This window comes from Xenopus laevis, chromosome 5S (assembly GCF_017654675.1).
Source record: "Xenopus laevis strain J_2021 chromosome 5S, Xenopus_laevis_v10.1, whole genome shotgun sequence".
NCBI lineage: Eukaryota > Metazoa > Chordata > Amphibia > Anura > Pipidae > Xenopus > Xenopus laevis.
In genome coordinates, this window is record NC_054380.1 from 141,341,601 (window position 1) to 141,413,689 (window position 72,089).

The 72,089-nt window shown below is 40.9% G+C and overlaps 2 protein-coding genes across 2 annotated transcripts; one reads left to right on the forward strand and one right to left on the reverse strand.

Annotated features, from left to right (window-relative positions):
- Nucleotides 1–7,661: 7,661 nt before the first annotated feature.
- Nucleotides 7,662–34,203, reverse strand: LOC108717516 (vomeronasal type-2 receptor 26). Its single transcript, XM_041564155.1, has 5 exons — nt 34,141–34,203; nt 31,956–32,762; nt 27,080–27,307; nt 25,508–25,631; nt 7,662–8,987 (listed from the first exon to the last, which is right to left on the reverse strand). The coding sequence occupies exons 1-5, from the start codon at nt 34,201–34,203 to the stop codon at nt 8,092–8,094; spliced, it is 2,118 nt and encodes a 705-aa protein (XP_041420089.1). The 3' UTR covers nt 7,662–8,091.
- Nucleotides 34,204–60,825: 26,622 nt separating this feature from the next.
- On the forward strand, nt 60,826–70,165 carry LOC108717517 (vomeronasal type-2 receptor 26). Its single transcript, XM_041564156.1, has 9 exons — nt 60,826–60,940; nt 62,105–62,150; nt 62,888–63,179; nt 64,204–65,034; nt 65,708–65,935; nt 66,985–67,106; nt 67,632–67,671; nt 68,169–68,292; nt 69,267–70,165. The coding sequence occupies exons 1-9, from the start codon at nt 60,826–60,828 to the stop codon at nt 70,163–70,165; spliced, it is 2,697 nt and encodes an 898-aa protein (XP_041420090.1).
- The last annotated feature ends 1,924 nt before the right edge of the window (nt 70,166–72,089 follow it).

Here is a 72,089-nt window from a genome sequence, read left to right on the forward strand (position 1 = left end):
GATGTTTGAATTTATAGTTGAAAGCGGATGCGCTGCCGCCCCATGTTGATGCCCTGACGCACTGACATCATAACAACATAGAGTGTGTGATCCCACATGTGTACCCAATGACTCTGTAACTCAGAATGTAAAATCAATAGTAGAATTCTAATAGATTGTAAGCTTTTCGTGGCAGGGAGAAGGAGAGACAGTTATTAAGTGCACTGTGCCACAACTGAATGTAACATTAAACTGATAAAAAAGTGAGAACATTTGTTTAAAATATAAACTTAATTATCCAGTCTTTGTCTAGATGTTCAACCTGTATGTTTTAATTTTATTTGTAAACTTATGTAAAGGAGCTGCAGTGCTTTGCAGTGCATAAAAGTAATATATATATATATATATATATATATATATATATATATATATATATAATACACAAAAGCCATGAATATCCTGTAAATTATATCCTTATAAACGGTGAGTTCTGATGTCATCAGTTATAAACGGTGAGTTCTGATGTCATTTCTGTCACATAAGTCACTGAAATTTGTGTATTATAATAAATAAAGTACCCCCAGTTGCAAAATATGAGGATATTAGAAGTTACCTCGGAGTTCCATGACCTGTATAAAAACACTCGGCCTTCGGCCTCGTACTTTTATATGGTCATGAAACTCCTCGGTAACTTATAATATCCTTATATTTTACAAGAGGGGGTACTTTATTCACTATATATTGTAGGATATGGGTGTCAAAAGGGCCCAATATTGTGTGTATTTTATCAGCATTAGGCTGATGAAGTATAAACTCCAGGGAAAAGTCTGTGTGGCTGCAGCAAGTAATGCTGTTTAATTCTATTCGGGCTTTGGAAAAGCTGGATAGAGGGTCCCTGGAGTGAATGGAAGAGAGCAGGGTGGGCTTCCATTCCTTGATTCAGTAAGGGTTTTCAGCTGCCAAGCTAGAGGCAGTTAACTAATTAAGATACAGGTGAGATGTAGTTAAAAGGAGGTGTGGAGCAACATCTCAGGGCTTCTTCCCCTGGATATCTCCTGGAGCTGGAGGAGGGTGAGGGGCCATGTGAGGACCTTCTTGAGTTAAGGAAGGTGCCAGTGTGTAGCTGGGAAGGAGAGTAATTCCCTGCTGACCTGAGAGAGAGAGAGATAGAGAGAGAGAGAGAGAGAGAGAGAGAGAGAGCTCTAAAGTACTGGAGAGGAAAAGAGAAACCCGTACCAGGAGACAAGTGTGTCTTGAATGTGGCCCAGAGAGGATTCTGGGAATTGTGGTCCACCTAAAGCCAGTGATGGCTAAGGAAACTGTGAGTTAAAGTTAACACCAGTGAGGGTGTGAATTGGAACTGTTAATGCTTATGTGAAGTGAATGTTATCCCCAATGTGAAGCCAGTGGGCTGAAGATTTGTGTTTTTGCCAAATAAAAGTCAGCAAAGCTGCATTTAAACTTAAAGGTGGTGTCAGTCTCCATTCTCTGTGCTGAAAACTGTGCCGGGCCTTGGGGTTTCGCTACCTGAAGCTCACATATGGTGGAGGATGCGGGCACAGAAAGTTTAAGAGACTGTGGGAAAAAAATGGCATGTATTACTGCTTCTAACATGAGTGCTACAGCTATTCAGCAGGAGGCTATACAAGGTGTATTAAAGCAACAGGAACAGAGATATGGTGACGGGTGGAGGCAGTTCCATAAAGACTGGAAGAGAGTCTGTGCGCCAAGTATGGTAAACTCTTTAGGAAAAGAGTCTAATGTTTTCTGTCTACCACAGAGAGTGATGTACAGACAGGAGGTTGTAAAGTTACAGCAGTGTAAAGTGAGACCAATGGAGAGGGATGGTCCAAGTCACATGGAGGAGCCATGCTGGAGATGCCACAGAGGTGGTGAGTGTATCCCGTCCTGTCCAATGTTAAAGCATCCAGAAGTGAGAGAGACTTTGCAGGTGGCAAAGGAGACCACTGTGGCTAGATGCAAGCCTGGAAACTGGTTCCAAAGAGGTGGAGCCCAAAGGTTGGAGCCCCAGCAGTTGACACAATTGCAGCATACCAAGGAGAGAGACAATGCTGATTTCCAGTCTGGCTTATTTTGCCAGAGTTCCTCCCCAGCGGTTCCACACAGGAGGCCCTACTACAGGAATGGTGAGACTATTCTTAAAGGGGTGGTGAAAAGGGAACAGCACGCTGGTGGGGTGAAAGACTTGGATTCTTTATCTACAGGCAAGGTCCATTGCAGCTAAAGTGTTAAGTCCCCAGTTAGAGTGCACTGGGTCAAGTGTCTGGAAGAGAGACATTGTGCGGGGAACAGACTTTCCCTTATTCCAGGACTCATTGGAGAATGCTAAAGTTTTGCATATGGGGCAGACAAAACGTTTGGGAAATGTTTATTCTATGCAAAATGTGATGTTTAACTTTGCTAGAAAATGTCCCAATGTAAACCGTGAGAGTGTGACTGTGGGGTGTGAGGTAACACCCATAGAAAAAAGTATAGGGGTGACCCCTAAATTAAATGTTCCCCTAGAGAAGGTGAATGAGGTAATTCACAGCAGGGAATATGTGCAAGCAGAAGGAGAGTGTCTGCAACACAGTCATTTAAATGAAAAATGTCTTGGTGCTTTGCTACTTGAGGGGTTAAAGCAGCTGGAGAAAAATTCTCTGTGTGAATGTGAATCAACAGGAGAGTGTCTTAAAGGGGAGGAGAAGCCTAAGCCCTGCACCATGTATGACTTGGCTGAGAGTGTGTGCAAGTCTGAGGTTGTGTGTGAAACAAAACCTGTAAAATGCACCTGTTTTGTTCCAGGTCATACTGCTGACACTTGCCCCTATATACAGGCTGCAGATATGTTTACCCAAATAATGGAGACATGTAACCAGTACTTAAAGAGTAAAGTGCTGGTGTGTGAGCAAGTTGATACAGGTGGAGACTCCCAGCCCACCAATAGTGAACCCTTAGAGACAGAGGGTTGTGTTAAGCTCAGTATAAGTTGTGAAGTGAGTGGGAACAGTCTAGAATGTTCCAAGGAAAATGGCAACCAATCTGAGTGTGATGTGGGAAAAGGTAACATGGTGGCCAATGATGGTAAGCCACATGGAGTGACTGGGGATGAAAGTGAAGTTGATATAAAACTTCCTCATAAGGCTCCAGGTTGTGAGGTTCTGAATAGGGATGTCGCGGACTGTTCGCCCGCGAACTAATTCGCGCGAACATCGGCTGTTCCCGTCCGCCGAATGTTCGCGAACGTAGCGCGACGTTCGCCAATTTGGGTTCGCCTTAGCTGGCGCTTATTTTTGACCTCTCACCCCAGACCAGCAGATACATGGCAGCCAATCAGGAAGCTCTCCCTCCTGGACCACCCCCACACCCCCTGGACCACTCCCCTTCCATATATAAACTGAAGCCCTGCAGCGTTTTTTCATTCTGCCTGTGTGTGCTTGGAAGAGCTAGTGTAGGGAGAGAGCTGTTAGTGATTTGAGGGACAGTTGATAGTAAGTTTGCTGGCTAGTAATCTACTTGATACTGCTCTGTATTGTAGGGACAGAACTCTGCAGGGATTTGAGGGACATTTTAGGTTAGTTAGCTTTGCTGGCTAGTAATCTACCTTCTACTGCAGTGCTCTGTATGTAGCTGCTGTGGGCACTGCTTCTGATCTCATCTGCTGACTGCTGTAATAACCCAATAGTCCTTGTAAGGACTGCTTTTATTTTCTTTTTTGTTTTTTTACTTTGCTACTATAAGAGCCCAGTGCTATTAGTCTAGCTGTGTTGGGGAGTGGGACTGGTGTGCTGCTCCTCCTAGTAGTTCACCACTACCAGCACCAACCAGAGTCAAAATTGTTACAAAGTATCTTATTTGCACCTGTTAGCTGTTCTGAGCTCTCTGCCAAAAGCCAATTAAGTTAGAAACTTTTTTTTCTGGCTGTTCAGTGCAGAGAAAAGAGGGACTGGTGTGCTGCTCCTCCTAGTAGTTCACCACTACCAGCACCAACCAGAGTCAAAATTGTTACAAAGTATCTTATTTGCACCTGTTAGCTGTTCTGAGCTCTCTGCCAAAAGCTAATTAAGTTAGAAACTGTTTTTTTTCTGGCTGTTCAGTTCAGAGAAAAGAGGGACTGGTGTGCTGCTCCTCCTAGTAGTTCACCACTACCAGCACCAACCAGAGTCAAAATTGTTACAAAGTATCTTATTTGCACCTGTTAGCTGTTCTGAGCTCTCTGCCAAAAGCTAATTAAGTTAGAAACTGTTTTTTTTCTGGCTGTTCAGTTCAGAGAAAAGAGGGACTGGTGTGCTGCTCCTCCTAGTAGTTCACCACTACCAGCACCAACCAGAGTCAAAATTGTTACAAAGTATCTTATTTGCACCTGTTAGCTGTTCTGAGCTCTCTGCCAAAAGCCAATTAAGTTAGAAACTGTTTTTTTTCTGGCTGTTCAGTGCAGAGAAAAGAGGGACTTTCCAGTACAAAAGAGGGACAGGGGGTTGAGTGGTCAAAAGAGGGACAGTTGGGAGGTATGCAAGTGCCACCTAGCTGTGTGAGCTTTTTCACATTCTGTCTAAATATCAATAATAATTCCGTGTCCGTAAACATCACCTGAGTGATGTTTTTACAGCAGCAATAATATATTCCGTATCCACAACTGTATACGTTGACCTTGCAGGCATTGTTTGCCCAGTCTTTAACCAAGTGCCACCTAGCTGTGTGAGCTTTTTCACATTCCGTGTCCAGAAACATCACCTGAGTGACGTAGTGTGATTTCTGCCCTTTACAGCACAAAACGCAGCGCTGTGTCAACAATGTATTTTTCAGATACATTTTTGCCCTTGATCCCCCTCTGACATGCCACTGTCCAGGTCGTTGCACCCTTTAAACAACTTTAAAATCATTTTTCTGGCCAGAAATGTCTTTTCTAGCTTTTAAAATTCGCCTTCCCATTGAAGTCTATGGGGTTGGCGACGTTCGCGAACCGTTCGCATTTTTGGACGCAAGTTCGCTAATATGTTCGCGAACATTTTTTCCGCCGTTCGCTACATCCCTAGTTCTGAATACCCCAGGTCCTATTTGTGTCACCACTCCTGTTCTACAGGCCATGGAAGGAGTGTTGCAGACAGAAAGTGTCTGTCTGAGAGAGAAGCCACAAGAAGTGTAGCAGACAGAAAGTGTATGTCTGGCAGAGAATGTTGGTACAGGTGCTGCCAAATGGGAGTTGCTTGATAACTCTGAGTGTGTGTCTGGTTGTGTGGCACAGGTATGTGAGAAAGATGCAACCAGAGGGCAGACGGCATATGTCGGTTGTGGGCTTGAAGCAAAAGCCAACAGTGTGTTTGAAAACCCACCATTGCCAGTTGCGGATGGACACCCGATATCCCAGGCAGTGGGTACATTTAAACTGCAGAGTGTGCATGATTGTGACAAAGAAGTCAAAGCATGTGTGTCTGACTGGGTTGATGCAAGTCCAGCCAAAGTTTCTTCCCCAGTTGATAAAAAGCAGGAGTTGTGTGTGACCACTCCCATAGACATACATGTGTTGGATCCCGGTGATAAAGGTAATACGCTTGTCTTAAAGGGATCATCCATGAGAGTCATACCTTCCATGAGTGGGGCCACACAGACTTTTCCCTGGAGTTTATACTTTACCAGCCTAATGCTGGTAAAATACACACAATATTGGGCCCTTTTGACACCCATATCCTACAATATATATATATATATATTACTTGTATGCACTGCAAAGCACTGCTGCTCCTTAACATCACTTTACAAATAAAATTAAACACATATATATTGAACATCTGGACAAAGACTGGATAATTATGTTTATATTTTAAACAAATGTTCTCACTTTTTTATCAGTTTAATGTTACTTTCAGTTGTGGCACAGTGCACTTAATAACTGTCTCTCCTTCTTCCTGCTACGAAAAGCTTACAATCTATTAGAATTCTACTATTGATTTTACATTCTGAGTTACAGAGTCATTGGGTACACATGTGGGATCACACACTCTATGTTACTATGATGTCAGTGCGTCAGGGCATCAACATGGGGCGGCAGCGCATCCGCTTTCAACTATAAATTCAAACATCAAAGGACGAAAGAGCCTCACGATCCTTGGCCAAAATTAGGTTCTACTTCTGTAAATTCCTGGGTGCAATTCTGCTTCTGAACTGATTTCTGATTTTGACATCGACTTTGACTATCGATTATGAACTTCTTCTTTCAGAACTGACCTATTGCCTGGATACGACCCCGAACTTGCTTAACCCCTTGGATACCTTGTTCCAGACTGTGTTGCTTACAGCTTCCTCCTTGGTCCTTAAACTTCTCTTCTGATCCTCAAGGCCTTGACACTTCATCTATTCCCCATTACCTGCCAGTGTTGGACTTAAAGAGGAACTAAGGTGAAAATGATAATTTAATATAAGCTTCCTCATACTGAAATTAAAAAAATTCTAAATACAATAAATTAATTCTGTAGAGTTTCTGAAATAACCAAGTTTATCTTCACTATTCCTCTCTCAACATCTGTTTCTCTTCATTCTCTCTTCATGCAGCAGTTGGGTGTCAGATATACTTACATAGTGACTGTATGTTTATTAAGCAGCATTATAAAGACATCCCATTTTTGTTCTGTGTTTAACCTGCTGTTCATAGGAACATCAGTAGTACAACAGGTAGTCAGACATGTAACTCTTACATGAGGCAGGTTTATATAGGCCTCAATGAGGCAGGAGAAGGGAACAGTAGAGAAGGGAGAGATAGTGATTGTGTGTTAGGGTAATGCACAGTCACAAGACCTATTGGTAACTATGAAGCCTGATGTCACAACACAAAGTACCATTCAAACAAGATGTCTCAGCTACTTTCTCACTTTAGTTCACTGTATGAATTCGGTGCTCACCAATTCTAAAGCTGGCCATCAGTGTTATCACTACATGGGCCCAGGACACCCTGCCAAAAAAAAGGTTTGCCCTGGGTGGGTAAAAACTAACGTGTTTCGTGCCTTCTAACCTAGACACATCTTTAGCATTATCTGAACTCTGAACAAGTAGGTTAGAAGGCATGAAACACGTTAATTTTTATCCACTGATGTACTTTTGATATTAAATAAAGCCGGATTAGATAATAGCGCAACTCGTGTCTATTTGGTCCGCGCTTAGAAGCTAGTGATATGAGGCATATGCCATTGGTCACCTGGAAACCTACCCCTCCAGGCTCCTTGTTTAGAGGAAGCAGACCACCCCTTGCTCTGTAGTTATGCAACTGCTGACCATGCAATGTCGTACAATGTGAGGTAAACAAGCAGATCTGGGTCCATTTAGTCACCCATATTTCATACATTGGGCCAACAATCAGATTATTCACTGCAACCTACAGAGGCCAGCCAATCTGTAGACTGATTTTGATGTGATCCAGTTTGAAGATAATTGTATGGAAGACACAGTATGACCTCCATTACTTGCTTGTTGGGTCAAGATTTCATTTTCTCCTCTGTCATTATCAATTTGCCCTGTTGATTTTACCTCATACACGAAGATTGGTCAATCTTACTCTTAAAAATGTATAGGCTTGTGTCTGACTGTTACAGGAACTTTTCAGATTTTTTTTTTATTATTACCACCATTGTGTAGGTTATATCTATGTCAATGTTTTCTTATGACAATTACCCTCCTCTAGCTCCAGGGATACCCAGTGCAGCAAATAAGCCCTCATGTTAAATCAAACTATAACTTGTCATTAGGCTGGGAAGTTTAAGCTCAAGACATGGTTATGGAAATATAGAAACACTGGAGTAATAGTCACCCAGATATATTTGCAGTTCCAATATATATCCATCCCAAATCTCTCCTTAACTGATTTTCAGGCTGGGCCCCTTAGCTTATAACAAGGTAACAGATATATAGAAACATTGAGGTATAGTTACTGGAGTTGTATTGGTACAATAAACACTCACCACAAATCTCACCCTAAGTGGCTTTCAGTTTGAGCCCCCTTATCTAATAACAAGGTTACACATATATAGAAAGTCACTGGGATGACAATCACCCTGCTATAGGGATACCCTACTTTATTCCTCCTCAAGGTTTTTCTGAAATTCTTATTCCTGTATAATTCTATCATTTTCTAACAATTAGTTCTTTTGTGTTCAGTTCAGGCTTTAGAAAAATGATATAACATTTGGGAATGAATATACAGCCTAACAATCCAGCACTGGAAGATAAAATGGCAAATATCTCAACTGCCACCATTCTACTCCCCTTACTGCTCAGGTATGCAGGGACAAATGTCACCCACACGCTACAGAACACCAACATACTGAAAGTGATGTTTTTAGCCTCATTAAATCTGTCAGGGAAATCCTTGGCTAGAAATGCAGCAATGAAACTCAGTAGGGCCAAGGTTCCCATATATCCAATTATACAGAAGAAAAGGATGCCAGACCCCTCATTACAGAACAGAAAAATATAGTCTGGATCAGAAAGAGTATCAGCCTCTGCAAATGGGGGATTGGAGGCCAACCACACAGCAGAAATCACAGTCTCACCTAAAGAACATACAATGATTAGTATGATGGACAGTTGGGTTCCTATATACTTCTTCAGCTTGCTCCCAGGCTTTGTGGCATTAAAGGCAATAATAACTGTGAGAGTTTTAGCCAACAAAGATGAAAGAGAAATAGTAAACACAATCCCAAAGATCACTTGTTGAAGGATACAACATATCTGTGTGGGGCGCCCAATAAATAATAAAGAGGAAAGGAAACACAACATGAGAGAGATGAGGAGGAGACAGCTGAGATATTGGTTGTTGGCTCTCACTATAGGAGTCTCACGATACTTTCTAAAGATTCCCAGGATTACAGCACACATGATGGATAATATTATGGAGATGAAGGATAAAGTAGCGCCCAGTTGATCTTCATATGAAAGGTAATTTATATTCCTTGGGATGCAGCTGTTTCTTCCAGAATTTGACTTTTCATATTTAGAGCATTTCATGCAATTTTGAGCATCTGTAGTAAAAGGAAAAAACATTTAGGCAATTTATTTGGGGCAAAACTTGGCATTCTTATCAGCCAGGTGCCAAATGAATTTTAATGCAGTCAAGGCCATCAAACAGATTTGAAAATGCATTTTGCATTTTTAGAACTCTCAGATAATTTCTTTATTCTATGTGGACCAAGTTGGTGTTGATTCATTTCATGAAAATTCTAATCACACTATATATAAGACCCTTGTAATATATGGAAGTTACAGTTATATGTGCCCTTTCAGCTCAGTCTCTGGGGCAGTTTTTCTAAAGAGCGAAGCACTATTTTTTTTAGTTAAAATTCACCAAAATGACAATTGGCAGGGACATCACTAATTACAATAATTCATGGCAAAATGCTAGAAGGTTAGATGAAGAGACTACACTGGAAAGGTACTGGGTAAAGGCAAATCAAGTAGCTTAGAGACATGGAAGTTAAGAACAGTTTAAGCCCCAGTTCAAGCACAATTCTAGGCAAACAGAATTCACAATACCTTCCAACCTACAGACCATTTGGGACCATTTAGATCCCATATCCTACTACTCTATTGGTAAGTCAAAATGTCAATGTACGATATTATGAAGTCTTATGACTCACATTTTCCTTGCCCTTCTCCTCTGCCTTTATTTCCTACTTTTTCCCCCCTTTCTCTACATTTGACATTGAAATGGCTGTTGTCACTTTAAGAAACATATACCAAACCCTCTGATCCGTGCTTGGCATTTTTGCAACACCATGTATTTTACATGCCCTGATTGGCTTTTTTGGTAACTTTTGTCTTGTTTTTTTTATTTGTTTTTTTTATACATATTTTTCAAAATAAACAAAAATAGTTTAAGTTAAAAAACAGGTCATCAGTCAAACAAATGAAACCCAGGAACAGGCAGAAAATCAAGAAAATGATTAAGGGATAGGCGACTGCATTGGCATCAGTGGGAGCTCTTGTTTTCCATTTGACACCAGAGAAGCTGCCATATACAAAAGGGAACATTGTGTCATACTTACCATGATCTTCCTTTCCTAGACAAACTCCATGTCAGTACTGATTGGGATAGCCCCTCCCCCTTGGCTCCCATCAGAAGGACCCTCCCCAAAACTTTAAAAAGCCAACCACACCCTCCTACCAGTGTCTTTGTAACAAGCTTCTCAAATTACTAAAAAAGGGTGGGCTGTACTGACATGGAGTTCATTTAGGAAAGGAAGATCACAGTAATTATGACACAATCTTATTCTTTCCATTGTCCAATTCCATGTCAGTACAAAGATGAAGACACCCCTGCACATGGTGAATTCAGCAAGTTGAAATACTTATTCTTCTACTCACTTGGTAGGAGTAAGAACCTAAAACAGACCCCCTTTGTAGGTATGACCTGTTTTGAATATTACAACAAGCACAAGGCATATAATGCACAATGAGGCACACGAGGCATGTACCATAGACATCTACATATTGGAATGCCTAGCAGTCAGAACTTTTCTAACAGAAAACAGATCCTTAAAGAAAAAGACAAGGGCACCTGAGACATCCATTGGGTTAGAATTCCTTACACCGTGTAAGGTCCTGTGCTGAGGGAGACTCCACTAACAGTGAAAACATTGAACACTAGTACCAACTACTGTACCTGAGGAATAGAACCCTTGTTGGTTGACTATACATAGTCTTGTGAGAGGTATAACTGGGTAACCCTAAGGTTTCCAGATCCAAAAATAAAATAACCCCAATGAAACTAAAGGGTAATCACATGGACATGGAGGCAGACTGTAACCCCTGGAGAGATGCTTAGAATCACCCACGAAACCTGGCTGTTTTCATCCCACATGTAAGGAACATGTCTATATGTGGAAAATCAACTACCCTACATATATGAACTCCATCAATGAAGCTGACCTTAGAACAGGGGAGGCCATATGGATGTTCCAGTAAGTGTCAGAATAGCTTCTAATCCACCAGACTAGAGCCATACTGGGCCAGATGTCTCACGAGGGTATCAGGAGTGGCTGAACCTAACAATGTGAAATCCGAGAATCAAGCAAGGCTAATAGGAGTATTATCGTCTTCGAGATATTCCAAGGTTTTATAGCCTGAGGCAATAGAACTGGTAGAAACACACAAGGATGTAACTGTGTGGAGGCAGGTTCCAACACTGTTGGTGGCTGAAGAGGGCACTGACTTACAAGAGAGGAAAGAATCAGCGCTCATTGAATGCTTCCATCCTCTGCTGTCTAATCAGTTACATATCTGATATGGAAGAACAGCCAGCCCTGTATTCTAAATAATCAATAAATCGGAGATTGGAAAAACTAAAGAAAAAACAGACCCAAAATAAATCTGCCTTCTGGGCACAGAGCAGAAACTTGGCCTTTAAGCTACAATGATGCTCCGCTTCACTGGCAGTATCACCAAATGACTCCTATCCTGGACCAGTCATATTTGTAACCTGAACAAAGGTCATCTCTATTATTAACAGACACTCTGCTTATTGTTATTGGTATGACAGATAAAATAACCCATATATATCATGACACTAAGCTTATCAGTAGTAAATGTCAATGCAGAAGCCATCCCCTCTATAGCTTGTAGGAGGCACTGAGGACCCACCCAACTAAGGGTAGAAATACATATAGGGTTATTTCAGTGAAGCATAGAGAGCTATATTCCTTCTTCTTGCTTATTTGTGTCATAGTTAGAACTTGTAGTCATGTATTATATATACACACATACACATGCCGATGGCCCACCTATAGATGCACACACACTTTGGCAGACTCTGTACTGTGGAGCTTACAGTTAACCATTGATTAAACATTCATTTTGAAGGTTTTTGGCTTTCTTAGGATAAGCATATATTCTTCAGATGACTATAGATATCCTAACCATATTAGAGCAAAACATAAAATGATCCATTAGAATCCACATACAGGGCATGGGCCATGGTGCTAGCATGTGTTAAACCATGTGCTTTATCATAGAAGATTATTACATATGCCTGGGTCAGGGCCCTGAGATACTGGTTCTAGCAGAGCACAGTGCCCAACCCCAGAGCCCCAGCAATGGATAGTAAATTATACTGCACATTTGACTGGAATAAGAAGCTAATAGCTTGACCCTTTATTTATATAGACAGTATATTGCAATACAAGGCTGTTGAATAGTGATGGGCGAATTTGTCCTGCTTCACAGTGAAATTTGAGAAATGGTGAAAAATTTGCAAAGCGCAGATTTTGATGCCTCTGTCAATTCACTGGTGTCAATTTTTGACGCCGGCGACAATTTGACATGGCAGAATTTTCACAGTAGTTTCACGAATTTATTCACCGGCAGCGAAACGTGGAAATTAACCACTGGCGAATAAATTCGCCCATCACTACTGGCTACCGACCACAGGGAGAAACATTGCCATGTAAGAAATGAAATTCTCTGCTTAATTGATTAATCAATACCTTACAACAGGGGCAATGCATTTGCATAATAAGACATTGAAATATAGGTATCCATGTCAGTCTTCAGTATTCGACCCCAATGTACCCAAGATACAGCAACATGTAATACATAGTTTAGATTAGCTGCTGCTTAGAGCACATATACCACCACATACTTTCCTGGCGCTGAGACAGTCACCAGAACATTGAAGGACAACTGGGAGGTGATCAGGACAGACCCTGCCTTGTCATTTAAAGTTTATCAACAGCCGACCATTGGTTACCGAAGGGGGCAGAGCTTACGGGACATATTAGTACGCTCAGTTCTACCTGCACTGGATAATCTGCAAAAGAACTGCAGGGGTTGCTACAGATGCCCTAACTGTATTACCTGCAGAAGCCTGATAATTGGGGACACATTCCCACACCCTCACACGGGCAAAAGGCTCAAGATACATCACGGTGTTACTTGTAATTCAACGTACGTTATTTATTTGATCACCTGTCTCTGCGGCCTCTACTATGTCGGTAAGACTGTTACCTCGTTTAGAGAACGAATGGCCAATCACCGCAGCTCCATCAGAGATGCCATTGAGCGGAACAAATGTGATAAAGCTGTAGCCAGACACTTTCTCACGTATGGACATCCACTGGTTCCCTCAGGTGTATGATTATTGATCATTGCCCGGCCGCCCCAAGAGGGGGCAACAGGGACAAAACCTTACTCCAAAAAGAATGAAGATGGATTGTCAATGTAGATACAATGGCCCCGAGGGGTCTGAATGAAATGAACAGTTACCGATGCTTCCTAGGATCTTGAACAATAATATTTGCCCTGTAATGGGGCAGTTTATCCCAATAATGACTTGATTTCCTGAGCATTTGATGTTACATGTGCTTTTGCCTGATGTTTCTCGGTCACTGCACATATAGGCTCCATATTGACATTTCATAACCAGTCATGCTGTGACATTGAAGTCTTTTTTCATACATTATTGCCCTTTAAGTTACTGCAAAGCCTGATCTTCATCCTCCACTTTGTGGGCCATAAGGGGTTAAAATACTGGATCTGTATTGACTTTTAGGCCAGAGCTCTGCGGCTGCAACTGTTGACTTTTCTGCACAGCCTCGGTGTTGTGTTTTCCATATATGGGCTTCCCCTTCCTGCCCCAGCAGGTCTGTGCTGTAATCAGTGCTTTCTTAGGCCTGTTGCTATGGCAACCCGTTTTTCTTTAAACAGCTTTTTACAAAATGTGCAGTTTTTTGGTGACTACCCAGGGGTCGCAGCAACCTTGGGTAGATGTATACTAACTTTTTATGTGGTTTTGATAGTTTTAACAGGGGTTTCTAGGTGCACACCTCACGCACACCTTCTATGTCACTGATGATGTCACAGGGGGGGTTGGCGCCATTTTTTGCCTTTAAACACGGGGTGGTATGTTCTGTTTGTTATGTCTTGAGAAAGGTCCAGACTGGACCGAAACGTTGACAAATAAACTTCACTTTGCTTGATCTCATTATGAAGTCCTGGAGTGCGTCATTCCTTGGAACACAACTATATAAATATATATATATATATATATATATATATATATATATATATATATATATATATATATAGCCGCTTCCATTTTAATGTATTTAATAAATATTAAGTTTTAATTTTAAAAAATCCTGGCGTGCACCTGTCTTTTTGGATAATATATATATATATATATAATACACAAAAGCCGTGAATATCTTGTAAATTATATCCTTATAAACGGTGAGTTCTGATGTCATCAGTTATAAACGGTGAGTAGTGATGTCATTTCTGTCACATGACTCACAAAAATTTGTGTATTATAATAAATAAAGTACCCCCAGTTGTAAAATATGAGGATATTAGAAGTTACCTCGGAGTTCCATGACCTGTATAACTCGGCCTTCGGCCTCGTACTTTTATATGGTCATGAAACTCCTCGGTAACTTATAATATCCTTATATTTTACAAGAGGGGGCACTTTATTCACTATATATCTCAGGACCTAGCAGCCAGCTAGCCCCGTGATCTACATCCATTAGGGCTACCTGTTCCAGGTGAGCACTAGCCAGAGCAAATCCTACTGCTGAACAAAATAGGAGCACACTGCCTGCCAGTCCACTTATCTATATGTAGGGCCCTATAGGGATACAGGCCCTATAGAGTTAATCTTTTCACCATTTCCTTGGGTTATTGGGTAGAATCCCTGTTACAGAATAACCTTTACAGTGATAGGCTGAGAGATTTGATGACACTGCTCTGACTCACTCCTATATAGTGTGTGCAGGGAGTGGCCTCTTCCTCTTTTGCCTCTGGATGTGATTCCAGCTGGATGAGCTCAGGGGACTGAGTGCAATAGGCCCAGAAGAAGTCATGTGTCCAAGTCGGGGAGCAGGTAACCCCGTGAATGAGGAACAGATATACTAGGGCAGACTTGTCATAGTCTCTCTAGGAGAGAAAGGCAGAGAGGGGAGAGAGAAAGAGCAGCTGAAGCTCCAACAAGGATTTGCAGTAAGGGAGGAGCTTCCCAGAGGCTCTGTGTGTTGCCTCCAGTCAGGGACCTCAGTGAAGAGGGACTGTAGGGTACAAGCTGCTTCCTGACAACTTCCAGGAGGGAATGTGTGTGAATACTGCAAATGCCTAATGGAGACTCTTCCTCATGAAAAGCCTGTGTCTGTTCTGTGTGAGCTGCCTGTGTTCTGTGTGACCTCTCTATTTGCTGTTGCCTCAACTCCTGCGTGACTACTGAAACCTGATGTCACTTGCCTCGTGCATAGTAAATAAACCATTCCTGATTGTTAAGAACCACCTGGCGCCCAAGTTGTTTTTGTGTGCACAGTAGCCTGGGGGGGATGTAGTTGCACTACACCATAGAGGGAACACTTCCACTTAGCCAAGGCCCTGCCCTGGGTGTAAGTCATGTGTAACCCATGCTCTAGTGTTCTAGCTGGTGAATTAACCCCGAGTGGCCCAAATAGGTGTTACATATAGTCATTAGGGCTACTGATGTCAGGTATGCAAATAGCCAGAACCCCACATACACTACAGGTCAGCATAAGACCATACCAGCCCATTTATCTATTTCTATTAGGGCTCTTACTCATAAGCGTTTTTACCTGCGCTCCCCTGAGTTCCGTTTTTCGGCGTTCAGCCGCAGGGGAGCGCAGGAATAGACGCATTTCATTTTTTCAAATGGGGCTGTACTCACACAGGCGCGTGTAGGCGCCGAACGCAGGTTGAGATGCAACATGCTGCATTTTTCCTGCGTTCAGCGCCTACACGCGCCTGTGTGAGTACAGCCCCATTTGAAAAAATGAAATGCGTCTATTCCTGCGCTCCCCTGCGGCTGAACGCCGAAAAACAGAACGCAGGGGAGCGCAGGTAAAAACGCTCAATAGTAAGAGCCCTTAGGGCTACTGGTTTCAGGTGGGCAAACAGCCAGAACCAAGCACATTGCAGGTCAGCGTATGATCACATTGTATGCAAGCAATTAGTTAGACTTTAGTACACTGCAGAACAGAATATGGAGATGCTCCTTACCTGCTGTTCATTATGCCAGGCTGTAAGAAGGCCCCAAAAAAGCCAAATATTACAGGACCCCAGGTTTATTGTTACAGGCAGACGGCATCACAAGCCTACTGACAATAGCAGCACTTACCTGAGGCTCCTGGACCAGCATTTTAGTCTGCTGAGTTAGAGAGTGGGTAGGACCATCTCCACTTGCTATAGCTGGCAGTTGCACAGGAATCACCTGATTTTACTCAAATGGGGGGTCACATAGCCAGTGGAACTCATTGATTATACTAAGCTGCTGTCTGTATAGGCAGGTAACCAAAAGCAACTGCTGAGGTTACACAGAAGCAAATTGAATAATTGATGTTGGTGCCTCCTGCAATGGCCCAAGTCTGCTGACATTTTGGCTGAAGGCTATAGAGTAACTTTTTTTTAAAACTACCTCCACATTAGGAAAGTCTGTTGAGGGAGGCAGCTGGCCATGACACCTGCCCTCCATTAAAACACAAAGAAAACAAAAAGTAACAGGAGGCAGTATGGCTCAGGCCCCTGACTAATTATGCCTAATTACTGACTGATCCTAAGCTAACTGCCACCTCCCTCACCCATCCATAAATATAAAATGGGGTATAGGAGTCACATTCACCATTGCCGCTGGATGCCTTTTGGGTAGGCCAAGAGGGCACATGGATGGGGGGATAAGCACTTGCCACCAAATGTTCTGCAATAGGGAAGGCAACTGAAACACAGACAGACAAGGAGTAGCAAACAATACACACCAGTGCCTTACCTGATCCAGGAGCTGAAGCCCAGAAGACTCCAAGATATGAGGTAATGTGCTGGGGAACAGAAAGGTCCCATGCACCAAAACCCCTCATGCCTTATGGACAGGCCTAATGCTTTCTCAAGGTTAAAAGGAAAATATTGCTTCCGATGGGAGCAACAGCAAAAAGAGAAGGACAAAAAAGATGCCGGTAGGTGGGTGTGGTTGGCCTTTTAAAAGTTTGGGGACAGTCCTTCTGATTTGGGCAGGGGGGAGGGGCTATCTCAATGAGTACTGACATGGAGTTCGACAAGGAAAACAATGTTTACAAAATTGCAATTACAGTAAATAAAATAAAAGGGAGTAAAACACAAGAACGCCCTAATTTACCAAGTTAAGAATTTCCTGTTGTGTCCTCTGAGGCAAGAATTAAGGTGGCCATACACGGGCCAATAAAAGCTGCCATCAGACCAAGTCGGCAGCTTATTGGCCCGTGTATGGGGCCCCCTGACGGCCTTCCCCAATTGAGGTCTGGCCGAAAGTTGGCCAGATCTCGATCGGACAGGACTAAAAATCCCATCACAGCTGCATCTGTTCGTTGATTCGTTCCCGCGATCTGAACGCCCATTACAATTTGTTAGGATCCGATCGTTGGGCCCTAAGGCCCACGATTGGATCAGCCTGTGACATCGCCAAATGAGCGGATCTCTCCGTGTATGGCCACCTTTAGGAAACAATGGCCATACAATCCATGGGTTTGGAGCCTCTTTTGCATATGTTCTATGTATGTAATTCATGTGATTTTGTTGTATAAACACATTTACTTTACAGTGCTACAAAATATGTTGACACTATATAAATACATGTTAATAATAATAATAATAATAATAATAATAATAATAATAGAGAAATGTGGATTAACCCTTTAAGTGCCAGCAGAATTTCACATTTTGGTTACGCGAAATGCCAGCCGTTTTTGAAACATTTTGTGCTCTCTCACTTTAGGGGCATTTTCTGAGGGGAAACCTATAGTTTACCTAGGAAAACTATACATTGTTTTTTTCAGTAGAAACTGAGCTTTCTAAATCTGCCTGAGTTTTCATGTATTTCCACCTGTGCAAAAAAATTTATAGTGCTAAATACCAAAAAAAATGAAAAATTACCATTTTTCATCGTATATCAATTTATACCAGAAAAATATTTCATTTTAGGGATGAAAATCCAACTGATTTGGAAAGCCTTATGTCTCTCGAACGTGCCAATACCAGATATGTATAGTTTTAGGGAGATTTAGGATTTCTGTACAGCAAAAACTCCCGGCAGTATATTACCGAATTTTGAAAGCACTAAGGCAGAAAACGGCATGCTTTAGATTCCAAGGCAAAAAATCCTGAAACCGTAGGTTTAACCCAGAAAACCATACATTTTTGAAAAGTACACATTCTGCCGATTACAAAATGGGTAACTATGTCTCTCTACTCCCAACTACCAAACATAAAAGCTTGTCTGAAAATAGCGGTTTTTCAAAAAAAAATTCAAAATTCTGAAAAATCATTTCAAAGGTTTTATTTTGCTGCTCCGCATATCCCAAACTATATTAGGTACCAAGAAAAAGCACCTGAAATATGATTGCCAGGGGTCCACTGAACAGTTTGATACCCATTATGCATAGGTTTACCAAAGTATCTGGCATTTAGAGACACCAATATGAAGTTAGCACATCCAAATTGATCAGGACTTTACTTCAGCTACTGAGAAATCAACACATTGACTGCATTTTTTGTGGGGTAAAAACACAGAAATATATGTTTACCCCCCAAACCCATATATTTTTGGAAAGTACACATTCTACTGAATCTAAAATGGGTACCCATGCCTTTCTGCTCCAAACTACTGAGTCGCAATGCTTTCCCAAAATTGTCGGTTTTGGTGAAATATCTGAAAATTGCCTCAAACCTTCAACTTCCCAGCACCATATCGCCCATGTATCATTACGTACTAAGAAAAAGCACCCTAAATATGATTGCCAGGGTTCCTCTGAACATTTTGGTGGTCATTGTTCATAAGTTTACCAAAGTATCTGGCATTTAGAGGCCCCAAAATGAAGTTAGCGCATACAAACAGTCCCGTGGGTAACTTCAGCTAATGAAAGATCAACACATTGACTGCATTTTTGTGGGGTAAAAACACAGAAATATATGTTTACCCCCCAAAACCCATATATTTTTTGAAAGTACACATTCTACCGAATCTAAAATGGGTACCCATGCCTTTCTGCTCCAAACTACTGAGTCGCAAGGCTTTCCCAAAATTGTCGGTTTTGGTGAAATATCTGAAAATTGCCTCAAAGCTTCAACTTCCCAGCACCATATCACCCATGTATCGTTACGCACCAAAAAAAAGCACCCTAAATATGATTGCCAGGGTTCCTCCAAACAATTTGGTGGCCATTGTTCATAGGTTTACCAAAGTATCTGGCATTTAGAGGCCTCAAAATGAAGTTAGCGCATACAAATAGTCCTGTGGGTAACTTCATCTAATGAAAAATCAACACATTGACTGCATTTTTGTGGGGTAAAAACACAGAAATATATGTTTACCCCCCCAAACCCATATATTTTTGGAAAGTACACATTCTACTGAATCTAAAATGGGTACCCATGCCTTTCTGCTCCAAACTACTGAGTCGCAAGGCTTTCCCAAATTTGTCGGTTTTGGTGAAATATCTGAAAATTGCCTCAAAGCTTCAACTTCCCAGCACCATATCACCCATGTGTCATTACGTACTAAGAAAAAGCACCCTAAATATGATTGCCAGGGTTCCTCTGAACATTTTGGTGGCCATTGTTCATAAGTTTACCAAAGTATCTGGCATTTAGAGGCCCCAAAATGAAGTTAGCGCATACAAACAGTCCCGTGGGTAACTTCAGCTAATGAAAAATCAACACATTGACTGCATTTTTGTGGGGTAAAAACACAGAAATATATGTTTACCCCCCAAAACCCATATATTTTTGGAAAGTACACATTCTACAGAATCTAAAATGGGTACCCATGCCTTTCTGCTCCAAACTACTGAGTCGCAAGGCTTTGCCACAATTGTCGGTTATGGTGAAATATCTGAAAATTGCCTCAAAGCTTCAACTTCTCAGCACCATATCACCCATGTATCGTTATGCACCAAGAAAAAGCACCCTAAATATGATTGCCAGGGTTCCTCCGAACAGTTTGGTGGCCATTGTTCATAGGTTTACCAAAGTATCTGGCATTTAGAGGCCCCAAAATGAAGTTAGTGCATACAAATAGTCCTGTGGGTAACTTCAGCTAATGAAAGATCAACACATTGACTGCATTTTTGTGGGGTAAAAACACAGAAATATATGTTTACCCCCCAAACCCATACATTTTTGGATAGTACACATTCTACAGAATCTAAAATGGGTACCCATGCCTTATTGCTCCAAACTACTGAGTCGCCAGGCTTTCCCAAAGTTGTCGGTTTTGGTGAAATATCTGAAAATTGCCTCAAAGCTTCAACTTCCCAGTACCATATCACCCATGTGTCATTACGTACTAAGAAAAAGCACCCTAAATATGATTTCCAGGGTTCCTCTGAACATTTTGGTGGCCATTGTTCATAAGTTTACCAAAGTATCTGGCATTTAGAGGCCCCAAAATGAAGTTAGCGCATACAAACAGTCCCGTGGGTAACTTCAGCTAATGAAAAATCAACACATTGACTGCATTTTTGTGGGGTAAAAACACAGAAATATATGTTTACCCCCCAAAACCCATATATTTTTGGAAAGTACACATTCTACAGAATCTAAAATGGGTACCCATGCCTTTCTGCTCCAAACTACTGAGTCGCAAGGCTTTCCCACAATTGTCGGTTTTGGTGAAATATCTGAAAATTGCCTCAAAGCTTCAACTTCTCAGCACCATATCACCCATGTATCGTTATGCACCAAGAAAAAGCACCCTAAATATGATTGCCAGGGTTCCTCCGAACAGTTTGGTGGCCATTGTTCATAGGTTTACCAAAGTATCTGGCATTTAGAGGCCCCAAAATGAAGTTAGCGCATACAAATAGTCCTGTGGGTAACTTCAGCTAATGAAAGATCAACACATTGACTGCATTTTTGTGGGTAAAAACACAGAAATATATGTTTACCCCCCAAACCCATACATTTTTGGAAAGTACACATTCTACAGAATCTAAAATGGGTACCCATGCCTTATTGCTCCAAACTACCGAGTCGCAAGGCTTTCCCAAAGTTGACGGTTTTGGTGAAATATCTGAAAATTGCCTCAAAGCTTCAACTTCCCAGCACCATATCACCCATGTGTCATTACGTACTAAGAAAAAGCACCCTAAATATGATTGCCAGGGTTCCTCTGAACATTTTGGTGGCCATTGTTCATAAGTTTACCAAAGTATCTGGCATTTAGAGGCCCCAAAATGAAGTTAGCGCATACAAACAGTCCCGTGGGTAACTTCAGCTAATGAAAAATCAACACATTGACTGTATTTTTGCGGGGTAAAAACACAGAAATATATGTTTACCCCCCAAACCCATATATTTTTGGAAAGTACACATTCTACGGAATCTAAAATGGGTACCCATGCCTTTCTGCTCCAAACTACTGAGTCGCAAGGCTTTGCCAAATTTGGCGGTTTTGGTGAAATATCTGGAAATTGCCTCAAAGCTTCAACTTTCCAGCATCGTATTGTCCATGTATCATTACCAGCATAAAGCATCCTAAATATAAACATAGGGGTCTACTAAACAGTTTGATGCCCAATATGCATAGATATACCAAACTATGTGGCGCACAGAGACCCCCAAATGACAATATGTATAGACATTTTCACGGCTGACGCGCTGGCTGCTGCAATATAACCACTCGGTGTGTGTATTATGCGACATTAGACCACCTAACAGTACAGAGACCCCAGAAAACCATATATTTTCAGAAAGTACACATTCTGACGAATCCAATATGGGTAAATAAGTGTTTCTACTGCAAACTGCCAAACTGCAAAGCAATGCTGAACATAACGGTTTTTATCAAATTTCGGAAAATTGTCACAAAGCTTGAATTTTACCCCATTATATGCCCCACATTTCGTAACTTATCAGCATAAAACATCCTAAATATGAATGCCAGGGGTCTACTAAACACTTTGATGCCCAATATGCATAGATAAACCAAACTATGTGGCGCACAGAGACCCCCAAATGACAATAGTGTATATACATTTTCACGGCTGACGCGTGCTGGCTGCTGCAATATGAGCACCTGGTGTGTGTAATATGCGACATTAGACCCCCCTAACAGTACAGAGACCCCAGAAAACCATATATTTTCAGAAAGTACACATTCTGACGAATCCAATATGGGTAAATATGTGTTCCTACTGCAAACTGCCAAACTGCAAAGCAATGCTGAACGTAACGGTTTTTATCAAATTTCTGAAAATCGTCACAAAGCTTGAATTTTACCCCATTATATGCCCCACATTTCGTAACTTATCAGCATAAAACATCCTAAATATGAACGCCAGGGGTCTACTAAACACTTTGATGCCCAATATGCATAGATATACCAAACTATGTGGCGCACAGAGACCCCCAAATGACAATAGTGTATATACATTTTCACGGCTGACGCGCGCTGGCTGCTGCAATATGAGCACCTGCTGTGTGTAATATGCGACATTAGACCCCCCTAACAGTACAGAGACCCCAGAAAACCATATATTTTCAGAAAGTACACATTCTGACGAATCCAATATGGGTAAATATGTGTTCCTACTGCAAACTGCCAAACTGCAAAGCAATGCTTAACGTAACGGTTTTTATCAAATTTCTGAAAATCGTCACAAAGCTTGAATTTTACCCCATTATATGCCCCACATTTCGTAACTTATCAGCATAAAACATCCTAAATATGAACGCCAGGGGTCTACTGAACACTTTGATGCCCAGTATGCATAGATATACCAAACTATGTGGCGCACAGAGACCCCCAAATGACAATAGTGTATATACATTTTCATGGCTGACGCACTGGCAGCTGCAATATAAGCACCTGGTGTGTGTATTATGCAACATTAGACCCCCCTAACAGTACAGAGACCCCAGAAAACCATATATTTTCAGAAAGTACACATTCTGACGAATCCAATATGGGTAAATAAGTGTTTCTACTGCAAACTGCCAAACTGCAAAGCAATGCTGAACATAACGGTTTTTATCAAATTTCTGAAAATTGTCAGAAAGCTTGAATTTTACTCCATTATATGCCACACATTTCGTAACGTATCAGCATAAAACATCCTAAATATGAACGCCAGGGGTCTACTGAACACTTTGATGCCCAATATGCATAGATATACCAAACTATGTGGCGCACAGAGACCCCCAAATGACAATAGTGTATATACATTTTCACGGCTGACGCGCTGGCTGCTGCAATATAAGCACCTGGTGTGTGTATTATGCGACATTAGACCCCCCTAAAAGTACAGAGACCCCAGAAAACCATATATTTTCAGAAAGTACACATTCTGACGAATCCAATATGGTTAAATAAGTGTTTCTACTGCAAACTGCCAGACTGCAAATCAATGCTGAACGTAACCGTTTTTATCAAATTTCTGAAAATCGTCACAAAGCTTGAATTTTACCCCATTATATGCCCCACATTTCGTAACTTATCAGCATAAAACATCCTAAATATGAACGCCAGGGGTCTACTGAACACTTTGATGCCCAATATGCATAGATATACCAAACTATGTGGCGCACAGAGACCCCCAAATGACAATAGTGTATATACATTTTCATGGCTGACGCGCTGGCTGCTGCAATATAAGCACCTGGTGTGTGTATTATGCGACATTAGACCCCCCTAACAGTACAGAGACCCCAGAAAACCATATATTTTCAGAAAGTACACATTCTGACGAATCCAATATGGGTAAATGTGTGTTTCTACTGCAAACTGCCAAACTGCAAAGCAATGCTGAACATAACGGTTTTTATCAAATTTTTGAAAATCGTCAGAAAGATTGAATTTTACCCCATTATATGCCCCACATTTCGTAACGTTTCAGCATAAAACATCCTAAATATGAACGCCAGGGGTCTACTGAACACTTTGATGCCCAATATGCATAGATATACCAAACTATGCGGCGCACAGAGACCACCAAATGACAATAGTGTATATACATTTTCACGGCTGACGCGCTGGCTGCTGCAATATAAGCACCTGGTGTGTGTAATATGCGACATTAGACCACCTAACAGTACAGAGACCCCAGAAAGCCATATATTTTCAGAAAGTACACATTCTGACGAATCCAATATGGGTAAATATGTGTTTCTACTGCAAACTGCCAAACTGCAAAGCAATGCTGAACATAACGGTTTTTATCAAATTTCTGAAAATTGTCAGAAAGCTTGAATTTTACCCCATTATATGCCCCACATTTCGTAACGTATCAGCATAAAACATCCTAAATATGAACGCCAGAGGTCTACTGAACACTTTGATGCCCAATATGCATAGATATACCAAACTATGTGGCGCACAGAGACCCCCAAATGGATATATAGTAGATAAAATTTACAAGGCAAAACAAAATAAGGCAGTAAAGGGTGAAATGCAAAAAAATCCAATAAAACCACAAAAATCAATGTTTTTTTTCCAGACTAGTGTTATCGGCCGTCAGAATCACAGTTTGAATATTTTAGATGGGCCAAACAGGTTATACGGCTAGAAACAAGTGAACACAACATATGCAGAGCTGAAAATGCAATAAAATGGCTAAAAATTCAATAAAATGGCTAAAAATGCACCAAAATACCCAAAATTGCAATATAATCACCGAAATAACATACAAAAGGTATTGCACAGTACGGTTAGCGAATACGCTATGCGTAATGGCAATAAAACATTTTTTTCAGCCAAAAAAAGAAACGATGCGATAAGAAAAAAAAAAAAAAAAGCCACAATGCCATGTATGTGCGTGTGCGTGTGTACAAATGGTAAATTACATGTTATGTGCGCGTGTGTGCGTGTGCACATGTGTGTAAGTGCAGTGAGTGTAAGTGACCCCCCCAATCCCCAAAAATGCATGTGTAAGTGTGTGTAAGTGTGAATTTAAGTGTGTATTACTGTAATAAGTGTGTGTTGGTGTGTTTGTGTGTGTAATTGTTGCACTAACCTCAAAAAGTCGCTGGAGACTGTTGCAGGCGATCAGGAAGAGCCTCTGGAAGACATCTCGTGGTTCCTGTCTGTGTGCTGTGGGGGCGGAGATCGTCGATCCGGTGCAGGCTGCAGCAGCAGGACACGTAAGTAACACGTGCCTGCTGCTGTTTTTGGGCCCCTGGGCGATCGCGCCCCAGGGGCCACTCGATCCCCTGCTCTGCTCGTTGCCTAGGGGCAGGGGATCGAGCAGGAACGGAGCGAACGGCTCTAACAGCCGCTCCTCCGCTCCTGAACCAGGAAATGCTGCAGAACGTAGAATCTACGTTCTGTGGCATTTCAAGTACCTTTGCCACAGAACGTAGATTCTACGATCTGTGGCATTTAAAAGGTTAATAGAGAAATAGTTGTTGGACTATTTCATAGATTTTGATCTTCTGATGATTTGTTTGTTGCAAAGCCAGTGATATACAGTAGGTACCAGTCTCTCTGTCTGACGATGTCATGTAAATGAAATATAATGAACTTGAAGAGTTAATGCATTTGAGATCAGACATACAGTACCTGTTATGTTAGACATTTCCCCATCAGCACACTGTACACAGGTATAACAGCAACTTGGTTTTCCTTCTATTTTAGCTTTTCTGTACCCTGGTATACAGGGCTCACTACAATTAGAATAGACAAACTGTGGGGTGAAAGAAAGACATGAATTTAAAGCAGAATATGGGAAACTAAACATTAGTCGATTGCTCTAACAAAGGCTTGACAAAAAGGGACTTTCCTTAGTGTTTTGTGCTTCATATCAGCAGTATAGATTAGTACAAGCTGTGATATAAACCTTGGAGTGTTCTTACTGGTTGGGGTCCAGTACCAGGACCAGTAACACCTTTTAGAGAACCCAGTCCCATCCTGCTTTCTACTAAAATGAAAAAAATGGAAACCACAGCTTTCTCATGGAGTCCAAGGGGCCACATCATCTTGCAGCACTAGAAAAGTGTTTGTGACATCATTTCCGGAAGTGACATCACCTAGCAACCTCTAGTTACCCATAAGCATCTTCAAAGCTTTCAAAATCAAAATCCTCTCTCTCTCTTAGCCTTTCCCTTCACATACCGCATCCTTCCCCCCACCTCAGTTCTGGTCTCTCTCAGCCTTTCCCTCTTCCCCGCGAACCTCTGAAGCAGCCCTTACACTTGTGTACCTCTCCCCTAGCCGTTCCATGATCCACTGAAGCAGCCCTCTTGAAGCAACTTCCTGGTTCATGAACAACTTCCGTAATGTGTCATGTGAGGAGAGCTGTCGGGGGTGCGCACAGAGCTGCAGCTGCTGGTCGCCCTATTATCTTTTTTCAAAATGCATTGAAGAGCAAGGAGGCGATCTTTTTGTGATTTTTAAGTTAAATCCAAGGTGAATACATAACATGCAGTGGCATATGAGTATTATCTGGTGTAGTTTTTATTTTATAAATAAAAAAATTGTTGTTACTGGTCCTTTACTATTCACAACAAAGACTACATGGCACATTACAGAAAGGTAATTCTAACTAAAGTAGTCCTAAATATTGGACGCATTTATAGAAAAAGATTATAAAGCTTTAAAGGTAAAAAAAGATTATACAGATATAGGATCCCTTATCCGGAAATCCGATATCCAGAAAGCTCCGAATTAAGGAATGGCTGTCTCCCTTAGACTCCATTTTATCCAAATAATCCAAAAATTTAAAAATGATTCCTTTTTTTCCGTAATAATAAAATAGTAGCTTGTACTTGATCAAAACTAAGAAATCATTAATGCTTATTGGAAGCAAAACCAGCCTATTGGGTTTATTTAATGTTTAAATTAATTTCTAGTAGACTTAAGGCATGAAGACCCAAATTACATAAAGATCCGTTATCCCAAAAACCCCAGGTCCCGAGCATTCTGGATAACAGGTTCCATACCTGTATAAGCAACTGGCTCCCCAAAGAGCAGTTGGGAGAAAAGTAAACAGGATGGAAATAAAGACTTTATTCACCCCACACCGATATGTTTTTGTAGTTTTTGATTTTTTGACTTACAGGTTTCCATATAACTCCCATCTTGGCTTTCTCATACTAAAAATTGAAAGTGTACATAGTTTGTCTGTGTTGTTACCTCTGAAAAATAGGGTTCCCAGAGACTGGCGTTGTTGTTGATAAATAATTGATTCCCATCAGACTTGGATGCATCAAAACTTCCAACCTTTATCCTTTTTAGATTTCCTAATTTAAAGAAGTAGTGTTTCAGGATATCATAACGGGCTGGTTGGTCTCCATTGTTTTCAAATTTTATTTCATCTCCAGAAGTTGTTCTGAATTTCACACGCCGCATCAATGCATTTAGCTTAAAAAGATTAAACAAATACATATGGTACAACAGGAGTTTCAGTTCAGTGATCAATTTTAATTAGCATCAATTGGGTGTCTCCAATCTTTAATTAAACACAACCAAACAAATAAAGGATACAACCCCGCCCACGTTGATTATAGTTCCAGTAAATTTTATTCAGAAAACCCTAAAAGAGTAAAAGAAACCTTAGCCCTTACGGCAGGGTGGATGGGGGTCCCCACTCACAGTACCTGAGTATAATATACAAGGAGCCCAAATCCAACAGGGAATAAGCTGGTATATATTGAACAGTCTTGAACAAAAGTTCCAACTGGGCACCATTCAGAGTTCCTGATGTGGATATATGCTTTTCATACACTCACAACTGTGGATAAAAGTGCAGCTCACTGGGTATAACTTGCCATGGCCACAGAAATGGTAGTTAATGGTATCTAAAAGCATAGCTTAATTCACAAAGTACTTCAACTCAGCTGGCTATGAGTCTTGTGTATGTGAGTCCTCCAATGGTAGAAATACCCATGTGTCTATGAAGAATCTCACTGGTCCATGGAGAATATCTATTCAGGTGCCTCTTCCTTGTATAGGCCAAAGAGGTCCTATAGGTAGGACGAAATATGGTCAGACAATCTTTGGGAGACTGACTCCTTTAGGGCTAGCTAGTGGTAGAAGGTTGTTTGAGTTCACTCTAGGAGTGAAACACAGTTAGTCTAGTGAGATAGGGCAATCTTTTGTCCCAATGAGGAGTGATTACATTGGGACAGATAAGGTAGAGAAATGAAGCATTTAGGCTAGAGGAAAACCTACAGGAGAAGATTTACAGTGAGAGGAGGCCCCTGTATGGCTACCAGCACTCTGCCTGTGCATCCCCTGGCATGACAGATGTTCTGGAGGCTTCAGGAGAGAAACACTGTGAGTGTGAGAGAGAGAGAAGCAGAGAGTGAAAGAATCTGCAGAAGTATTATGTATTTATATAACTATATCCTATGGCTGAAAATAAATACATTATTCATCGGTTTCAGCATCTTTGTAATTGGAGATGACAATTTTGGATGGGCGAATTTTTTTCGCCTTATTTCGCCTCAAAAATTACGCCCATAGACTTGTATAGCGTCGTGCATCAAAAAAAAGACATGCGGCAAAACAATTCACATTTTTTGGATACCCATAGACTTTAATGGGCGTCGGTGACGTTTCGCCGGTGGTGAATTTTTGGCGAAACGAAACGGATCAAATTCGCCCATCCCTAATGACAATCTTTGTGACTTGTGGCAATAATTTATAGAAAAATTAACCAAAATGACCATAGCATATAAAAAAGCATATGTATTGGTTGATTGGATGACAACAAAACCTCCATATTACAAATGCACATTAAAGGACACACAAAGTCACTATTCCTTCAAATGAAAGAGACAAAGGAAAATAAGCAAATAACTGTAAATAAATTAATCATACATTAAACAAAAACACATAAGGGGAACATTTATGAAAAATTTTACAAAATATCACAATTGCACATAAATAATGTTTACAATCTTGGCAAGTGGAAAAATCACAATTTATTAATTTATTAATTAATTTATTTTAAATGTTATTTTATGTATTGCAAAATAAAGAAAAAAAATGGTAACCAACATTTTACATGATTTTATACAAAGACATGGTCATTAAATGACAAGCAAAGCAACATCATTACTATCAAATATAAAAAGGCAAATGTTTTGGAACAACAAAACCTCCTTCTTTAATACACATATGTACATTAAAGGGCACACATAGGCTTGGACATGTTTCACTACTGGTTTCAAAAAAACAATTTGTGATTAATAGTGCAAACATACAAAATACCTTATGATATCTAAAAACACCTTAAAAACACTTAACCTAAATTGTCAAAGATGTATGAAAAATGTAAGAATATTTTATTATTAAGGATAAAACCAACATACAAAACACCTTATAACAAACACAGAATTAAGACCCCAAAGAAAAACTAAAACATCACAGATTTGAAAATACCAATATAAACCAATCTAATGTGTCCCTGTTCCTGTAGAAGGAATTATAGGGGTGAGTTACAACAAGTTGCACACTACACTTGCAGACATAAATGACCCATTATAAGTTCCATACAGGGATTTGCCCCTCTGCAGAGAGATGTGTCTGGCTGAAAATGAGCAAATGAGGTTTAATGAAAACAACTGTATGGATGAGAGCAGGCCCTCAATGAGCAGTCCTTAAAGGAGAAGGAAATGTTAAAACTAAGTAAGCTTTATCAGAAAGGTCTATGAAAATACACCAGTAAACCTTTAAATATTGCTCTGAGTCCTCTGTCAAAAGAAACACACAGGCTTCTGTATCAGACTTCCTGTTTTCAGCATAAACCTCCATGGCTAGGGCTTGAGCATGCTCAGTTTGTTCCTCTCTCCCTCCCTCCTTCCCTACCTCCTCCCCTCCCTGCTGTAATCTGAGCCCAGAGCTATGAGTGAGCAGGGAGAGACTGAGGCAGGAAGTGATGTCACACCAAGCTAAAATGGCAGCTGCTATCCTAAACAAACAAAGAGAGCTTCTAGAGCTTTTTACTCAGGTATGGTAAAGCATTCTGCAGAATAAATATTGCATTCTAGCTTGTACTATGCTAATTTATTGGCAATAAAATGCCTCCATAGCTTTCCTTCTCCTTTAAGGCAGGCATATATACATCTGTTAGAAATGTATGTGTAGCGCTATAGTAATTTGAGTGCACCTTACTCTACTATAAGCTTCACTCCCAGTACATATGCTCTGGATGAGACCTTAAAACCTGAGGGAGTGAGCCTTCGCATTGAGGTGGAAGCAGGGTGTAGTGGAACTGTAACTGTAATCAGGGTGCAAAGAATTGGGCGCCAGTGGTTCTTATAACTTAACCAAATAACAGATTTATTGAGCACAGTATACAATCCTCAGTGGAGTGTACATAGATCAGAACATTGCAGGTTCATACAGTACATTGAATAGGCAGTACTCACAACACCTTTAGTCTGTATGATTCTCCTCAGAGATAGGAACAATACATGCAGCTTTGAGGAGGTACACCCAGTTTTCAGTCTTTTCCCTAAGTGGAACCTGAGGGGAATCTATCTACCCTAGGTCTGTACACTTAGTCCCTACTTCTGGGCAATGAGTACCCTGAGTAATCCCACTACAATCCTCGTAGGAGCCTCAAGATGCTCAGCTAAATAATCTGACTGACTATCACTCCTAGAGTGATCTATAAGAGTGAGTAGCCTATTCTTACTAGACCTGACCTGTCTAGGTTCCACTCGAGCTCCACCTCCTGCACAGGCTAGAGCCATCAGAAGATGGACCCTGAAAGCATGGCTTCAGAGCCTTTTTATATCCTAGCCTTTTGTGAGAAATAGCAAGAGTCAACAGTACCCCTCCCAACTGTATTTTAGGACCCAATTAGGTGTCCATAACATGGAGGAACTGCCTGCACAAAATACTAGGGGTGGCTGTTTTACAAATCCCTACATATGCATGTACAAAAAAAAGGTACCCTAGTATATGTCTGCCATAAGGACTACTCATTAAGTGCCTGTTTTCACGCAGATGGTTGCTTCCACTCCCCTTGTTGAAAGTTCAAGATGGTGCATCTAAGCCTCCTCTCAATTTTCTCTTTTAATGAGGTTCAGTGTTGATAAATGAAAGGATATTTACTTTTCTAAAATAAATGCTAGTTATACACTGAATGGAAATGCATTGGGTACTTCTTTCATTGAGAATGATTGGGCTTTTCTAGACAATATATATCAGGGTCAACTAAAATATAGAAAAATTCCAGTGGCACACTGAATGACCCATATGGCAGGAGTGGGTCCTCCAGTGTAGCACCTGGTACCCCAAAGGGTACATGATCAGGGGTGGAAGCACTCTACCATTGTTGTTGTGGTCAACTAAAATATGGGATTGACTCAAGGTATGAAAGCACTGAGTGGCCAAAAGATACAGACATTTTGGGAATTATTTATCAAAATCCCCTATTTACCAATACATTTTTCCTGTGCAGGGAAAAAACATCAAACATTTGAATCTTACCAATTTTTTGGATTTGACATACGAAAACCAGATTTTAGTTTTTAGATTTTTGATGAATACCACAAAATCTTCGGATTATTGCACGAAACCCAGCATTGATCAGGATATCTTTAGGACTTTTTGGCATTCAGACTTTAATAAATAACCCCCTTAGTGATTTAAACTTACTTAATTGGTTAAAAGAATAAAACAATGAAACGATTAGGAAAGACTATCAAGTTTGGAATGTTTTATCTATAGAAAAGGTGCTTGTGAGAGGACATGATTACTATTTAGAAGTATATTAAGGAATTTTATAAATAGATAAAAAAGAGGGGGATATTTTTCACATAAAAAGAATATAATTGAATGAGGTTGTGGAATAAGCTGTTGGGTGAAGTTGTGGTTGCAGACTTAATACTTTTAAGAGTGAATTGGGTGATGTCTTTGATGAGCGCAATATCCAGGGCTATTCTGATGTCAAGATCTACATATTTACTGTTTTTTTCCAACCTAAATTAACTATATATGACTAAGTAGCTATTTACCAACTGTATATTTTAAATATAACTGTTCACCAACTTACCTGCCATTGCTTAAAATAAACTTGTAGACTCTCTGCTGATTTAGGGAGACTTGTCATTGTGCCGTACAGTTCATGGAGAGCGTGAGCCATTGCGTAAACTGCAGTGTAAATCCGATAAGATATTCTGAAATCAAATGTTTCATAGGCTGCCAGATCTATATTATCAAATGATTCATTCCCTGTGCAATTATATCGATATGTAACTTGAGTTTTGGTTGGCAAGTTGCAGTGAAATAATAATTGCCACATGTTTGTGAATAAAATGTCGTGTTGATATTTAAATGGATTTAAGGAATAGAAAAACTGCTTAAAACCTGGAATCTCTCCTTGTTGGATGGAAAATACCAAAGTGCCATTTAAAGTATCAAATGCTGGCACAAGTGGCATAAAAACTGTATGTGGGAGATACGAGGATGCAATCCATATTTTTTTGGGAATTTTATCATGATCAAAAAAATCGTTAATGTTTTCAGCAAACTTTGAACTGAGAAAGAGCATGATGACATTAGCTGTACTATTGTAGATTGTTTCTTGAATTTTTTCTTTGACTATTCCATAACTATTACATTTAAGTCTGACGAGGAAGTCCAAACAGACACTTTCTTTTCTCATTACTTTTTCAAGTCTTTTACTTGCCCTGTAACCATAGTCGTCATCTGATACAATAAGTCCAACCCAATTCCAGCCAAAATACTTAAATATGCTCATTATAGCATCAACTTCTGATAACTCATTGGGGATTATTCGGTAGACATATGGAAACTCTACTTTGTTATTCAATATTGGATTTTCAGAGCTGTAACTGATCTGCAGATTAAAAAAAACATTTCAGTTTTCTAGTGAAGCTAAAAAAGAAGCAGATATGGGATGAGTTAAATATTTTCTTCAGACTTATTGGCAAGAATGGCAGAAACCAAAAATTGGATTATTACAAGTATTTATCCATATGTTTTCACCTTCATTATATATATTTACATAGTTACATAGTCAAGTTGGGTTGAAAAAAGACCAAAGTGCATCAAGTTCAACCCCTCCAAATGAAACTCAGTGCACATACCTACACACACCCACTGAAACTATATATATATGTAACGATACCTGTGTGGCGGGAATGCCCGCCGCATGGTTAGTCTTCTCTGCCGCCGTCTTAGGCCGCGCCAGCGTGTATTCGCTGGTGCCGGCTCTCTAGGGTGCGCGAGACCTCCTTTCTATTTAAAGGCACAAGCGTGCTGGCGTAGTAACGCCAGCGCGCAAAGGCGCGAATTTCAAACAGTATAAATAGCTGCCCAGCATCGCTAATGGTTGCCCGTGATAGAACTTGTTCTAGCCTTGTGCATCTGTCTTTGAGATTCTGATCTGATTATCCGTGTTTGACCCTGCCTGTTCCTGACTATTCTGCATTCTGGATCCTGACCCTTGCCTGCCTACGACAACTCTCCTGCTTAACCCCTTGATTGACAACCCGGTTTTGACCTTTGCCTGTTTGACGATTCTGATATCCACCTGTCTCGACCCAGCCTGTCTGACCATCCTTCTGCCTAATCCTTTGTACCGTGACCTTCGGCCCAAAAGACTTTGCTAACAGCCGTGCCCCTTTGCCAGCCAGAACATCTTGCCTTGCACCCCTCGTTAAGTCCAGGTGGCACCCAAGTAAGTTGAGGGCTCCTCCCGAAGCCCAACGGTGGTCACACTACTGGTGAAGCTGAACTAATATCAGGGTGCTTGGCACTTGTTCTGGTATTGGGTGCTGGTCATGACAATATATATATATATATATATATATATATATATATATATATATATATATATATATATATATATATATATATATATATATATATATACCAATATCTATATACATTGTAGATTTTTGTATCAAAATAGCCTTGGATATTCTGCTTGTCCAAGAAATCATCTAAGTCCCTCTTATAGTCATTAACTGAATCATCACCCGGCAGTGCATTCCCCAACCTCACTGTCCTCACTGTGATGAACCCCCTACTCTGTTCCTTTAAATGAAACTTCTTTTCCTCTAGTCTGAAGGGGAGGCCTCTGGTACGTGATTCTCTTTATGGGTAAAAAGATCCCCTGCTATTTGTCTATAATCTCCTTGCAATGAAAGATAATCGGTATAAAAACTGGTTATAAACCAAGCCTGAATGGCTTATGTTTTACATATACATACCTGATAGTGTAATATTAAGCCTGGAGTTGAACCGGGAACCTGGTGTTTCTGGGCTCTCTGCATTTCCCCTGTGCTATGTGAGCAGACAGCTTTGGTCCTCCTTCCATCCTATTGCTTTCCATGTACCGTATATACTCGAGTATAAGCCGAGTTTTTCAGCATCCAAAATGTGCTGAAAAAGTCTACCTCGGCTTATACTCGGGTCAGCGGGCATTAGCTGAGATTGCAGTCACTTTTAATCATTCCTATACCAACAGTTCACTTGGGGAGAGACTGCAATATCCCACAATGCCCTCTGTTGGTTTTATGAAAGAATAACAGTGCGCCCTCTGTTGGTTATATCAAAGAATAACAGTGACTGCAATATCACACAGCGCCATCTGTTGGTTGTATCAAAGAATAACAGTGACTGCAATATCACACAGCGCCATCTGTTGGTTGTATCAAAGAATAACAGTGACTGCAATATCACACAGCGCCATCTGTTGGTTATATCAAAGAATAACAGTAACTGCAATATCACACAGCGCCATCTGTTGGTTGTATCAAAGAATAATAGTGACTGCAATATCACACAGTGCCCTCTGTTGGTTATATCAAAGAATAACAGTGACTGCAATATCACACAGCGCCCTCTGTTGGTTATATGAAAGAATAACAGTGACTGCAATATCACACAGCGACCTCTGTTGGTTATACGAAAGATTAACAGTGATGGCAATATCACACAGCACTCTCTGCACAATTCTCTGTCACCATCAACTTTGCAAAGAAGTCCGGTTGATCGCTGGGGGAGTCTCTTTGGCGGAATGTGCACTGCTGGGAGACAGGGCTGTAGTTGTGTCTAGGCTTATACTAGAGTCAATACGTTTTCCCAGTTTTCGTAGGTAAAATTAGGTACCTCGGCTTATACTCGGATCGGCTTATACTCGAGTATATACGGTAAGTAGACATGACTTGTTTCACCTGTTGTCAATCTGACCTCAGCTGATCAGTGTAAGCCATTAAGTTGCCTATAAAACCCCCTACACTGCACTGACTCATTGCCCAATGTAGGTCTATGTCCTGTAGTTCCTGGATGTGATTCTTCCTGTTCCCGACCTTTGTCTGTTTTTGACTTTGCTGTATCACTGCCTGAACTGACCCTTCTCTATTTGATCACTCTTCTGGATCTTGACTTTGTGCCATATTACTGAATGGCACATTTACACATTGGTTTACATACACCATTTGTTTCTTATATTTGGAATGTAAGGAAGCAACATGCAGAATATATTAATTGCTGTGGAAGTGTAACCCCCTGAGGATGCATATATTGAAGGACAAAGGTGAGTCTGGACACTGTAAGGAAATTAAAGAGTAAATACTTGAGATGCATAATGCTTTGAATATAGCTTCTTTTTATATAACAACTCCTTGTGACAGTTTGTTGCATATGTAAGCAGCGAGCTGGCCCCAAAATAAAGGAAATGAAAGTGGGACCAGACCAGCTGCCTATTTTGCTTACAGCATCTATAAAAATCCAAATAGATCTACTGCTCCCCTACTGTCCAGCATCTTACTAACATCATCATAAAAAACAATAAAAAAAGCAATATGTTCTGTCATTTCCTATAGAAAATACCTTATGGATAGAGAATAATTCTATAATAGGGGCTGGTCCCCAACACCCCCTAACAAAAACAAACTTAAAACTTTGACATGAATCTAAAACCAAATTTCATCTATCCCCATCACCTTCAATATTACAACCCTTGATGAATAACCCTGAATTTTTTCCAAGTATGGGACCAGGGGCATTCGATAGATGGAAGTTTTGGGACAACAAGAATTAGTGGCTTTATAAAGAATACAAAAATGATTCCATATAATGACCTCAAAGCTTCCAATCTACAGCATCATATCTCCCACACATCATTAAGTACCAATATAAAACACCCTAAATATGATTGCCAGGTGTCTACTGAACAGTTTGATGCCCAATATGTATTGGCTTACCTAAGCATGTGGCATATAGGGGCCCTAAAATGTAGACACCCCAGTTCTGTTATTCCAAATACTGTGAAATCAACATATTTATAGTTTGGGGGGGGAAAGGTAGAAAAAAGTATGTTCACCCTAGAAAACCATATATTTTCAGAAAGTACACATTTCCCTGAATCCAAATTGGGTATGCTTGTCTTTCTACTCCGAAGCACCAAGCCGCAAACCTTTTCTAAATGTGGCAATTTTGGTGACATTTCCAAAAAATCACCTCAAAACTTCCAACCTGCAGCATCAAGATAAATCACCCCAAATTTGAAAGCCTGGGGTCCCCTGAACAGTTTGATGCCCAATGTGTATAGATTTACCTAAGCACGTGGCATATAGGGGCCGCAAAATGAAGTCCCCTATATGTTCTGTCATTTCAGGTGCTGCAAAATCAACACATTTACATAGTATTGGGGGGAGGGGAAGGTAGAAAAAAGTATGTTTACCCCAGAAAACCATATATTTTCGGAAAGTACACAATCCAAATTGGGTATGCATGTCTTTCTACTCCAAAGCACCAAGCCGCAAACCTTTCCTAAATTTTCCAATTTTGGTGACATTTTCAAAAATCACCTCAAAACTTCCATTTTTACCATTCCTGGAGCAGAAGGGACAATCTGATGGCTGGAGGAGTCATGGAGCAACATGTATGCAGAGTCTCGGCAAGCAGGAAGTGCGTGGGCATGGCCAATGAAGGAGGAAGCAGAAGCAAGCCGGAGGAAACTGGTAAGTGCAGCAGATACAGCTTTTAGCAATTGTAAGCCGGCCCTGCGACATTCCTGTCACAGAACTGACATGATAGCCCCCCAGCCTCATTGTCCAGGGGGCTGTCACCACTGCTAAGTCTCTGCAGAGGCGGCTAAAGCCACTGATGCAGAGATCAGCACCAATTTCTGCCAGAACGTACTAGGTGCTGCTTCGCAGTTAAAGGCCTTGCCTGTCAGAATGTACGACGTATGTGCTTGGCAGGCAAAGGGTTAATGCATTTAGCTTTTCCAAGAACAATACAGTGCTACCATTGATCACATGAAGTCTAGGTGGGATGCTGTGACACCGTTTTCTGTGTTAAATTGGATAAATAAGTTATTTGGGTTTAATTCCTCTGTGTCAAACACAAAACTAAAAGTGGCTTCATCTGTACTTTGCTCTATTGTTGTTAGGCTGTCAATCATTTATTTGACTGGCTAAATATTGTGTAGTTGTTATGTATTTTCTGTAACTTTATTTCTAAACGTTAGATATACTAAGGATTAGGATATCACCTTAGTCAGTGGTATTTGTTGACTATAACCATTTACAAGAATAAGAGAAAATAATAATTATTCATTTTTATTTTGGGAGCTTTTATGTATAAAGTCCAATACCTATAAACAAATCTACATATTCAGCATTGGCACATTTAGGAGACATGAGACTTTCCAAATTAAAATATATTTTCATTTCCCAGGAACATCTGAATAATGGGGTGTTTTCTGAAAAAAGATTTTTAGTGAAACAGTATTCAGTTGTATGAAATTAAATCAAATGTGAAAAACTGTCTGTGCACCGTTGTAATTTGAATGCATGTAATGGCTCAATACTGATTACTGGCAACACCAAATTGGTTGGATTCGCTTGTTAAGCCTTGAATTTCATAGGCAGGTGTGTCCAATCATGAGAAAATGTATTTAAGGTGACCAATTGCAAGTTGTGCTTCTGTTTGACTCTCCTCTGAAGAGTGACAGCATGGGATCCTCAAAGCAAATCTCAAAAGATCTGAAAACAAAGATTGTTCAGTATCAGGGTTTAGGGGAAGGCTACAAAAAGCATCTCAGAGGTTTAAACTGTCAGTTTCAACTGTAAGGAATGTAATGAGGAAATGGAAGGCCACAGGCACAGTTGCTGTAAAACCCAGGTCTGACAGGCCAAGAAAAATACAGGAGCGACATATGCGGAGGATTGTGAGAATGTTACAGACAAGCCAAAGATCACCTCCAAAGACCTGCAAGAAGATCTTGCTGCAGATGCAGGTGTATCTGTACATCGTTCTACAATTCAGCACAATTTGCACAAAGAACATGTGTATGGCAGGGGGATGAGAAGCCCTTTCTGCACTCACACAAACACACTCGCTTGTTGTATGGAAAAGTTCATTTAGACAAGCCATCATTGTCATTTTGGAACAAAGTGCTTTGGACTGATGAGACAAAAATTTAGTTATTTGCTCATAACAAAAAGCGCTTTGCATGGCGGAAGAAGAACACGGCATTCCAAGAAAAACACCTGCTGTCAAATTTGGTGGAGGTTCCATCATGCTGTGGGGCTGTGTGACTAGTTCAGGGACTACTGGGGCCCTTGTTAAAGTTGAGGGTCAGATGAATTCAACCCAATATCAACAAATTGTTCAGGATAATGTTCAGGCATCAGTCACAAAGTTGAAGTTACGCTGCAAGGGTTGGATATTCCAACAAGATAATGACCCTAAACACACTAGGAGATCTACAAAGACATTTATGCAGAAGGAGAAGTACAATATTCTGGAATGGCCGTCACAGTCCCCCGACTTGAATATCATGGAAAATCTATGGGAGGATTTGAAGCAGACTGTCCATGCTCGGCAGCCATCACATTTAACTGAACTGGAGAGATTTTGTATGGACCAATGGTCACAAATAGCCACATCCAGAATCCAGACACTCATCAAAGGCTATAGGAGGAGTCTAGAGGCTGTTACATTTGCAAAAGGAGGCTGAACTAAGTATTGATGTAATATCTCTGTTGAGGGTGCCCAAATTTATGCACCTGTCTAATAATCCAATAAACGTTATGTCTATGCTGAAATACTACTGTTTCCATAAGGCACGTTATATATTAAAAGAAGTTGCTACATTGAAAGCTCAGCCAATGATAAACAAAACTCCAAAGAATTAAGAGGGGTTCCCAAACTTTTTCCTATGACTTACAGTTTATGTGAGTGTATGGAGGGGTCAGTGTGTGTGTGTATGAATGCTGGGTTTCATTTGGGGGGGTTCACCTGGAAGGACTTTGGTCTTTTTTCAACCCAACTTTACTGTGTAACTATAGTTCAGTGTGTCCCCCATAATCTCATTCCTTTCTGAAGTGATGAATTCTGGGACTAGAAGTCCCTCTTCTTTCAAGAGACTTTATGAAACCCTGTGAACCTATGAAATCACAGGGACGTCTACACTTTTATGGACAGGCAGGATATTTAGGTTTCTTTCCCAGTACCATCTTTATGTGATAATGTAAGTAGGGATAATTGACTTCAGCCCATTTCTAATAAAGGTTATGAGCCTCAACAGTACCATGGGGACCCCCAGTTGGCCCAAGCTCTAGTGAGCCCAAAGCAAGGTGAATGAATAAAAAACACATGTATATCATTTGACACTATCTTTATCTAGTATGGGCCCTATTAGGATCTGTCTGACAGTGACCCTGACTTACACTCACACACAAAACTAAAAAGAAATCAGTAATGGGTTGAATTTAGTAGCAGTCTATGGAGCGAGACTTTCCAGCACAGACCTGAGGGTACCTATAGATCCCTGAGAGCCACGCAATTGCCAGAGATGATTCTGAAGACAAGTCTCCTATGAACCCCACAACCTTCCTGTTGTTCCAGCAGCTGTAATTTGGGATTGGGGGTTCTGTTCCAGACAGGATTCCAAAAGCACTTGCAAAAGATTTAACCCCTGAGGCACAGGAGTCATAGATCCGATAGCCCAAAGTCACATTAGGCAGAAGCTCTGGGTCCTTATTGATCTCCTCAATTGTATAAATGAGAACCAGTAGGTGCCGATAGAGTTTGAATGAGAAACTGTTATGTAGAAAAACATTTAAAAAGAGATATTTTGGTGAATATATATATATATAATTATACTTTATCTGCCTACTTTCCAAGTTTAAGTCCAAGATTCTTGTGTGAGCTTCAGGTGAAGTAGTTACAGGTGCAGCAGATCTTGTGACTGAGGGGGGCCGGGGACAGGGGGACTGGGCTGCTGTATGACAGTTACACCACTGCTGCTCTGAACATTTTAGATTCTTAGACATTATGGAGAATGCCTCAGTCTAGGCAAGCTATTTGGCAACTCCCGCTATTAGGCAAAGAATTAGGCACAAAGCAGTTAGTTATTTTCTTACAATCCACCTTGATTTTCTGTACCTGTAACTTACACAATATGTCACAAACTTTTGCAGCACCAGGACAGGCACAAAGATTGTATCTAAAAATAAACAGTCTTCAAGCAGGTACAACATGTGCCCATATAATGGCCGTGAGCACCCACATGTACTCTCCTTACTAGCACCCTACTAATACTGGGCTCTCCCTGCCCCTTGTATCCACAGGCCCTGTACTTACCAACTGCCCAAGGAGTTATGTCCATGTTACACTGGCAGTGAGTGCGGAGGTGCAAGTGCAGTTTTGTCCCCATAAATACACCAAGCTCTTGTGCTAAGTCCTAGTATTGTTGTATGGAGGAATATGTTAGTTACATACATACAGACTATCACTTGATACTGTATATCCTGCAGGAAAGAAAGAAAGAAAGAAAGAAAGAAGGAAGGAAAGAAAGAAAGAAAGAAAGAAAGAAAGAAAGAAAGAAAGAAAGAAAGAAAGAAAACAAGAGTAACTTGCCCTTACTGTGAACACTCAAATTCTTTGTCTGTCTCTGTTTTAACATGAACTAAATTGGTGAACTGATGATGTATCTGGAGAATTCCACCAACGATCAAGTCCCCATCACTAAAGTAGTTCATCCTGTTGATGCTCCTCAGTTGGCACCCAGAGCTGGGACTGGCCATTTCAGCTGCACAAGGAAATATCTGGAACATCAGAACCACAAAGAGAACCTTGAATCTGTCAGGAAACAGAACCTCCATTGATCCACAGAACTGAACAAAGAGATGGTGCAGGATCCTGAGCTGATGAGGCAGAGAGATCTCTGTGCCAATAACAGAGACACCAAAGTGTATATTTCTAGCAATGTTCCCTTAGTTATATATCTTCCCTGAACTGCAATCTATGAGCAGCTACACCCACTGATATATTTTAGCAACACAGTTATAGAGTTTCCTAAATCAGCCATAATAGCCTGTGTTCAGCTCTTCCCAATACAGCAGCAGCCTTGGGATTTATGGATTTTAATTAGAACATCTGACTTTTTTTAATTCATGGAGCTGAAACTTAAAGTCATGGCTGGAACTAGGGGTCGGCAGAAGAGGCAACTGTCTAGGACACAATGATGGGGTGTGCTGAGCAGGTTCCTTTTGAAGAGTTATCTGCCTACCCCTAGTTCAGCTTTCTTGCTCCAGCTGCCTCTCCATTCTTGTAATCATGTGCACCTCCCCCGCTCAATATAACTGCGCATGTGCGGGGGTGGGGGGCGAGAGATCAGGCCGGGTTGCCTAGGGTGCTGGGTCTGCTTGGCCGCCGCTGCTTAAAGCTCTGGTTTTGGCCTTTTTGACAGTAAACAGATGTTTAAACAAACTCCAATTGAAAAGTGCCTTTGGTGTTTGACTTTAAGGGGATGATTTTTGAACATTCGTAGAATCTTTCTGAGTCTAATTTTTTAAATGAACTAAGTTTTTCAGACAGTTACTTAATCATCAGTTTTTCATAATTGATCAAATGTTAAAACCATAAAATCTATAAATACAAAAGTAAGCCAAGTAAAAGCTGTCGAGATCATGTAGAAGTCAATGGAAGTTCCCTTTGTTATCTTACAAAGATCAGACTTTTGCTCGTGGTTTTAGTGGTTTATTGTTGTATATCATTTTTGTTTGTTCAACAAAACTTCATGGTTTTCGGATTTTTTCAGTGCCTATCTTCATTTATATTTTTTAATTCAGACATTTCAATAAATTATAATGCATTTATGATTTTAGAGTAATTTCCACCATAACTGTTTTTAGGTTGACCTTCCAGACACTGTATTGGACCACCCTAAGTGGGCCAGAACCATGATTTGAGATTATTTGATTTTATGTGATTTTAATGTTTCTACCAGTGATGTGTGCAGATCATTTTATGTCTAATATTCCAATTCCCATGGCTGCTGCACTGATGTAGAAGTATCTCCATGTTATTGGCCCTTTGTCCCAGATAATGACATCACAGTTCTTTCTTCTATAGCAGAAGGGAAATGGCAAGTCTGACACTGGCAAGTAATCAGGAATAGTGATGGGCATTTTTTTTGCCAGGCATGGACTCGTCAGGCATGGATTGGCAGCAAAATTCCGAATGATTACCATTTGCAAATTTTTGTGTGAAACTGCGTCAAAAATCTACCACAACAAAAATGTCAATCAGACAAAATTGTCATAGATCAAATTCAAAACATCGATTGGTCTGTATGCCTACTTTTTAATATTTGATGTTATATAACTGATTTTTTAACTTTTATAGAATGCCTTGGAATATATTTTTTGAATTTGATACATGTGCCCTTTGAGCTGGGGGCTATATTTCAGCGCTTTGGCCCTTTGGGCAGGCCTTCCAGACTGCAGCAGTTGTATTGTAGTTTGCTAAAATTGTCATGGAGACAAAAAAGTTCCCTTAAGAAAAAAACGCCCATTGGTTTGCAAAGAAAGTACCTGTGCATCGGGATCACCCGCCGCGCCATCGGCAGCGACGCCCGCCGCATGTTCCTTAAGCGCTGGCGCCATGTTGTTTCTAGGGCGCGCACGGCGCGCCTCTTAAAGGCGCAGGCTCGCTGGTGTGTTTGCGCCAGCACATTTTGTTATGAAATTTGAATGCTCTTTAAGGGCCATTCATTGTACAGCCCTTTGCCCGTGATAGAACTTAGTTCTTGTGGTTTCCTGAGCCTTGTGCGTCTGTCTTTGAATTCTGATCTGATTATCCGTGTTTGACCCAGCCTGTTCCTGACTATCCGACAATCTGTATCCTGACTTTTGCCTGCCTACGACAACTCTTCTGCTTAACCCTTTGTTTGATCACCCGGTTTGACCCTTTGCCTGTTTGACGATTCTGATATCCGCCTGTCAGACCATCCTTCTGCCTAATCCTTTTGTACCATGACCTTTGGCCTAACTGACTCTAACAACAGTCGTGCCCCTTTGCCTGCCAGAACTCCTTGCCTTGCTCCTCTCGAAAAGTCCAGGTGGCATCTGAGTACGCTGAGGGCTCCTCCCGAAGCCAAAGGCGGTCACGCTACTGGTGAAGCCGAGCCGAGACCAGGGAGCTTGGCACTAGTTCTGGTTTAGGGTTCCGACCGTGACATTATCACGGGCCATGGAAGACAACGGTCACAAAGATGCTGCTGCTCCTTCCCTACTACTCCTCCAACTACCACTGAAGCGCTCCTTACTACCTTGCTACAGCGCTTGGAGGATCACGAGCGGAAGCAGAACTATCTCCTGCAGGGTTTTCACAATCTAACCCGCCAGCTGGAGACTCCAGGCTCCTACCTATTCCTGGTTCCTCTCCGCCATATTGGTTAACTATGCTAAGCCCTATGAGCCCAAAATTGTGTTCCCAGAAAAATTTAGTGGGGACAGAACAAAATTTTTCATTTATAAAGAGGCATGTAAATTGTACCTTAGTTTCTTTCCCCACTCCTTTGCAACGGGTGAGGAGAAAGTAAGGTTTGTCATGACCCTGCTCCAGGGTGATCCCCAAATTTGGGCCCTCAGACTGCCAACCTCTGATCCTGCTCATTACTCCCTCAATGCCTTTTTTAACAACATGGCAATTCTTTACGATGACCCGGATCGTGCATCTACTGCAGATACCGCGATTCGTAAGTTGCGCCAAGGGAAAAGGGATGCGGAGGTGTACTGCACTGAATTCTGCCGGTGGGCAGTGGAAACTAGGTGGAACGATTTGGCTCTATGGAGTCAATTCCGTTTGGGGTTATCTGATTTTGTAAAGGATAGTCTGGTTAATTACCCCCAACCTTCTAAACTGTATGGTCTCATGTCCCTCGCCATCCAGGTAGATAGAAGGCAAAGGGAGAGAAGGGGTGAGAGGAGTACAAACTTCTCTGGGGTTACTGATATAAGATCTAATGTGGTGACCAATGTAAAATCTTCTAACCCCTCTGTGCCTTTGCCTCAGGAGGAGCCTATGCAGTTAGGCATATCCCATTTAACTCCTGAGGAAAAGGCACGCAGGCGTTCCCTGGGTCTTTGCATGTACTGTGGTGAAAAGGGACATTTTCTGAACCAATGTGCTAAGAGGCCGGGAAACTCCGAAGCCTAATTGGAGAAGGGGAGCTCCATTTGGGTGCAGGAATTTCCTCTCCCCAATTTGCCTCTAAGGATTTGTTGGCAGTTAAACTAACCTGGCCTAAGGGCTCTGTCAAGGTGTCCGCATTTGTGGACTCAGGGACGGAGGGTAATTTTCTGGATACTGCTTTTGCAGCTAAATTCTGTATCCCTTTAGTTCCTCTAAGTGCCCCCATGAGAATAATGGCAGTAGACAAGAGACCCTTAGGTTCAGGTGTAATTTCTAAGGAGACTGTAACTCTTTCCATGTGCACTTTGCATTGTGAGGAGATAGCTTTTTACCTTATTGAGGGTGCTTCCTCTCCTCTTATTTTGGGGTTACCGTGGCTCCAGAGGCATAACCCTCTGATTGATTGGGTCTCTAGGGAGGTGGTTCAATGGGGTACTAAGTGTGGTGGGGTATGTTTTCTCTCTGTAGTAGCAACTACGTCTCTTGAGGGGTTACCTGCTGCATATGCAGAATTTGCTAATGTTTTTTCTAAAAAAGCAGCAGAAACCTTACCCCCACACCGGCAGTATGACTGCCCAATAGATCTTGTCCCAGGGTCAACTCCTCCTCGTGGTAGAACCTACCCTCTTTCATTGCCCGAAGACCAGGCAATGAAAGAGTATATAGAGGAAAATGTAGAAAGGGGTTTCATCAGACCTTCTAGTTCCCCTGTGGGGGCGGGCTTCTTTTTTGTTGGGAAAAAATATGGTGGTCTTCACCCCTGTATTGATTATAGGGGGCTCAATAAGATCACCATAAAAAAACACTATCCCCTCCCTTTGATTTCCAAACTTTTTGATCAGGTTAAAGATGCTAAGGTGTTTACCAAGCTTGATCTTAGGGGGGCTTATAACCTGATACGTATCAGGGAGGGTTACGATTGGAAGACTGCGTTAAATATCAGGGATGGCCACTAAGAATATCTTGTAATGCCATTCGGTCTCTGTAACGCTCCCGCTGTGTTTGTCAACGACATCTTCTGGGACCTGTTGGGGATATTCTTAGTGGTCTATCTTGATGATATCCTGATTTTTTCTTCCAACACGAAGGAACATCACAAACATGTTTGTGAGGTCTTACAAAGACTGAGGGAAAATAATCTTTATGCGAAACATTTATGAGAAATGTACTTTTGGGGTTTCTTCTGTTCAGTTTTTTGGGTTTAACATTTCCAGCAAGGGTTTAGAAATGGATCCAGGCAAGGTGAGAGCAGTCCTGAATTTGACCCAACCCCTTTCGTTACGTGCAACCCAAAGGTTCCTCGGTTTTGCTAATTATTATCACAATTTATTAAGAATTTTTCCCTCATTGTGGCCCCCATCACTAATTTAACCAAGAAGGGCGCTGACCCCAGCATGTGGCCCCCTGAGGCTGTTCAAGCATTTAAATTCCTCAAAAAGGAGTTCAGTTCTGCCCCAATCCTTCGTCACCCCAACACTGCGCTTCCTTTTATTGTGGAGGTTGACGCCTCTGAGGTGGGAGCTGGGGCAGTCCTTTCTCAAAGGCACCCGACTACCAACAAGTTACACCCCTGTGCTTTCTTCTCCAGGAAGTTTTCACCTACAGAGGTGAATTATGATATAGGTAACAGGGAATTGTTGGCAGTCAAATGGGCCTTTGAGGAATGGCGGCATCTCCTGGAGGGTGCAAAACATCTGGTAACGGTCTATACTGACCACAAAAATTTACTATACATAGAGTCTGCTAAGCGCCTTAATCCGAGGCAGGCTAGGTGGGCTCTATTTTTCACAAGGTTTAATTTTTCTCTGACTTTCAGGCTGGGACTAAAAACACCAAGGCGGATGCACTCTCTAGGAGTTTCGAATCCATTTCTTCTGACTCTAGTGAGTGTACTCCCATTATTCCCAGTGAAATGATCATTGCAACCCTTGAATCTGACCTTTCTTCTCTATTGCTCCCTCTTCAAACATCTGCTCCTACGGATACCACTTCGGGGAGATGGTTTGTACCACACGAGTTAAGGGAGCAAGTATTGAGGGATGTTCATGATTCTAAGGTTATCCCATCATGTTTGGTGGCCATCATTCAAACAGGATGCTAAGGCCTTTGTTAATTCCTGCCCAGTCTGCCAAAGATCAAAGTCTTCTCGAAATTCTTCCCAGGGTCTGTTAATCCCTTTACCCATTCCAGTAAAACCTTGGTCTCATCTGTCAATGGACTTCATTGTTTTTACCCCCTTCTCAGGGGAAGACGGTGATATGGATGGTGGTGGATAGGTTTAGCAAGATGAGCCATTTTGTTCCCCTTCCACACCTCCCTTCTGCTAAGACTTTGGCTGACCTATTTGTTACCCACATTTTTAAGTTTCATGGTTTTCCTGAAAATATTGTTTCCGACAGGGGGGTTCAATTTGTGTCTAAGTTTTGGCGTGCCTTCTGTTCTTTGGTTGGGATTGAGTTATCCTTTTCCTCTGCTTATCAACCCCAAACCAACGGTCAAACTGAGAAGGTAACCAGTCACTGGAACAGTACCTCAGGTGTTATGTGTCTGACAACCAGTCCACGTGGGCGGAAATGTTACCCTGGGCAGAATTTGTATACAATAATGCTACCCATTCTTCCTCTGGGGAGTCCCCTTTCTTTATTGCATCCCAAAGCTTTTTCTTTTTCTGGGTCTGGTTCCCCTGTACCTTCTGCCACTTCTTCTGTCGAACAATTCTCTAAGGTTTGGTCTCAAGTGCATAAATCTCTGTCAGCAGCTCAAAAAAAAAGCTGCTGACACATCACGTAGAGATGCACCCAAGTATAAAGTGGGGGATCAGGTCTGGTTGTCTACCAAAAATATCAAGTTAAAGGTGCCCTCTCTCAAACTGGGACCCAGGTTTATTGGTCCATATCCCATTTCTGAAATCATTAACCCATCTTCAGTTCGCCTTCAATTACCTGTTAATTTTAAGATTTCCAATTAATTTCATGTATCCCTCCTGAAACCTGCCTCTGATATTCGTTCTTTGCCTGTTCCTCCCCCAGTGTTGGTTGAAGGTCAGCCTGAGCTTGAGATCCAAGAGTTCCTCGATTCCCGCCTCGTACGAGGTAAGCTACAATACCTTATTAAGTGGAAGGGCTATGGCCCTGAGGAGAACTCTTGGGTCTCAGTAGAGGACATCAAGGCTGACAAATTCAGGAAGAAATTCCATCTAAAATCTCCTGGTAAGCCTGGGGGTCCAGTGGCCCCCCCTGGAGAGGGGGGTAATGTAAGAAAAGTACCTGTGCGGCTGGGTCGCCCAACATGGTCCTTAAGCACCAGCGCCATGTTGTTTCTAGGGCGCGCCTGCGTGTCTCTTAAAGGCGCAGGCACGATGGTGTGTTTGCACTGGCATGTTTTGGCGCACGTTTTGGCACACGTTTTGGCACGAATCTTGAAAGCTATTTAAGAGCCATTCAGTGTACAGCCCTTTGCCTGTGATAGAACTTGTTCTAGTGGTTTTCCTGAGCCTTGTGCGTCTGTCTTTGAGATTCTAATCTGATTATCCGTGTTTGACCCTGCCTGTTCCTGACTACTCTGCATTCTGTATCCTGACCCTTGCCTGCCTACGAAAACTCTCCTGCTTAACCCCTTGATTGACTACCCAGTTTTGACCCTTGCCTGCCTGACAATTCTGATATCCGCCTGCCTCGACCCAGCCTGTCTGACCATCCTTCTGCCTAATCCTCTTGTACTGTGACCTTCGGCCCAAAAGACTCTGCTAACAGCCGTGCCCCTTTGCCAGCCTTGCACCCCTCGTTAAGTCCAGGTGGCACCCAAGTAAGCTGAGGGCTCCTCCCGAAGCCCAACGGTGGTCACACTACTGGTGAAGCCGAGCCGAGACCAGGGTGCTTGGCACTTGTTCTGGTATTGGGTGCCAGCCGTGACATTATGAAGTGAGCCTGGGAACTCTGACTCCACTATTGTATACACCGAGAAAAAGAGGTTATTTAGCACATTTGCCTTTTCTGTATTCTGTTACAACCATACTGGTACCATTATTTAAAGGAGAAAAACTCTCAACTTGCATCTTTTTATTATAAATATACTTATACTAGTCTGATGAGTTGGGGAAAACAAAAGGTCATTTGTATGATAAGGCATTTAGTTGGGTGACAGTGAAAACCTAGTGTGGGTGAAGGGAAAAGTGAGGCTGCTCCAGAGTTTCTCAATGCCAGATTGTGTGAGGAAGTAGGGAGTGTGTTCTAGATGGGACCGATCTCTCTAACAGCCGGGAGACCAGTCCCTCGAGTAGATATACAGTTACATAGTTACACAGTTAAATTGAGTTGAAAAAAGACAAAAGTCTATCAAGTTCAACCCCTCAAAGTTAAACCATTACACTCTCTATCCAGGTACAAATACTATGTTTCAGACCAACATTCCTTATGTAAGAGAGAGAGAGATAACAGGTCCCATACCTGTTTCAGTTCTTTAGTAAAAATATATTTACATCTACTGATAATGTCACTTTTAGAAATTAAATACAGGTATGGGAACTGTAATACAGAATGTTTGGGATCTGGAGCTTTCTGGATAATGGATACTTCTGTAATTTCTTTATACGTTGTCTACTAGAAAATCATATAAACATTAAATAAACTCAATAGGCTGGTTTTGCTTCCAATAAGGATTAATTATATCTTAGTTGGGATCAAGTACAAGCTACTGTTTTATTATTACAGATGAAAAGGAAATTGTTTTTAAAATTTTGGATTATTTGGATAAAATGGAGTCATTGGGAGATGACCATTCGTTAATTTGGAGCTTTCTGGATAACGGGTTTCCGGATAATGGATCATACCAGTAATTTTGTCATTGTAGAAATAATGATACCTTCAAATATTTATGTTATGTATGAGTTACACTGTGGTGGCCATGTCCATCTACCACCCAATAGAGACAGAGTGTGAAATGAAATAGTGCATATAAGATGAACTTCCATGTGAAACAAAGGTCATATATTAATATGAATGAGATAAAGTAGAAAAAACAAAGAAAAAAGTAATTTTCCAAGAATAATACATTTGCCAAAGTTACGATTATTAAAGATGTTAGTTTGGCAACTGGCTGATAACAATATCAAGTTGTACCTGAAATTTAACACCTACATTTTATGTTTTTATGTATATTACAGATGCTCAAAGTTGCATGAAATGCTCTAAATATGAAACGTTAAATTCTGGAAGAAACGGCTGCATCCCGAAGAATATAAATTACCTTTCCAATGAAGACCAACTGGGCGCTTCTTCATCCTTCATCTCCATAATATTATCCATCATTTGTGCTCTAATCCTGGGAATCTTTAGAAAGTATTGTCAGACTCCTATAGTGAGAGCCAACAACCAATATCTCAGCTGTCTCCTCCTCATCTCTCTCATGTTGTGTTTCCTTTCCTCTTTATTATTTATTGGGCGCCCAACTCAGATATGTTGTATCCTCCTACAAGTGATCTTTGGGATTGTTTTTACTATTTCTCTTTCATCTTTGTTGGCTAAAACTCTCACAGTTATTATTGCCTTCAATGCCATAAAGCCTAGTAACAAGCTGAAGAAGTATGTAGGAACCCAACTGTCCATTGTATTAGTCATTGGATGTTCTTTAGTTGAGATTGTTAGCTCTGCTGCATGGTTGGCCTCCAATCCCCCGTTTCCAGAGGCAGATACTTTTTCTGATCCAGACTATTTTACTGTGCAATGAAGGGTCTGACTTTTATTTCTTCTTTATAATTGGATATATGGGAACCTTGGCCCTACTGAGGTGCATTGCATTCATTCCTAGAGGAAGAATAAAGAAGGTAAATATCTTTACAAAATAGAATTTGATTTTCATTATTTTTTCTTATTTTGCTAGAAAACATTCCTGAGACCCTGTATTTCTCTTCAGAAGATAATAAATATATAAATGTTCAGGGAACTTATTAGTGGCCTTGGCCTGAGCTGCCCAGTCAACATTGCCCCCATATTAACCACCTGCTAAAGGCATATGTACCATGTAGTGGTTTCAGGGTTTCTTGAAACCATGGTTAAACTCACTTTCTCCAAGACCACCAATGTCATAAAATGTATTAAAAGATCCAAACTGAAAAAGCATAAACAGGAAGCCGTAACTTTTTCGTATTTTCGCACAAAAGCCACCATCAAAAATACCCAAAAACCTCTAAAATCATGAATTGAAGACAGTTTTAGAATAGAATCTACAATTGACCTCTACATGATTGTGACAGTTTTAGTGTTTTTGGATTTTGTTAAAACAAAAATTTTCAGTTTCTTGACATCAAAAACACTCACTGCACTTTAATAAATCAGCCCCTTTGTGTATCCTTGAGCTAGGATTTACTGCTCATTGCACTGAAGTAGAGGCACCATTCAAACTGATACATGACACAAGTCAATTAATGTGTCAAGGACAGATTTATTATCATGTGAACAGGCCCGGATTTGCGGCAAGGCCGCATAGGCCCGGGCCTAGGGCGGCAAAAAAATAGGGGCGGCATGCCGCCCAGCCGCACTATGGGGACGCGTGCGTCCCCATTCAATTACAGCAGCTGCGCCGGCGAAAAAACGCCGGCGCGCTGGAAAGGGGAGGTGACGTGGGCGCTAGGACCGCGCGGCCGCCTGGTCGGACCGCGCGGCCTAGGGGCGCCGCCCATTGAAATCCGGCGCTGCATGTGAATTTCGAATTATATGAAACTCGTTTCATTTTTTTTTTAAAATTCGACTATGAAAAAGGTAGAATTGGGTGAATTTAATCGAAAAGATTTCATTCGATTTGCTTTGAATTCTAATTGAGTTTTTGTGGCACCGCTTGGAGAGTTTATTTAAGTTTCCAGTCGCCCAGTTTCCAAGTCCCGCAATATGTGGGACCTCAGTGGCTGCAGGAGGGGGAATGAGAGGGAGTTTGAGGGAAGTTGTGAAGTGAGAGGCAGGGATGCTTGGGGGGGGAGGGAGGTGGAGGAGAGAAGATAAGAAGGAGGCCTTTTGGAGGGAAGAGGAGGAGGGCAGGTCAGAGAGGGGGTCCCACAGTAGGGGAGAGGAGGATGGTGGCAAGGCTCAGGCAATGCATCTTAAAGCAAAAAATAAAAAATCAGATGGCACACACTTCAGCAATTGTGCTAAAACTTAAATGGTTTATTGAGATCTCCACACAATAAACCACTTAGCAGAATTGCCATCTGATTTTTTATTTTTTGCATGTAATATTGAAACCAATTTACGCAGCAAGGTTTCCGGATAGAGCACCAGAATACACTATTCGCAGTCTTTTGTTCTATTGTATATTGGATAGTGTATATTGGATCTTCAAAACCTCATCATCAGACGGCTGGTCAAGAAAAAGTACAGGCCACCTGAATTGACGAGGCTGTCTGAGCCTAATTGGAATCAAAGTGGCATCAAAGGGAATCAAAGGGGCATATTGCTCCTCTAGCTGTTGGCGCCATTCCTTGGCCCAGCAAGAGTTGCTATGGGAAACAAAATTGTCAGATTATAATTTCTTGCCCAAACCATCTTAATTCCAAACACTCTCTTTCAAACTCAAAAGGTGAGGGGTTTTATTGGTAAAGCTGGCCATAGATGTAAAGAAGGTCATGAGACCACAACTATCAATATGTACAATTTGTCAACTAAAAAGACCATTTCAAGCGATATTGCCAGAAAAACTAAGGGGGGCTGCCTGCTTGGCCCTGCAAACATCGATACATTGCATTAGGACCGATAAAAATGTTTTAACCTGGCCAATCAATTTTCTGACAGATGTCAGACAAAAAATCGTAATATGCACAATTGTTCGATTCCCACTAATTTGACGGATTGGTCGGATTGCACTGAAATCGATCAGTTATCAACGAAAGATCTTTGCGTCTATGGGGACCTTTACACAGTGTATCCCAGCATTCCATCCATCTTTAACCATTGCCTAAACCATAAGGATAGATAGCCTAAATCGAGATTTCAAATTCTTAAAATTCGAATATTCTAATTATCGTAGTCTTTTAGGGGAACTAAGCAGGTCAAAACAGGTAAGAAATATGGGTTGCTAAAAAAATTCCATAGAAATTTGATAAATCTTGATTTTGAATTTGAAGTAAAACTTTTCTTTTTTGGATTTACGCATATGAATTTTCAGTTCCAGGTTCTCAAAACTCGTATTGGTCCTAGTTAATAAGTTTCAAAAATACGAATGACAACTCGAACATCTAGTAAAAAATCTCTTTAATAAATCTGCCCCCAAATGTACATATTTTTGTCTCATTCTGCATCTAATCAGCTTTGCAACCAAGTCTTCACACAGGTGCAGTATATCCCATGCCCACCATTGGAAGGAATGGGGCATGTCTGGCGAGGCAGGGCAGGTGAGTATAATAAGGTAATTGCTATCAGATGGAGATTAGGATAAAATTTGGAGTGATGCTTAATTGTACCCTGAGTACCCCTGGAACTATAGCAGGATGACTGTTACCTCAATGTTTCTATATATCTGTAACCTTGTTATGAGCTAAGGGGGCCCAGTCTGAAGGTCAGTTAGGGGGAGATTTGGGGTGAGTGCTTATTTGTACCCTGGGTACCCCTGGAACTATAGCAGGGTGACACCCCAATGTTTCTATATATCTGTAACCTTGTTATGAGCTAAGGGGGCCCAGTCTGTAGGCCAGTTAGAGGGAGATTTGGGGTGAGTGTTTATTTGTACCCTGGGTACCCCTGGAACTATAGCAGGGTGACCCCCCAATGTTTCTATATATCTGTAACCTTGTTATGAGCTAAGGGGGCCCAGTCTGAAGGTCAGTTAGGGAGATATTTGGGGTGAGTGTTTATTTGTACCCTGGGTACCCCTGGAACTATAGCAGGGTGACACCCCAATGTTTCTATATATCTGTAACCTTGTTATGAGCTAAGGGGGCCCAGTCTGAAGGTCAGTTAGGGGGAGATTTGAGGTGAGTGCTTATTTGTACCCTGGGTACCCCTGGAACTATAGCAGGGTGACACCCCAATGTTTCTATATATCTGTAACCTTGTTATGAGCTAAGGGGGCCCAGTCTGAAGGTCAGTTAGGGGGAGATTTGGGGTGAGTGTCTATTTGTACCCTGGGTACCCCTGAAACTATAGCAGGGTGACACCCCAATGTTTCTATATATCTGTAACCTTGTTATGAGCTAAGGGGGCCCAGTCTGAAGGTCAGTTAGGGGAGATTTGGGGTGAGTGCTTATTTGTACCATGGGTACCCCTGGAACTATAGCAGGGTGACTGTTACCCAATGTTTCTATATATCTGTAACCTTGTTATGAGCTAAGGGGGCCCAGTCTCAAGGCCAGTAAGGGGGAAATTTGGGGTGAGTGTTTATTTGTGCCCTGGGTACCCCTGGAACTATAGCAGGGTGACACCCCAATGTTTCTATATATATCTGTAACCTTGTTATGAGCTAAGGGGGCCCAGTCTGAAGGTCAGTTAGGGGGAGATTTGGGGTGACTGTTTATTTGTACCCTGGGTACCCCTGGAACTATAGCAGGGTGACACCCCAATGTTTCTATATATATCTGTAACCTTGTTATGAGCTAAGGGGACCCAGCCTGAAGGTCAGTTAGGGGGAGATTTGGGGTGACTGTTTATTTGTACCCTGGGTACCCCTGGAACAATAGCAGGGTGACTGTTACCCCAATGTTTCTATATATCTGTAACCTTGTTATGAGCAAAGGGGGCCCAGTCTGAAGGCCAGTTAGGGGGAGATTTGGGGGTGAGTGCTTATTTGTGCCCTGGGTACCCCTGGAACTATAACAGGGTGACTGTTACCCAATGTTTCTATATATCTGTAATCTTGTTATGAGCTAAGGGGGCCCAGTCTGAAAGTCAGTTAGGGGGAGATTTGGGGTGAGTGTTTATTTGTGCCCTGGGTACTCCTGGAACTATAGCAGGGTGACACCCCAATGTTTCTATATATCTGTAACCTTGTTATGAGCTAAGGGGGCCCAGTCTCAAGGCCAGTAAGGGGGAAATTTGGGGTGAGTGTTTATTTGTGCCCTGGGTACCCCTGGAACTATAGCAGGGTGACACCCCAATGTTTCTATATATATCTGTAACCTTGTTATGAGCTAAGGGGGCCCAGTCTGAAGGTCAGTTAGGGGGAGATTTGGGGTGACTGTTTATTTGTACCCTGGGTACCCCTGGAACTATAGCAGGGTGACACCCCAATGTTTCTATATATATCTGTAACCTTGTTATGAGCTAAGGGGACCCAGCCTGAAGGTCAGTTAGGGGGAGATTTGGGGTGACTGTTTATTTGTACCCTGGGTACCCCTGGAACAATAGCAGGGTGACTGTTACCCCAATGTTTCTATATATCTGTAACCTTGTTATGAGCAAAGGGGGCCCAGTCTGAAGGCCAGTTAGGGGGAGATTTGGGGTGAGTGTTTATTTGTACCCTGGGTACCCCTGGAACTATAGCAGGGTGTCTGTTACCCCAATGTTTCTATATATCTGTAACCTTGTTATGAGCTAAGGGGGTCCAGTCTGAAGGTCAGTTAGGGGGAGATTTGGGGTGAGTGATTATTTGTACCCTGGGTACCCCTGGAACTATAGCAGGGTGACTGTTACTCCAATGTTTCTATAAATCTGTAACCATGTTATGAATCAAAGGAACCCAAACTGAAATACAATTTGGGTGAGATGTTATTATTTGTTGCCCTTGGTACCCTTGGAACTATGTCAAGCTGACTTCAAAACAATTAAAGTACAACATAGTGATCTACAATTAATACTGATATTGATATTTTTAGTTTATGAGAGTGTATATAGGGGTTAGTGTGTGTAGTATAGACACTGGGTTTAATTTGGAGTGGTTGAACATGATAGACTTTGGTCTTTAACTCAACTTAACTATGTAAAATATAACTTGTAAAAGTCCTTCTCCTCCATACCAATGTATACCTATTTGAAATTAGAATTGCACACAAACATACAGATCCCACCTTAGCAAGGACCAAGGATGTAGAAAACCTTTCATTTCCGATGGATCCATCTCCATTTTACTCCACCCTGCATTAGACCATACAGAATAGAAATAGACTTTCAGATTAGGCCTGGAACAAGTGTTTTTTTAACTCATACATTATTCTTCCATTGGAAATAGTATAAAGCATTTCAAATGACTATTCTTTTAAAGAAATACAATATGTCATTTTGAATCTTTTTTAGCCAAATGTATTGATGCTGTTTGTAAAATTCAGAACTTTGTCTGGAGACTTTAAAGACCATGGAGACCAGGCCATTATCATATTCTTTAATGAGACTTACGTAAAGGATGGAAGATTTGATCCAAATATGATGGCTTTTCAATAACAGCACCGCTCTCTTGGCCTATACTTTTCAGAGGTAACATCATAGATAAAATCTGGTTCCTTTGTATATATATTTAATTTCTACCCCAAAAAGTATTTTTTATTGTAATATTGTAACATTTTGCCTGGTCATGTGCTTAAAGAAAGAGCCAGCACTTTAGGATGGAACTGCTTTCTGGCAGGCTGTTGTTTCTCCTACTCAATGTAACTGAATGTGTCTCAGTGGGACATGGATTTTTACTATTGAGTGTTGTTCTTAGATTTACCAGGCAGCTGTTTACCTTCCCTTTATTCTGTTGAGGCTGCTGGGGGGGGGGTGATATCACTCCAACTTGCAGCACGGCAGTAAAGAGTGACTGAAGTTTATCAGAGCACAAGTCACATGACTGGAAACACCTTTGAAACTGAAAATATGTCTAGCCTCATGTCAGATTTCAAAATTAAATATTAAAAAATTAGTTTGCTCATTTGAAAAATGGATTCCAGTCCGTTGGAGAGGCTCTATTAATTGATGCGTTTTGAAAAAAAACATGTTTTCCCATGATAGTAACTGCTGACTTAAGACACAAAAACACTAATCAAAATACTAAGGATACTATCTTTTTATGATGAGCTTTGTTTTGTTTTTTTGCAAGGGTGAGGATGAACCAATTATAAAAAAAACAATTATAATAAAAAAAAATACATTTTATAATATCAAGTGTCAATTTCTAATTTTTATCTTGTGCTTTAAATTTTTGTCTCCATTTTCCGCCCCAGTTTGTCCATTTTCATGGTAGTGAACCCTGTAAGCCTGAAATAAATGATGCCCACTTCTCATAAGGTGGGTATTATTGATTCTTTGTGCTGTGATGGAGATTAGAGGAAATCATTTGAAAATATCGGGTCGTTGAGGCATTCCAGTCAGCCTCGGCATAATTGTTTTACCATCCCTATCTGGATGCCTCAGTACCAAATTCTATTTAATAAGGTGCACCAGCAGCCCCAATTCTACCATATTTACAAATATGGCAATGCTAATGGTTCTCAGTGGGTAAGAAATGGCTGCCGGGTCCCTAAGATTATTTTAGGTAAGAGGAGCATTGGTGGAGACGTGGATGTTGAACAGTTTCATTGTTCTTTAAGACCATCAAACCCTACACACCTTGAAGATTTTACTAAATAGCATGGAATGATGCACTGCCCCTTCTCCTGACCTATTTCTATTTATGTCTTCTTTTTCTGAACTTATTAATGGCTACTGATCCCCTGGGATGTTAGTCTTAGTAATGGAACCATTCAGTCACCAGTAAAACTGATATCTGGAAGTGATTCTGTTATTTAGGTGAGGGAGACTAGGGTGAGAAAACCTATTGCCTTTGGTTCCTCAGCTCCAGTTTACCTTTTAGAGCAGAATTTATCCAGGAGGGATTGGCTGTAGGGACATGTGACCTGCCCTTCTCCAATTACTGCACAATGGAGAAAGAGTAAGGTGTAAGGGGGTGTATGCAACAAATGTATTAGTAAAACAAGGTTCCCATAGTCATGAAATACAGTTCAATCATTTTGCAAACTCTATCATTTTTAATATCATTTTTAATATCTATATTTTAGTCTAATGAATTTGGCAGCTGGCTGATGACAGCCCTGATTTGTACCTCAAAAATGTAATGTATTTTTATTTTTTCCTCTTATTACAGATGCCCATAGTTGTATGAAATGCTCTAAATATGAGAAGTCAAAAACTGCAAGAAAGAGCTGCATGACGAGGAAAATACAGTAAATTACCTTTCCTATATGACCAGTTGGGCGCTTCTTTATCCTCTCTCTCTCTGTAATATTATCCATCACTTGTGCTGGGATCCTGGGAATCTTTAGAAAGTATTGTGAGAATCCGAGTAGCATCCTAGTAGTGGAGGGCCCCTCCGAAGTGAAAGGCGACTGTTATGGGCAGAAGTGTGAGCCGTGATCAGAAGCATAAGAATTTCATAAAGGGCTATAAAAATGCCCTCAAATAAATAACTGCATTATTGTATTACAGCCTGATAATATATATCTTATATGCCCTTATCATGTGTTTTAAAGTGTTTTTCAAAACCTTTTTTGATAATAGCTTTATATTCCTTTATTTTATCTATTAATGGTCTGTTTGTTTCCCCCACGTATTGCAAGCAACATGGGCATCCTGGGCAATATATTATGAATTTCATGGCACATCAATGCATTGTTTAATCACATATTCTACAGTTGCTTTAGAAATAAATATATATTTTTTTTCTCCATAAAAACATCCCTTGTCTATTTCCATCTCCTTGTTACATGTTCTGTCTGTATGAACATAATTGTGTATTTGTCTGGAATTGGGTGCTTTATTATTATAAAAAACAAGTGTTTTGGGGATAATAGTCTTCAGTTGATCATAAACTTGCAGAATTTTCCAATGTTTCTGTGTAATATTTCTAATTTCTTTTATAAATTGGATAAAAGTAATTTCCTACTTTCTTTATTTTCAGTAAACCTTCTCTATTCAAAGTTTCTGCTTTCTGTGTAGCTTTTTGTAATACTTCCTTACAGTATCCCTGTTTAGCCAATCTATCTAGAATAAAATCCATTTGTTCCTCAAACATTGCCTCCCCTGAGCAGTTTTTTTAATCCAAAAAACTCACATGTTGTACCCTTAACAATGACGGTGACATCATCAATATACCTTTTTCATAGAACGAGTCTCACACCCAGCAACCCTATTCATACAGGTATGGGATCTGTAGCAGTGTGAGTCAGGAGAGGACAGTTAGCATTGGCAGTTAAAAGCTCCACCAAGAAGTGAGTGGTAATAGTGAGGGGACATAGAGACAGAGTGGTTCCTTCACTACAGACAAGCGGAGCCTGGGGGAGATCTACTCCCTTCTATCCTCTTTGGTGGAGCTCAAAGCTGCTCTTACTAACCAATACTCACCGACTCACTCCTCCTATAGTGTGCTATAACAGTGACTATCCTGCACACTAGCTTAACCTGATTCTCGGTGTCCCTGTTAGGGATGTAGCGAACGTCGGAAAAAAAGTTCGCGAACATATTCGCGAACTTGCGCAAAAACGCGAGCGGTTCGCGAACGGTTCGCGAACCCCATAGACTTCAATGGGAAGGCGAACTTTAACATCTAGAAAAGACATTTCTGGCCAGAAAAATGATTTTAAAGTTGTTTAAAGGGTGCAACGACCTGGACAGTGGCATGCCAGAGGGGGATCAAGGGCAAAAATGTATCTGAAAAATCTGCCTGTGTGTGCTTGGAAGAGATAGTATAGGGGGAGAGCTGTTAGTGATTTCAGGGACAGATGATAGTAAGTTTGCTGGCTAGTAATCTGCTTGATACTGCTCTGTATTGGAGGGACAGAAGTCTGCAGGGATTTGAGGGACATTTTAGCTTAGGTAGCTTTGCTGGCTAGTAATCTACTGTTCTCTTTAAACAACTGCCATACGTTGACCTTGTAGGCATTGTTTGCCCAGTTTTTTTGGACGCAGCCACTGAAGCACAGTTGCCAGAAAAAATATGCCATATAAATGCTGAAAATAGTAATTTTTCGCCATACGTTGACCTTGTAGACATTGTTTGCCCAGTTTTTTTGGTTGCAGCCACTGAAGCACAGTTGCCAGAAAAAATATGCCATATAAATGCTGAAAATAGTCATTTTTTGCCATACGTTGACCTTGTAGGCATTGTTTGCCCAGTTTTTTTGGTCGCAGCCACTGAAGCACAGTTGCCAGAAAAAATATGCCATATAAATGCTGAAAATAGTCATTTTTTGCCATATACGTTGAGTCAACGTATGGCAAAAAATGACTATTTTCAGCATTTATATGGCATATTTTTTCTGGCCTCTGTGCTTCAGTGGCTGCGGCCAAAAAAACTGGGCAAACAATGCCTACAAGGTCAACGTATACACTACTACATCGGTGGATACGGATTACGTAAAATATATTATGGCTGCTTGAAAAAAGTCACTCCGGTGTTTTTTCTGGAGACGGTAATATTATGGATATTTAGACAGAATGTGAACAAGGTCACACAGCTAGATGGCGGGTTGAAGAAAACAGTGTGCAAATAATGCCTACAAGGTCAACGTATACACTACTACAGCGGTGGATACGGATTACGTAAAATATATTATGGCTGCTTGAAAAAAGTCACTCCGGTTTTTTTTCTGGAGACGGTAATATTATGGATATTTAGACAGAATGTGAACAAGGTCACACAGCTAGATGGCGGGTTGAAGAAAACAGTGTGCAAATAATGCCTACAGGGCAAATAATGCCTAAAAGGTCAACTTATACACTACTACAGCGGTAGTAAAATAAAAAAAAGTAAAATAAAAAAAAATGAATATTAAAAAAAAAAAATTAAAGTTGGTGCTGCTGAACTACTAGGAGCAGCAGATTAGCACACCAGTCCCACTCCCCAACACTGCTAGACTAATAGCACTGGGCTCTTATAGTAGTAGTAGTAGTAGTAGTAAAACAACAAAAAAATAAATAAAAGCAGTCCTTACAAGGACTACTGTTATTGCAGCAGTCAGCAGATGAGATCAGAAGCAGGACAGCTGCCCACTGCAGCTACATACAGAGCACTGCAGTAGAAGGTAGATTACTAGCCAGCAAAGCTACCTAAGCTAAAATGTCCCTCAAACCCCTGCAGACTTCTGTCCCTCCAATAACAGAGCAGTATCAAAACGATTACTAGCCAGCAAACTTTCAACTGTCCCTGAAATCACTAACAGGCAGCAGCTCTCTCCCTACACTATCTCTTCAGCACACACAGGCAGAGTGAAAAAACGCTGCAGGGCTTCGGTTTTTATAGGGAAGGGGAGTGGTCCAGGGGAGAGCTTCCTGATTGGCTGCCATGTACCTGCTGGTCTGGGGTGAGAGGGCAAAAAAAAGCGCCAACAATGGCGAACCCAAAATGGCGAACGTCGCGCGACGTTCGCGAACTTCCGGCGAGCGCGAACACCCGATGTTCGCGCGAACAAGTTCGCCGGCGAACAGTTCGCGACATCTCTAGTCCCTGTCTCCCAACTTCTCTAATTGGGCTGTCCCTTTAGGACCTAACACTTCTGGGGCCTTGTTGACTCAATGGAATATCCAGCCAGATCAACCGATACTGCCAAAGAGGAAGGACCTCCCCCTGCCAAGCAATATGTTACAGTGATGCAGTATATGGTCATCAACCTACAGGCCAATGAACTGGGTATGTAAAATAAGTACAAATGGGGACATGGGTTTTAACCCAATAACAAGGAAATGAGGTACTGGTAGGGAACCAACCAAAAGACATGACTTTAAGAGGGGTGTCTGCTGAAATTCATATTAATCACTATTCAAATTCCGTGTTTGCCAACTCTGACATCCTTGATTGATGTTGTGCTTCATACTGGGTACCCTTTGAAAAGAACACACCGAACAAGGGGTCATCCAGCATACCAAAATATTGGGATCACAATTTATTCTCAACGTTGTGGTCATGATTTTTTGGCCACAATTTTCGCAAATGCAATCTCAAAATCAGCCCCTTTATGACAGCAAGCTCCACTTAGGCTAAATATGATGGTGGAGCCCTACTGGACTGTAAAGTTCTATATGTTCTTGCAACTACAGCTGATACAGCAAATCCTCATATATCTGAGACCCTGTTTTAAGCTTGTGGGAGGCCCTGGCCAATTTTTTGAACATTAAAGGAACTTGAAGGAACCTAAAAAGTCTAAAAACCTAAGCTTTAAATTTCAGCTCTATGAAAGCAAAGAGAAGATATGTTGTGAGCAAACGTTCATAAATCCCAAGGCTGCTGCTGTACTGGAACACAGGCTATTATGGCTGATTTAGGAAACTCTATAATTGTGCTGCTAAAATAAGTCAGTGGGTGTAGCTGCTCATAGGTTGCCTTTCATGGTAGATATATAAATAAGGGAACATTGCTAGATATATACAGTTTGGCTGCTCTGTTACTGGCACACAGATGTCTTCTCTCTGCCCTCATCAGCTCATGAACCTGGACCAACTTTTTGTTCTGTTCTGTGGATCAATGAAGGTTCTGTTTGTGGTTCTGATGTTCCAGGTACTACCGGCTGCAGCTGAAATGGCCAGTCCCAGCTTTGGGTGCCAACTAAGTAAAAGCAACAGGATGAACTACTTTAGTGACGGGGACTTGATCATTGGTGGAATTCTCCAAATAAATGATATATTCCTTAATTTCCATTGGGGTACACTGTGCACATTGTGAGAGCAAATTACTCTTATTTTCTCTTTGCCTATAGGATAAATCACTGCATTGCGTCTTCACATAGTATTGAATTCTGTTAGTTCACAGTCTCAGGAGGACAAAATTCAATAAATGTATTTATTGTCTGTTGTGTAGCGACCCAGGCAATGCAGAAATGCATATATTTTGTTGGTATTGAAAGGTACCCCCTGGCCCTCAGATTCACTGCCAGATGTAGTGGCAAGCAACTGTCAGCTGGGGGAATTTGTTTTTATATTGTGCTTTTTTTTTACTTATCACACAGGCACCCAATGGTCTCTCCCCTGAAGCTGCTGCTGTAGACACTAGCTCTTACTGTAGGTATCTATATGGTAAAAATGGCCCTGAGGGTTACACAAGATCTATTTGTATTTGTAAAGGGGTATAAAAAAATACTTGCAATTACCCTCTGGGCAATGGGCATTCACCTAAAGGGAAGAGTGTACATACTGCGTATCTTGACAGCGCTATATAAATAAATGATGATGATGATATGGCCAATTTTTGTCTGCACTAAGTACATGGCTCCATGTGTAGCATTTGTTCACCTTCACTCCTTCACAGCTTGAATATATTAAAGTGCTTTCCCCTGTGATGAAGCTTTGTGCACTGAGAGCACTTGAATGTTGAATGATCATGGGAAGGAGCTGATCCACTCTACTCACATTGCAAATACTTATAGTCCATTCACAGGGTACCTGTCCATGATCCCTGTTTAAAGAAGAGAAAAGCCTTTAGGTGTGAGTTCACAATGAACAATAAAAAATGCACCTTCAATATTAGCGAAAATTATTTTCAGGAGGATATTAAATGAGAGACAGGGAGCAATGTTTGCTATTACCTTTATATCTAACCTCATTAATAGGATCTAATAGTTACACCTGTCTCTCTACATAACAGAATTTCATTCAGACACTATCGGCACCTACTGGTTTTTATTTATACGATTGAGGAGATCAATAAGGACCCGGAGCTTCTGCCTAATGTGACTTTGGGCTATCAGATCTATGACTCCTGTGCCTCGGGGATGAAATCTTTTGCAAATGCTTTTGGAATCCTGTCTGGAACAGAACCACCAATCCCAAATTACAGCTGCTGGAACAACAGGAAGGTTGTGGGATTCATAGGAGACATGTCTTCTGTTTCATCTCTCTCTATTGCGTGGCTCTCAGGGATCTACAGGTACCCTCAGGTCTGTGCTGGAATGTCATATTCCATAGACTGTTCCCATCTTAAATTGTAATGCAGTGCAGGGCACCTATTGAAGGGTAGAGGAAGGCATTCATTTTAGAAATATTTTTGTTGGGCAGTTTTATCAATGTAGACTATACCACCTAACCAACGGCTTTGTAATGAAACCTGCTAGGCACAGTTAGTATGTACTATACGTTATAGGAAAACGAAACCCTTATAATAAGTATGTATATCTGGTAATGACATATTTTATATACTGAACTTAATGCTCCAACCTAAAGGTTCAGCTGTAATGATCCAGGTCTTCAAACTTGTCATTGTAGATTCCCTTTTTGGATTTTGTTAGAAGTATCAATGACACTCACATGTTCAGTGTGTTGTGAACAACTAAGGAGAAGCTAAGCTTTAGGGGTCTTTGCTAATCATATGCTGATGCTACAGGGCAGATCATTAACTTCTGATGCTAATTGCTCTGGTTTCAGAACAACCATGAAATGAGAATCAGGATTAATTACCAATTCGGCTTTTCTTATGACATATTTATTGTATATATTCTGTACACTGTCAGCCCCTTAGTTGACCCCTAGGCTCAGGTTAGTGAAAGCAGTCCAGAAAATGAGTTACTGGGGGGCATCCTCATAGACAAAGATCTTCCCTACTAAGGAGCTGGGATGCTTGGGCTGGTGCAGAACCGTAAAACAGAAAATGCAGCATTTTTACTCTTCTTCTTTGTTATGCTTTACTTCTCCTTTAATCTCATTACATCTCAGTCAATCTGTTGCAACAGAAGAAATTACCCAATACTGCCTCCTCTCAATTTATGGATGAGAAATTGGGAAATCAATCTAGGGCCAGGAGGTTTGTTCCACTATTCAGATATTCTCCATCATGGAGTTCATTTGTGAATCTTTCTCAAGTCAGAAGAGCATAATAAAAGCCTTTCATGGAGATGAGGGGCTATGAAACCCTGTTCCTTCAGAGTCAATGAGATGATTTTCAGTTTTTATTTCTTTTACCTGCAGATCAGTTATGGCTCCACTGATCCCATATTTAATAATCAACTAGAGTTTCCATCTTTCCACCGAATGATCCCCAATGAGTTATCTGAAGTTGATGCTATATTGAGCCTGATTAGGCATTTTGGATGGAAATGGGTTGGACTTATTGTATCGAATGATGACACTGGGAACAGGGCAAGTGAAAGGCTGGAAAAGGAAATGAACCAAGATGGCGGCTGTTTGGCCTTCCTCTTTAGACTTAAAAATTGGCTAACAAACATAAATCGATATATAGCACAAAAAGACATCAGGGAAATAATCTACAAGACCTCAGCTAAAGTGATTATTCTTTTTATCAATTCACAGTATATTGACATTTTTAATAATGTGTTTGCTCGTATTAAAGTGCCAGAGAAAATATGGATTGCGTCCTCATCTTTCTCCCGTGTAATAGAGCTACGATTATCACAAATCGAAGTAACTTTCAACGGCACATTGGCGCTTTCCTTCCAGCAAGGAGAGATTTCTGGTTTTAAGCAGTTTTTCTATTCTTTAACTCCATTCAAATATCGAGATGATACGTTGTTCCTACAAATCTGGGAAATTTTATTTCATTGCACCTTTTCAGACCTCGGCCCACAGATGATGACCAAGATGCCTCTTCCAAAATGTACAGGGAATGAATCATTTGATGATACAGATCTGGCAGCCTATGAAACATTTAATTTCAAGATATCTTATCAGGTTTACACTGCAGTTTACGCAATGGCTCACGCTCTCCATGAACTGTATGGCACAATGACAAATCACCCTAAATCAGCAGAGAACCTACAAAATTATTTTAAACCATGGCAGGTTAGTTCTTTTTATAGTAATTATATGTTTAAGGGTGATTCACCTTTGAATTAACTTTTAGTTTGATGTAGACAGTAATAATCAGAGACAATGTGCAATTGGTCTTCAGTTTTTTTTGTTTACTTGTTAACAGAGTAACCCATTGGACTTTAAAGATATAGTTAAGAAATCTTATTCTTGTATTCTTGAGAAAGTGCCAACTCAAGCCCAATCCCAAGGTTAAGAAGGGGGTGAGGTTGGGATCCTGATACTGGTACTGAGAGCAATGATAGGTAGGAAGATTGGAGGATAGAAGGTGGAGTACTGAAAAACGGTGGCAGGAATACTTTATATCAGTGCTGCTTAACCTGTGATTTTTTGTTGGTTCTTTCATCTAAGAAATAAGGGAGTCATCTGTGTTTTTTATGTGCATGCTGGAACTAATTAAATATTTACTGTACTCGAGTATCTATCACTTACAATCAGGAGATCAGATGCCTTGTAATATCTTGTCAAGGATTTATCTCTGCTGTGCTAAAGTCCTACTTGTCCACCATATTTCAACACTAATTTTCAAATTATGGAGGATACAAGCAGGAGTACAGTATTTCATATTAATATTTATATATATATATTATATATTTATATTAATATTTATTTACTAATTATGTATATGTACTTTCGATTTTTTAAGTTAAATGCATTGATACGATATGTGGCATTCACAACTTCTTCTGGAGACAAGATCTACTTTACAGACAACGGAGACCCACCAGCCCATTATGATATTGTGAAATGGCACTTTTTAAGAGGAGGAAATATACAGAGCATAAAGGCTGGAAGCTTTGACACATCCAGATCTGATGGAGAACAATTATTTGTCAATAATAGTGCCAATCTATGGAGCCCTTATTTTTCAGAGGTAACATCATAGATAAAATCTGGTCCCTGAGTTCATGGAATGTGGACACAAACGTCTCTTTCCCAAGAACACTAAAGAAACACGTGGAACCCATTTTCTTTCTTCTATATCTCTACTGCTTAACCTCCAAAATCTGTTTTGTTTTGGTTCAATGTCCAGAATTTGGGGACTTGGCATCTCGAGCAGGGCTGTTCTAATAAATGGGCAAAAGGGTCTTGGCCCACAGAGGCATTGGGTCTACCATCAGACCTTTCATCTGTTAAAACGTTTGACTGAAGCATTACTCTGAAATGCTTATTGCACTAGAAGAGTTCTACAACAACATTTATAGATTTATATTGAGTTTTTCACTTTTTATTTTCTTTCACCATTTTTGTTTATCCACTGCCATGACTGTTGGTCCAGGATGGTGCACCTGGGCCCTAATTCTTCTCTGGTAAACATAGAACATTTCTTTTCTATTGTCTTCCTAATTACATTTTTGATTACCTGCTTGAGGGTAGAATCTCACCCTTACTCTGCTCTAGAATGCACCAAGTACATATTTCTTGGGATAGTGTGCCAGGCAGTTAGTGAAAGGTGAGGTGGTTTAGGGAGGCATGGCTAGAGTGTGTTTCTAGTGCTTAGGTTTGAGAACTAAGTTGACATTTCAAAAATTTTCCCAGATCAAGGGTTCCCAAGGGAACTCAAAATGGTTCTTGATTTCGAATTGGCACTATTCATTGACCATTCATTGGTTCATAGGCAAGGGGGAGTTTCTGCCACCCTTAAAAATAAAAGTCTCATGTCTAGGAAGGTTTTCAACTGTCCTGTCATGATATATATTCCATCAATGCTCATGTGGTCCCTCCAGGATCTTAAATTGGTTCTCAAGGCATTGCAAGAGTCTCCTTCCAAGGCCGTTCAGATGGTTGATAAAGGTTGCAGATTTGGATGGCAAATAGTTGACCCGATATGTGTCCGAGTTGAGCTGATCAGTCTCTCCATTTTATATGGTCTTTCACCCTGATAAGGTGGTTTCATGAACTCTTGTTTCTTTTCTACTTAAGGCCGTGTCTGAGTATTATGATATCCAGCCTTTTGTGGTCCCATCTTTATGTGCTAATTCAAAGATCATGGAAGCTAGGCTTCATTTGTTGCATGTGGACTATGTGAAGTGGACTTTTAGACAGTCAGAATCTCTTGTTACTATTTTTAAATCCTTTAGGCTCAAAAAGAGAAGATTCTACAACGAAGACAAAAATATCTAGATGGATCAGGGAAACAATTTATCAGACATATACAGCTCTTGATAAGGGTCCCATGTGTGAGGTTAGAACTTGACCTGACATTTAAGTGCTTCTTAGGCTTGGAGAAATATGGTTTCTTCAGCTGTGTAGGTCTGCCACGTGGACTTCCATTCACACATTTGCTAAATTGTATAGATTTGACTGGCTTTATTTTTTTTTCAGGAAGGCTCAATGGTCTTGTTTCTTCCCTCCCTTGTATGTCACTTGATAGGACTGCTTTGGCAAGTCCAGTGTTCCTGCGTCCCCAAGGATGTAAAAGAATAGGGGATTTTTTAGTATACATTTATGTTACAGTAAATGTATGCAGTAGAACAACCTCCACTGACTGGAACAATGACCCCCTGTAGTGCAGTTTATTGGGGAATTGTGAGGTTTTTTTCTTATGGTCTGCATATGTGTTTTGTTAGTTTGCTTTTCAAAACTGCCTTTAAGCAGGAAGGATATAGAGTAAGAATGTCCTTTGGTTTCTTCAGAATCATTCTTCCTGTAGAGATGAGTTTAACCCACGGTTATGGCTCCCAATTGGGCCTCTTCAAGCAAAGATTCCCTTAGTTGTCCCAGAATTGTTTCCCATAAATCTTCCCCCAAAGACTGCTGAGGATAGGTTCCAACATAAGTGATAGTAGGATTGTGCATGAGCTCTTAATAGTAGGCATTCGTACATGCAAGGGCCCCATTTAGTTGAAATGCTGTTACTATTCATTTCTGAAACCAAGTGAGTATGAATACCCAGAAAAGGATGCAAGTGGTTCTATTCCTCTATATTGCTGACTCCAAGCAGGTTATTACTAATTAAGGCATTTCCCTTTTGTGATGGGCTTGGCTTTGTTTTGTGATTTAGTGTTTAAAAAAAAAGTGCTGGAAATAAGTTTGTTATACCAAAATATTTATTTTCTCATGTTTATTATTATGTTTTAAATTCATGTGTTTATTCTACCCCACAGTTTGTCCATTCTCATTGTAGTGAACCCTGTAAGCCTGGATTCAGGAAAGCTAAGATAAAAGGGAAACCAAGTTGCTGTTATACCTGTGTACAGTGTTCTGGAGGGGAAATGTCTAACATAACAGGTATGTCTGATATCAAAGGTAATGGGGATCATTGTCAAATACCTGAAATGCAGAGCATTAAAGGGAGCAAAATCATTTCCTCTAGTGTGTGGTGCAGAGTACAGCACTGGTAAGCACAAGGCCGCTCTATATTCTGCACCCTGCCCTACAAAAGAAAGGACAAGTAAGGCCTATACAGAGATGAGACAAAGTCACAAACTCTAATATGCTGTCTTATATAAAGCTTCAAAAATATCACCCTGGTACAAGCACAGGGCACGAACCTCACTACACCCCTAAATTACTCTGAGTTGGTCACTGTCTCCATGTCTGCTGTCTCCTCACAGTTATCTGAAGTACACCAGTTTCCCAGTCTTCATCAAGATGCTACCATGATGGGAGTTAATTCCAAGGGAAGTCTAGAAGGGCTAGTTAGTTTATTTTACAGAAGGAGGAGCATGATCAGGGAAGATGAAAACTTTTTTCACTTAAATACTCTTAAACCATATACAGTTTGGGAAGTTAGTGGAATAGCAGAACAATAAAGGATACTATTTCCATTGTCTTTTTAGTTACGACTGTTCCATTATTTAAGTAAATATGTCCATTTCCTGGGATTCATACATTTATAATAATTATAAATATATCTATTTCTTCCACTAATATTTCTATCACTGGTTTAAAAAATCACTTACTTATTAATGAGTTTTTCACTGGGGTTAAAACCCCTGATGCATTGGTTCCTCAGCAACACTTGTCCTTGTAGAATAAAAACTCTCTTGAAATGATTGCCTGTTGGGACAGTTGACCTGTCGTGTCCATCTACTGCACAATGTAGGGTCCCATGGAAGGGATTTGAAACTAACTTCAAATGGGAAACAATGGGAAACTAGTTATAATTGAGTTGAATAGTAAGCTGTCTGATAATAGTCCTTGATATTCCAAATAGGGTTGTACCCTAGAATCTAACACCCCTTTTTTCAATGTTATTACAGATGCCCAGATTTGTATACAATGTTCTAAATATGAAAAATCAAACAGTAGAAGAAACAGCTGCATCCCAAAGAATATAAATTACCTCTCCTATGATGACTCTTTGGGTGCTGCTTTATCCTCCATCTCCGTAACATTCTCCATCACTTGTGCTGTAATCCAGGGAATCTTTATAAAGTACCGTGAGACTCCTATAGTGAAAGCCAACAACCGAAATCTCAGCTGTCTCCTCCTCATCTCTCTCATGTTGTGTTTCCTCTGCACTTTATTATTCATTGGGCGGCCAACCAAGATATGTTGTCTCCTCCAGCAAGCAACATTTGGGATTGTATTTACCATTTCTGTTTCTTCTGTGTTGGCTAAAACTCTCACAGTTATTATTGTCTTCAATGCCACAAAGCCTGGGAGCAAGCTGAAGAAGTATGTAGGAACCCAATTGTCCATCATACTAGTCATTATATGTTGTTTGGGTGAAATTATAATCTCCATTGTATGGATGGTCTACAATCCCCCATTTCCTGAGGCCGATGCTCTTTCTGATGCAGATATAATTATTCTCATGTGTAATGAGGGATCTGGTTATTTTTTCTTTTGTATAATTGGATACATGGGTGCCCTAGCAGTTCTAAGTTTCATTGCTGCATTTCTAGCCAAGGATTTCCCTGACCGATTTAATGAGGCTAAAAACATCACTTTCAGTATGTTGGTGTTCTGTAGCGTGTGGGTGACATTTGTCCCTGCATACCTGAGCAGTAAGGGGAGTAGAATGGTGGCAGTTGAGATATTTGCCATTTTATCTTCCAGTGCTGGATTATTGGGTTGTATATTCATTCCCAAATGTTGTATTATTTTCCTATGGCCTGAACTGAACACAAGGGGTACAGTTATTAGAACATATTAATAATTGTAAGGGAAATACAATGACTACTATGAGGGAATGCAGTTCATGGAGTGCAAACTCATGTGAAGGTCTTTATTCCTCCAGGTCATGATAGATATAGTTGTAGTAAGTCGAAATCAGACTGACCGTGGAAAAGTTTCACCAATCATCCAAGTTACTTTTTAATTTCTTCTGAGTGGTGTTGACTTCCCTGGTATTTTTACCCTAAAGGTAAAAACATCATCATCGTGGTGACATGAAACTCAAAAGTGCAACACTTTTGTCCAAGGTCTCATTGCACTTTGCGCTGGAAAAAAATCTGTCATGAAGTGCAGAGTGCAGCATTGGTGGGTGCCATAGGATAAAAGGTAAGTAGAGCAATATAACCAGAATAAGGTGTCCCAGACCACATTGCCCCAGGCTGATGCCTACTTCCCTTCTCCTACCTTTCCATGAGAGACAATGTGCCTTCCTACAAACCTTTGCACAGGGGTCAGCATTGCATTCAAGGCACACTAGGCGCTACCTAACCTAGTCCATTTTCCGATGCTCATTTAAGCAAGATTAAAGGGGATTTAACTCCAGAATGATTATTGTACAAGTTATTCTAAACCGATAAAACCAGTTGAATGACTAGCGAAATATCTACAATAGAAAAAAACCCCAGCAAGTCTAGTTGATTTAGCTTATTACTATAGATATGTAACCCTTATTTGGTTACTGTCTCTTTAAATTGCAATTAACCCTTGGCAATCCAGGGGCAGGAGTCCATTTTGCATATGAAAAGTACTGGGAACTGGGAATTACAGCGCAGTGCCTCTGCCTAGGGAACACTTAGGAACACACCTCAGGGAACTTCCACTAGGAATAATAAAACACACAGTTTGCAAATGAAACAAATATAAACTTTATATAAACAGTAGTAAAATAGCTTGGCCAATCTAATACGCAATACACTCCTACACTGGGGACACGTTGGACACTACCTAACTCAATATTAGGTACCTGACTGTTTCTCCAACACAGTCTTTTTTATGATCAAAGTCCCAATCCTCTGGAAGGGGTTAAAAACCACACAGTTCAGTTCAAATAGAATGTCCCTTCCCTAGATACCCCTTATACCCCAGGTAGTGCTACCTTTCCCAAAAGTACTTCTCCCGTTGGAACTTAGCAGACGCTCCCACGTAGCAGGTAAATACACAAGACCTGTCTTCAAGTTGGGGGCCGACACTTGTCTCCTTGCTAGTATCCTCCCAGGGTGCTCTCACTACACCTATTACTACACCTAATTTAGTTTGTCCTTTATTTACTTTAATTCACACCTACATTCTTACCTACTTATACCTATACCGACACATATATATACACTTATATGTACACATATATATACAGTGTGCACCTATACATATAATTTTACTCTGCCTTCACTATTTTTACATCCTTACAATTCTTTAAAAAATGGGCATTGGTTTGGGCAATCACTCTCTCTTAAAAGCCACAAGTCAATGGCGGGGGAGGATTTAGCCTTCAGACTGAAACCAAGGTTCAGCAGACTTTTACTTCAATTAATGCTACTATGCAGAGAGGCACTACATCCTTTATACTAGGACCAGAGGTAACAAATTAGGGACCACCGTGTGGGGTTTACCTCGACCGGTATGGCGGCTTATCAACTTTATGATCATAACTTTGTAACAAAAAAACCCTGTTTTGTAAACATATGCACTTGCATTTATACTGAATTATTTGTGAAACGGGGGACCAGGGAATGTGCATTGAAAAATAGCACTTCCCTTATACTTTAATATAAACTATACTTTAACTTTAAGCCATTTGAGTGCTCCCACAACCCCCTATTATTGTATGCTCTCAGAGGCAGTCACACTGGAGATTACAGGCATCTCTGCAGCAGGATCAATCTCACCAGTGGCACCTTTCTCCTTCT

Excerpts from the sequence above, each read along its gene's own strand:
- LOC108717516 (XM_041564155.1), bottom strand. The coding sequence starts at position 34,203 with ATGCAGAGAGCCCAGAAACACCAGGTTCCCGGTTCAACTCCAGGCTTA. Across the intron at positions 27,308-31,955 it reads TTTATTTTAAGCAATGGCAG|CTAAATGCATTGATGCGGCG; the intron begins GTAAGTTGGTGA and ends AATCTTTTTAAG. Across the intron at positions 25,632-27,079 it reads GGGAACCCTATTTTTCAGAG|TTTGTCTATTCTAATTGTAG; the intron begins GTAACAACACAG and ends TTCACCCCACAG.
- LOC108717517 (XM_041564156.1), top strand. The coding sequence starts at position 60,826 with ATGGAATATCCAGCCAGATCAACCGATACTGCCAAAGAGGAAGGACCT. Across the intron at positions 67,672-68,168 it reads TTAAGCAGGAAGGATATAGA|TTTGTCCATTCTCATTGTAG; the intron begins GTAAGAATGTCC and ends TCTACCCCACAG. Across the intron at positions 68,293-69,266 it reads GGAAATGTCTAACATAACAG|ATGCCCAGATTTGTATACAA; the intron begins GTATGTCTGATA and ends ATGTTATTACAG.